At 47.6% G+C, this 60369-nt stretch overlaps 3 protein-coding genes across 16 annotated transcripts; 2 read left to right on the top strand and 1 right to left on the bottom strand.

Annotated features, from left to right (window-relative positions):
- Positions 1-1600: 1600 nt before the first annotated feature.
- On the top strand, positions 1601-19817 carry KEL (Kell metallo-endopeptidase (Kell blood group)). Of its 13 annotated transcripts, none has more exons than XM_053898392.1 (19): positions 1601-1721; positions 2053-2140; positions 2410-2572; positions 2850-3026; positions 4508-4632; positions 4977-5123; positions 6902-7054; positions 7141-7329; positions 7572-7720; positions 8820-8949; positions 14872-14982; positions 16153-16251; positions 16488-16565; positions 17006-17106; positions 17293-17403; positions 17546-17613; positions 17826-17995; positions 18336-18431; positions 19530-19817. In XM_053898392.1, the coding sequence occupies exons 2-19, from the start codon at positions 2099-2101 to the stop codon at positions 19689-19691; spliced, it is 2271 nt and encodes a 756-aa protein (XP_053754367.1). In that variant the 5' UTR covers positions 1601-1721; positions 2053-2098; the 3' UTR covers positions 19692-19817. The 13 variants fall into 13 exon arrangements, with proteins under 13 accessions (XP_053754367.1, XP_053754372.1, XP_053754364.1 ...); XM_053898389.1 differs by lacking the exon at positions 1601-1721 and adding an exon at positions 1793-1824; XM_053898393.1 differs by lacking the exon at positions 1601-1721 and having other exon boundaries at positions 4977-4998; positions 5075-5123; positions 6976-7054; positions 7249-7329.
- Positions 19818-19986: 169 nt separating this feature from the next.
- On the bottom strand, positions 19987-21486 carry LLCFC1 (LLLL and CFNLAS motif containing 1). Its single transcript, XM_019453041.2, has 3 exons — positions 21401-21486; positions 21166-21286; positions 19987-20581 (listed from the first exon to the last, which is right to left on the bottom strand). Exons 1-3 carry the CDS (start codon positions 21434-21436, stop codon positions 20403-20405), a joined length of 336 nt encoding a protein of 111 aa, XP_019308586.1. The 5' UTR covers positions 21437-21486; the 3' UTR covers positions 19987-20402.
- Positions 21487-22721: 1235 nt separating this feature from the next.
- TRPV5 (transient receptor potential cation channel subfamily V member 5) lies at positions 22722-57827 on the top strand. Of its 2 annotated transcripts, XM_053898400.1 has the most exons (16): positions 22722-25905; positions 26242-26451; positions 28675-28772; positions 28927-29049; positions 31575-31712; positions 32010-32108; positions 32211-32386; positions 32758-32904; positions 34749-34961; positions 45903-45989; positions 46088-46164; positions 46410-46575; positions 46735-46801; positions 48887-49155; positions 52843-52949; positions 53638-57827. In XM_053898400.1, exons 2-16 carry the CDS (start codon positions 26324-26326, stop codon positions 53942-53944), a joined length of 2202 nt encoding a protein of 733 aa, XP_053754375.1. In that variant the 5' UTR covers positions 22722-25905; positions 26242-26323; the 3' UTR covers positions 53945-57827. The 2 variants fall into 2 exon arrangements, with proteins under 2 accessions (XP_053754375.1, XP_053754374.1); XM_053898399.1 differs by having other exon boundaries at positions 22722-26451.
- The last annotated feature ends 2542 nt before the right edge of the window (positions 57828-60369 follow it).

The raw sequence follows: 60369 nt of genomic DNA, 5'->3' as shown, positions 1-60369 counted from the left end.
TTATCTAACCTGAATTGCCCCCATTACCATTTTCCTAGAGAAACATCATCCCAGAGGGCTCCACTGGTACAAAAGGAGTGGGGAGGGAGCTAGAAGTTCAAGGCTGAGTATCTGGGGGAAGGGGAGGTAACAGACAAGGCACAGTTGATTTGTATGCAAACAGACCGAAAACCTCTAAAATCCCGAATCATCATTTTGGTGTCAAGATGATTCCTACAGACACCCTTAACCAAGGTCCCACTTTCTGCCACCGCCATCACCATGCTCCTTGTCATCCAGAAATAAACTATGCAGCTCATCTGTGACTGTTAACTCGCTGTCTCCTCCCTGACTCTATCAGTTTCCATGACTTTATTTCCTCCCATAAGATTTTTCCTTCCAAGTATTTACATCCCTTCTGCCGTCACCCTGGACCAAGCCTTCCCTCATCACCCCTGCACCACCGAAGTACCACTGTGTCTCTTGTCTTTCATCTAAGCAATCCAGATCCAGTACCACACCAGCTTTTCACAGCTACTAGGTTCATCATGTGAAACTCCTCCTCAGAAGACTTCAGTTCCTCCTTTTGAAAAGCCCTGGCTTTTCTTCATGACTTTCATGATACCCCATAGTATGGCCTCCATAGGCATGTGACCTTTGTTCTTCTTCACCAACCATGGACCTGTCCTTGCCTCCATCCCGACAAAGCCACCATAGCACAGTGTCAGGAAACACTGCCGAGGGGTCTTGAGTGTGACTGTCCTATTTTACCTGGGACAGGAAGACAAGGGACAGACGTGAAATGCCTTCTCTCAGAAACGTGCTCACTGGGACCCCACGTGAGACCTCAGTGTGGTGTGGGAAGGAGAATTTCTGGCTTGGAACGCAAGTCATTCCTACAAATATTTATAAAGCATCTCAAGTGGACACGAAAGAAAAAGGGACACTGTCCCGGCCACTAAAGATTTGCCATCACTAGGGAGGTGAAGATGCCCGTGGAAGAGAGTGCTGAATGAAAGGCATGGTAATGCCTCCTTCTTTTGTAGAAGGTATCAGACCCCAGGGCAGGGGCAAGGCAAACATTAGACTCATTTTCTAGATGATGAAACTTTCTTACCTGCCTGAGAGTTTAAATGGCTTATGTATTATCACAGGGCTAATAATTAGCTCATCTGGGTCTCCTGGTTTGTTGGATTTTCTTTGCGCTGCTCTGCTCTGCCTGCAAACAGCAGGGTTATGACACCCTGAGAGCCATCGAGCATTCCCAGGAGCAGGGGGAATGGACTCCGAGCTGTGAGAGCTCCTGGGGGAAGGTGGCATTTACCTGAGAATCGAAGGATCCGGAAGATTTCAATCAGAGAAGAAAGAAGGGAAGAAAGAATATTCCAGAAATAAAGAAACTCCATGAGCAAAGGCACAAAGCAGGACAAGAAGAGCCACCCAAGGGCAAAATTACTTGAGAAGTGAAGACTCCCTCCCTTTGCCTCCCCTGAGAGTCTGAGATAAAGGAGGAGGAGAGGTCTGGGTGTCTCTGGACTGATAAACAGACTCCACCCAGAGGCCAATAGCATGGGTATATGGGGACAGGAGGGTCAAGTGACAGAAGTTCCCTTTCTCCAGTACAGAGGAACTGGGGGGGGGGGGCGGTAGGAGGGAGGCCATTTCCTCAACCCCACTTCTCAGATTCAGCACCTAGAGCAGAACCAGGAAGGATTCTGGGAGCCAGAGAGGACTGACAGACGGCAAGTCCCCTAGAGAAAACTGTTCCCTCTGGGGTCAGGTGACTAGGGTGGGGGTGGATGGCCACTGTGTGTGAGTGCCCTGCCCCATGGGAGAGGAGGAAATGTGAGGCTTGGAGAGCAGAAACAGGAAAGGAAAGGGAGGTGTCAGGAGGGGGAGAAAAGTCGGGGTGCATCCAGGGGAGGGGCCGTTCTGAAGCCGGTCTAGCAACACTGCCCTGGGATGATAGCGGGCGCGTGAAGGGAAGCGTCAAAACCACCTGATAGACCTGATATAACTCTCTTTAATGCACCCCCTTCCTGACCCAGCTTCTCTCCCTTCTCTCCTCCTCAGTTCAAGAGGGTGGAGACCAGAGTGGGGAAGAACCCGGCCGGGGGGAATGAGCCGGGCATGGGGAAGGGGGCCTTTCTTAAGGCAGGAGGTAAGTGCGGTCCCTGACCTTTGCGGGGCAGACGTGTGACCTCCCTTCCAGCTCTAACACCCCACAGACTCTCACCCCTCACAGTCTGCCTGGTCCTTAGCATGTTTGTGCATCTCCCAGGGGTCCGAAACAGGTTGGGTTTAGGGAGAATGAGGAGAATCATCTCTCTACGAGGGGGCCCTGGCACTAACTTTTTCTTTCCCCTCTCTCCCTCTCTCCCCCACCCCTCTCTGCCAACCCCCTCTCTCTTGTGGCTTTCCACTTCCTAGTTCCCTGCACAGCGATCTCCAGTATCTCAAGTAGAGTGGCCCCAGGAACGCCACATAACGGTGGGGTTCATGGTCCGGCGGGTGCTAGTGGCTGGCCTGCTTTTCAGTCTGCTCCTTGGTTCTTCTGTGCTTTTGGTCTACATCTTCAGGAGCTGTGGCCCTAGTGAGCACAATCCTGGAATCCCCCAACCGAGCCAGCCCTCCTCATCAGGGCCTCTGTGGCTTTGTGCCCACTGACTCGTTCACCTCCCCTCCTGCCTCACCCTCTCGCCCTCTCCCTCCCAATCTGGCCCCGCTGGGCTCGGTCAGGCCCTGTCCTTCTCCTGGGGGGCCCTTCCCTTTTCCCCACCAGGCTGTCCTTTGCCCAGCACCTCGGGGGACCCCTGGCCATTTCTTTCTCCCTCTCCCAGCTCTGAGCTCCCCCCCCCCCCACCTGGCAGGGCCCTGCAGGACGCCCGAGTGTCATGATCTTCAGGCTCATTACCTGGCCTCTGGGAACACCAGTGTGGCCCCCTGCACCGACTTCTTCAGCTTTGCCTGTGGAGACGCCAAAGGCACCAAGAGCTCTTTTCAGGCTCTTGCAGAGGAGAACAAGAGGAGACTTCGGAAAATACTGGGTGAGCCTCGCTGGGTGGAAGCGTCTCTGCAAGTGGGTGGCCCTGAGCCTATAACTATCTTGCTGTCCCAAACCTGTGTGGTTTGTGGCACAGCTGCTGGTTTGCTGCTCCGTCTCAGTAGCTACCACCTCAGTACCTCCTCCCTTCTCCTCTCTGTCCCTGTTTTCATCTTTCCTTTGCCACTTGCCCACGACTACTGTCCTCTCTTCAAGCCCCCCACATTTCACCGATCTGCCCCTTCTCTGTTGCTGCGCCTAAATCTTCCATTTCTCTCCCGCGCCTGGGACCTCCCATGCCAGTGGCCCTCAGCACCTGCTGCACTAAAGTCCAGGTGTGTCGGTTGCCCCCAGCCCCGCCTGTCTGCTATCTCTGGGGTCACTGTTAGCCTCTCCCTGCAGTCACTTCCCCACCCCCTCCCTCAGACGCTGGTGTGCAAGCTCTAGGGGAAGAAGTGGGGTGCTGGGGCTGGCTGGGAGGACGTGGCCACGCGGTGAGAAGGGGAGGCATCTGGCTGTGTGCCAGGGAATGGATCCAGCCACAGAGGGCTTGCCGGAAGAGGAGAGGACCAACCTAAAGCCCTGGGGGCGCAGAAGTCGCCTGTAGGCAGTGACTGTGCAGAAGACCGAAGAATTGAGTTCATCTCTGAGGGAGCAACCGAGGCCATCTGGGAGGTTGGAAGCGGGCCCCAGGAAGTTGGAGGATGGTGTGAGGGTGTGAGGAAAGGGAACAAGAACAGGTATGATAGGCACACATTTCCAGTGTAAGGGAGCCCAGGACGTGTGATGGGATTCACTGGAATTTGGGAGGAGTGAATGTATCCCTCTGCCCTCTTTTTGATGGACAAAAGAACTGCAGGCAGGTATTCTCTGGAGGGGCCATGCTTCCAGTTAAGGCCAAGATATGAAAAGAAAATGTACGTTTAGGATAAAAACTGTTGCTCACTACAGAGTGAAAGGCATGGTGACTGAGTGGGTGGGAGGTGCCACAGGGTAGGTGATTGCAATGCACAGGCATGCGGGTTACTGCTGTGTGTGTGTGTGTGTGTGTGTGTGTGTGTGTGTGTGTGTGTTTCCTGGGTCACCAGCCAGGGTCTGGACCTTGTTTCTTCTTGCTAAACCTGTCTGGATGAGTTTTCCTGTCTCTGGCCCCCCAAAGTTCTCTGGTTTGCCAAATGTTTCTAATTTCTTTACACATCTCCGTCCTGCCTTCCATTTGGACCCATAGGTGTTGGTAGGTGCTCCCATCTCTTCCTTTTCTCCCGTGTCTTTTCCTCCCCATTTCTCTTTCGTGTCTCCTTTGTTCCCCTCTGTCTTCCTCCCTGCCCTCACTCTCCCATCGAGCTGACCCAGCCCTCCCACCTTCTGACCTGTCCTCAACCCCGTATTTCCCCCCTTCTTTCCATTTCCCTGGGAGTCTTCCCCTTCTGTTCCACCTTCCCTGCTTGGCTTTTCTCCTCTAATTCTCCTATGCTTCCTTTCTAGAAGAGCCAGGTTCCCGGCACCTGGGCACTGGGGAGGACAAAGCTTTCCAGTTCTACAGCTCCTGTGTGGACACAGGTGCCATCGAAGCTGAAGGGGCTGCCCCCCTCAGACAAGTCATTGAGGAGGTGAGACCCAGGGCAGTAAGGTTTCTAGATACATAACACGTGGGACCCATGCATGCTCAGGGCTGCCTTTCCCCCTTTTTTTCTAGAAAGGGAGGGGGGTGTCTCTTTCCTAGGCATCTCCAAGTTCCAGGAGGGAGATGGAAATGGCAGTACCCTCTGGAAGCATGAGGACCCTGGGTGAGGGCAGAGAAAGAAGGATAGAGATGGAGCCAGCCCTGGAGGGCTCCGAGCACCCAGAGTAGCAGTCAGGAAGTAGCAGCTGGCTCAGGAAGGGGAGGGGTGGGGGGGGGGACAGGTCTCCCAGGCCACCCCCCACTGCTGAGCCCTGTCTCTCTGCTCCCCAGCTTGGAGGCTGGCGAATCTCCGGTAATTGGACTTCCTTAGACTTTAACCGAACCCTGAGCCTTCTGATGAGTCAGTATGGTTATTTCCCATTCTTCAGAGCCTACCTGCGACCTCATCCTACCCTTCCACACACGCCAGTCATTCAGGTGAGGGGCGCACCAGCACACAGCAGGACCGGGCCTGCCTCAACTTCTAGCCTAGCATCTCCTAGAGGAAGGTTGCGGACTGGACAGATAGGACAAATGGGCAACATAGATAAGATATTTATCTTGAGGGAAAATTATCAATGTGACAGTCAGGGATACTAGGTGAGATCAGAGAAGGGAGCAGGAGAGCCAGTCCTGTAAAGATTGAACTAGTTCCTATCTTCCTGACTGCTTATCTGGATCACCCCCCCCCCCCCCCAACAGCCTTTTAATTAGACCCCTCATCTCCAGTATTGTCCTCCTCTTATCACTCTTGAGTTTTGCTGGAGGGACCTTTCTAAACCAAGAGCTAATTATGCTATTGTCTCTGTCTAAATGCCTCCAGTGACCTCGCCAGGTCCAGGTCGTCAGGATCTAGTTCTTAACCCCCTAGTCTCCAGCTTTATCTCCTGCCACATCCCTTTCCCCCTTAAACCTCAAGCCATGCTCTGTCACTTCTAGCTTCAAGAATATTCCTCAGTGCTTTTCATCCACGTTTCTCTTTGCTTGCAACACTACTCCCCAACGCTATTCCCACACTCAGCCTGGAAAACTCTTACATGTTTTTCAAATTTGGGGTTTGATTATTATCTCTTCCAGGAATTCTTCACTGACACCCTAGCTATGTGTTAGGTAGACCCCTCTGTCCTCCCAGCTTCCCAAGCTCTCATCATTGAAGACCGTGTTAAAGACTGTGAGCCCCTTAAGAATAGGACCATACCTTACTCACCTCTGTTCCTCAGGACCTAGCACAGGGCCAGGCATCTAGAGGCCCATGGAAGATGTTTGTTGAGCAAGTAAATAAATATAAATGTTGAAGGCATCGGTATTGTTGTAGATAATGCAATGCCATCTATTTGGCCCCTGCCCTCAAAAATTCCACAAAATTATATGGGGATGAATATACAAGAAAAGCTGTTAATCAGTATGAGATGCTCTAAAGGGTATGTTCAGGAGCTTCGGATGTGGTCTTTAGGGAGTACCTAAGATCTGAAATAGTTAAGGAATGGCTCAGAGAGGGGAGAACGTGAGCTGAGCCTTGAAACATGGTTGAATCACACAGGTGAAGGTGAAGTTAAGGGCATGAAAAGGACTTCGGGAAAGTCCTGAGCTAAGGCTGGAATGGTATGACTCTTCTGTGGGGTCAATGAGAAGGCTGGTTTATTGAACAGAGGATTTGGGGTAGGGGTGAGGTGCAGTGGGAGATAAGAGAAGAGTAAGGCTGAAGACATGAAGTTGGGCCTCATTATTCCTAAAAATTTTACTAAAAAAATTACTAAAAAATTACTAAAATTTTATTGCAGACTTAAAAAAAATCTATAATTTTTCTTCAAAATGGATAAAAGATACAGTCTAGATTTTCAGAAAAAAAAAATCTGTGATGAACAAAGTTTTGCTATTTTAGTCAGCATGGATTTTAGCTTTGATTTTTATTTGAAAAATATCGGTTAAGACATTGATCTTCATTACTGTTTTCAGTACCTCTTAAATTTTGCACCTGAGATGGTTTCCCCCTCCCTTAACCCTGGACTTGGACCCAGCACAGGGGCTGGCCCCCTTCAGGACATGGATTAGTGGGCTTCTCCCTTGACAAACACCCCAAAACTGGTTGAAGCACCGCCCTGTCCTCACATTTTCCATGTCTGTATAATATAAAGAGTATCCTTTCCCCCCTTGCCCCCGACCCCAATCCCTCCCTCTCTTGCTGTCCTCTCTCACACCTTCTCTGTGTCCTGAGGCTGTCTCCTGTAGCACCTTCCCCATCCTCCCACACCTGTCCTCTCCTCCCTCCACGCTCCCTACTTCTCTCCAGTATCTCTTGTGTCCAGATAGACCAGCCAGAGTTTGATCTTCCCCTCAAGCAAGAGCAGGAACAGAAGATCTATGCTCAGGTAAGATGCCTCCATGGACAAAGGTCAGGCCCTGATCTCTGATGCTCAGCCTCTGGTGGCTGTGACTGATGTTGCCCCTCCCCCAGATTGTGCGGGAATACCTGGCTTATCTGAGTCGGCTGGGAGCCTTGCTAGGAGGAGACCCAGACAAGGTGCAACAACATGCCTTCCTGTCCATCTCCATTACCTCACAGCTGTTTCAGTTTCTGAGGCCCCTGGAGGAGCAGCAGGCACAGAAGAAGCTCTTCCAGCTGGTCACTATTGACCAACTGCAGGTGCCTTGAACCAGGGACTGGAGGAGGATGGGCAGGAGGGTTTCTCTCCTAAACTTTCTGGATCTCCTGAAATCCTTTCTCCTCATTCCTTAATTCCTTTCCATCCCTAACTTTCCCAGGCCCATCCCTTTCCCCAACCATCCCCTTCCCCACCCCCTCTCAAACCCTGAGGGAGAGGACCCCCCTCTCCTGCCTCCTCTCCTCCTTTTCTGTCCCCCTCAGCCTTGTGTCCCTCCTCTAAGGAAATGGCCCCTGCCATCGACTGGTTGTCCTGCTTGCAAGCGACATTCACGCCAATGTCCCTGAGACCCTCCCAGCTCCTCGTAGTCCATGACCTGGAGTATTTGAAAAACATGTCTCAGCTGGTGGAAGAGCAGCTGTTGAAATACAGGTTTGCTTCAGGTGGGACTGGGGGAGTATGAGGGCGATGAAGAGTCCGAGGACCTGGAGGCCTCAGGGACAAAGGAGATTGTGGAAACTGCATGCTGGTAAGGTCTTCCCAGGAAGATGGAAGGGATCCACGGATATGTGAGAGCAGAGAAGTGTTGGGGTGAATGGCCCAAGAGAAAATTGAGGCAACAGGAAGCATGAGAGGCTTGAGGGGCACAGGGAAGGGAAAACACACATGAAGTGAGGCATTCATGTGCCCAGCACCTGGGTTTGCTGGGAGTAGAACCCAGTCTTTGAAGAGCCTCTAAGCTATAGGAGATGCTGGAAGGCCAGTCACTAGGGACAGCTCAGGCATGCATGTCTTATCAGCAGCTAGGAGGTAGGGGTAGGAGGTGGAGGCCCATGGGGCCAGTGGATGGAGGTGGTGAAGGCTGGGGGTTCTCTTGGGGGAGGGCTGGGGGAGAGGCCATTTCTCAGCTGTGAGAGGATCCAGAGGCCCTTGCATGTGAGACTCTGTTGGGCTGTCTGCCATCCCCAGTAACTACATGGCCATTGCCTGAAGACAGGGGCTTCCTTCCAGGGACTTGGGCTCAGGGCCCTTCTTCATAGTACCTCAGTGGCAGCAACATCTAGAGATTCTTTTTAAGGAAGTGAAGGACCATTCTTGTGGGTGTGAGCAGGTTTATGTAAAGCTATAAATCAGACCTGGAGAGAGTTGACAGCAGGGCAGAGGAAGGTCTCAGGTCCCAGCTTTGCTGTGCTTAGAAGATACATCTTAAGGTGAGCTGAGATTTCTTGGTTGGGGAAGTAGATGAATCTGTTTTGTTACATTTTTTAAGTCTAGTCTTCATCTAGCCCAGACGCTTCACTCCCTGCAATTTGAGAAGTCACTTCTGCATCTAGTTCCTTCTATGACCATTTTCCAACTCACACCAAGAAAAGCTCTTCTTGACTTGTTCAAAGGTCAAGCCACTATTTTCTATAGATACAGAAGAGAAGGGGCTTCCTTCAGGAGTACCAGGTGACTACACAAGGGGAGGCTGTTCTTGAGGCACCTCGAGAGCCCTGAGTGTATGTGTGGGTCTCTTTTCCCTCCACAGAGACTTTCTGCAGAGCCACATGATCTTGGGGCTGGTGGGGACCCTCTCTCCAGCCCTGAACAGTAAGTTCCAGGAGGCACGCAGATCACTGATCCAGAAACTGCGGGAGCTGACCCAACGACCACCCATGGTGAGGAGAGAAGGGAGGAATTTTCCCAGATTGGGGGCTAATGGAGCATCTGTCATTTTGAGGGATTATTGTTGGTGTATCTCTCCCATGGAGACGGCATGGGGGCAGATGCCATTCAATGTCTGGATTTTCCATAGAAGCAGACAGGCTGTGCATACAGTGCTTATGTTGAGAACTGACATGCCAGGTACCAGAACTTTTGGCACACATCTGGCTACTTTTACAGCCTTTTGCTGAATATTAAAGTTTAAATATAAAACTTTAAAATTATCAGCAATTGCTTTTCCTTTCAATGACCTTTAAACTATTTGCCTAGTTAGTTATCCAGAACTCTGTGATTTAAGGACGTGGACTTAAAGCTTGGGATTCGTTGGGATGCAAGACATGACCAGCAAGTGGCCTCTCCTCTGTTTAGGTGCTTCCAGTGTTTGATGTTCAAGGGTGCTTCCCAAAGAGTTCATCTCTGACATCCAGTGGGATCTGTGGGGTCATAGCATGGGCTTCACAGTGCAGAGCCTGATATATCTGAGGTGGTAGTTCTGTGCCAAACACACTAACCAAAGTCTCCTGTGTTGCATAAGATGTGGAGACACTCCTTTACCAAGAACTTTGAAATCCTAGGTCGGACACATCCAGATGCAAGTGAAGGTATCCAGAACGTTAGATATGTTCCAACCTGAGTACAGGCCTCAGTGTAGTCTTGAAAAGCACGGGTTTTTTTTTCCTTCATAATTTGTGGACCATTTCTGTGTCTTGGAGAAACTCACTGCTTTGACAACTTGAAATACCCATGGAATTCAAAGAGGGTAAATGGGTGCACAGGGACTGGCATATAGTTATTGAGTATCAGGAGTGAGACATCTTTCTTTTTTTTAATAGGTTCCTTTTCAAATTAAATTAAATCAAATTTTTTAATGATTTAAAAAATTTATTTATTTATTTTGAGAGAAATAAAGAGAGAGCATGAGGAGGGGAGGGGCAGAGAGTGAGGGAGGGAGGAAGGGAGAGAGAAACCCAAGCAAGCTCTGCACTGCCAGCACAGAGCCTGACACAGGGCTTGAACTCATGAACCGTGAGATCATGACCTGAGCCAAAACCAAGAATGGGAAACTTAACCGACCCAGGCACCCCAAAGTTCTTTTTTTAATGTTTATTTATTTATTTGGGGGGGAGGGGCAAAGAGAGAGGGAGAGAGAGAATTCCAAGCAGGCTCCTTGCTGTCAGTGAAGAGCCTGACATGGGGCTTGAACTCACTGGGGCTCGAACTCACGACCCATGAGATCATGACCAGAGACAAAATCCAGAGTCAGATGCTTAACTGACTAAGCCATCCAGATGCTCCAGGAGTGAGACATTTTTCTAAACCCTTTAGATAGATATGAACTGAATTAATCCTCAGAAGAATCCCGTGAGGCAGGCACATCATTTTATTCCTGTTTTGTGACAGGGAAATTGAGGCACAAAAGCTAAGGAACTTGCTCAAGGTATTACACCTAGTAAGTTGGTAGATCTAGGATTTGAATTCTGGCAGTCTGGCTCCAGGGTCTGTGTGCTTAATCCTTTGGCTAAGAAACAAACAAACAAACAAACAAAACAACAGTAAAACACTCCTTTTTGGGACTTTTCTCAGGTTGGTAAGTGCCCAAGAAGCTTCTGCCCAGCCTTTCTCTTGACACGGATGAGGCTGACAGGGCTCCAGCTCCTCTTAGTTAACATTGCTACAAAATCCCTGTCAACCAATAGCTTCCTGTCAATCCCAGAACCATGGTCTGATGGCACTTCTTGAAGGACGTAAATGGGCTAATATTGAAATCACATTTAAAGGACAGGAAAGTCTTATAAATTGCTGAAGCTGCCATCTTTTGTATACTTCTATACATCTGTTATATCTATTATGTCCATCCTCATTATACCCATTAGGATTTATAGTTGTCCTTGGGCTTGAAAATTGAGTCAAGTTCTACCAACAAATAGAATAACAGTTGATATGAGGGTTACTGTGTATCAGGCACTGCATGGAACACTTTAACGTGGATGATTTTATTTAATTCTCCAGAAACACTCCGAGGTCCTCAGAAAGGGCAAGTGACTTTCCCCAGACCACACAGCTCATAAGTGAAGGAACAGGTTTCAAAACAGATCACTCCTGCTCATGAGGACATGTTGTTAATCACATACTATGCAGGATTGAGGAATGAGTGGGTAGGAAAACAGAAAATGAGTTTGAGAATTCTTTCTACAAAGGTCAAGATAGTAAATACTTTTGGTTTTGTGGCCCATTACAGTCTGTGTTGCAACCACCCAGCCCTGTCCTTGTAGCACAACAGCAGCTGCATGTGGAGTGAATGAATGGGTGTAGCTGCATTCCCCAAAGACTCTGGCTCACACAACAAATGCTCAGAGTTCCCAAGAGGGACACATGAGGGAGGGTTTGAATGGCAGTGGTGGATCTCCATGCAGGAGGTGGGACAGAGGCAGTTGCCTAGAGAGTTTAAAGGTTTTTCTGGTGGGGTGTCTGGGTGGCTCAGTCAGTTGAGTGTCTGACTTTGGCCCAGGTCTTGATCTTGTGGTCCGTGGGTTTGAGCCCTGAGTTGGGTTCTGAGCTATCAGCTCAGACCACCACATGAACAAAAGACAGAGGTCCCTGCCCTCAGACACTTATGCACTGATGAAGGAAGGAAGACAATAAACTAAGTAAATAAAATATATTAGGGCGTGATTAGTGTTATGGAGAAACACTCCAGAGACATGGCGTGCTAGGTGGGGAGGGTGTACGAGTGGGTCAGGCAAGCTCATGCAGACTTGGAGTCATTAATCACTAATGTTTCTTTATGGTTCAGCCAGTTATGAAGCCACACAAATTACACTATCTTCCAACACAGAGTTCTCCATCTAATTCACAAGGACTCAATTTGCGGTTTTACCAAAAGCCTCCATGAAACCAGTGCCAACACAGTGAGGGAGTACATTAAGATTTACAGAATGATTTTGATGTGTTGCTTCACCTGATCTCCTGAGCGGTGCTGCCAGGGAGGTAGAACAGGTAGTACTCTCATGGTGACAGTTCGAGTAGCTGAAGTGCAGGGGTGTAAGTTAATAACCCACATTTGGTAAATGCTGAATTCTCTGTTCAGAGGTAGTATTTGGTAGCTCCTTGAGGATGAATCTGGCCAATTCATGTGTTTTCTTGGCCTTAAAGCTTTTTACAAACTTTTAGTTAATCACCAGAAGTCAAAAATTAGGAGATGGTGTGTTAATAGTCACATTTCCAGCATTTGTCTGTGTGTGTGTGTGTGTGTGTGTGTGTGTGTGTGTGTGTGTGTGTGGTACATGGGAAGCTTGAGCAGCACCAGACTAGGCTTCTCCAGGGGTCACGAGTGACTGGGGCTGAGTGGTGCAGCTCTCTTCAGCCCGGCTGTGCTGTACCCATCGCCCTGGCCCCTCCATGCCCCATGGGCCTGATGCTGGCTGCTTCTCAGTTACATCACCACATGGCCCCTACCTGAGTTCATAACTCTGGCTCTCTTAGGTTATCCTGGTTTGATGAAGCTTTGAACCAGAAAAATTGTTATTATTTTGGCATTATTTGTCCTCAGTGATCCCCAGAAATCCCTTAGTAGTTACATACTATTTTCCAAGTATTCAAAAATGATCAGTCCAATGACTCATTCTAGAATTTCCTTTAGAAATTAGCATTAAGGATTCCTGGCTGGCCTGTAATCTCCAAAATCTCTTTCCCTCTATGGCAACTTAAGAAAATTTTTGTTTCCTCCAGACTCCTGGAATTTTTTCTGATTTCCGTTATTTCTTAAAGTGTTATTACTTATGGTTCTAAGCTTATATCTGCAACTTTTCTTTTGTTCCCTAAAATTAATCTACTGGATGTCAATATCTTGGATCTGAAGTATTTCTTTCATTTTTTTATATTATGGCAATGATTGTTCCCTATATTTCTCTTTGTCTCATATATTTTTAATACATATGGTATGCTGTGTCATTCCATGTCTTGAGAGACAGCGTGGATACTCATAACCCCCAGTAGATGAATATTTAACCTGTCAACCTCCATCCCTGAGACCGACATTTATTTAGAGATTCTGGAAGTCATTTTCCTGCTCATGGGAGATGTGACCCAGCACAACAGTGATGAAAAGAATCTCAGAGTTTCACAGGAGTTAGCAATGGGTAGTCTGAGGTGGCATCTGTGTTCTCCAGGAACCAGGTCAGAGTCTGCTGTGGCCCAAGCTATGGGCACAGGCATGGAAGAGGCAAAAGCTTTTGGAGAAATGGGTGGGCATTAGCAGAAGGGATCAGGAAACAGCTCAAGAACCAGGAGTTGTGAAAAGGGCAGGTAGATCACACTACCAAGCTGAAGGTTGATGCGTTTGCTGCTGCTCCAGCAGTAGAGCCTACCTCCCACACCAACAGCCTGATGAAAGGCAGTCTCCAATCCAAGCCCTTTGTCAGGAGGGCTGTGGGAGATGGACAGACACTGAAGGTGGCCCACAGATCCTGCCCTTGACCCAGTCATGGGTATCAGATCCATGTTTCCTTTCACTTCATCTTTGCTTTTCACAGTTGTGTTTTAGAGCTGCCACTAATACACTATAGAAAGCATCTGGCTCCTTATCCTCACAAGAGGAGAAGTCCTTAACAGACCTCACAGTAAGGGGACAAGAACAAAAAATGTGGGCAACCAGGTCTGGAGCAGCCTCCAAAATGGTAAATGTCCTAACAGGCAGAGGCCCAGGAGCTCCTTCTTCCGTGACAATACTGGTCTTCCGTTTCTGTTTCCTCTCTTGTGGGAAGCCCCACAAACTCTCTCTCTAATTTTGGCACCAGAAAGCATGGTAGCAGCCTAACCATCTTCCCTGTGAGGAGATCTGCGAAAAGTAAATAAGTTACAGGAATGGAGTCTTGTGACTTCATCCCACTTAACCCAAACTGGCATGTTAGCTGTGTTTTCAAAGTCCCAGCTCAGCTCTCCCCCAGGCTGGTGCTCTCACCCTAAGCCCCTTGGGCATGTTTCTCTGTTTGTCTTGTGTCATCTCTGGGTCCCCTTCATGGTCAGCTCCTCAAAGCCATCCAAGCCCACCACAAACATCCCCCCCGCCGCCCTCCACCGAGCATCTCTCTCTTATGTTGCTTATTTTTTCTGTCCCTGTGCTAAAAACACCCCAGTTGCCCAAGACTCTACTGAGTTTTTGTCTAACCATCTTTCTGCCTTTGAAGTTGATAATGTCCCTCATCTCATCCTATTTTCCCTGATTTGATCCAAAGTTTCTTAGGTCTCTGAATTCATGTTTAGTCTTTTCTTTTGCCCCCTTCTCCTACCAAACAGTATGGGGTCTAAAACCCATTTTCACTCTGACAGTTTTCTTCTTTATAAGACAAGGTCCTATCATATGATCCATGGTAACCATTTGGAGAGGCAGAGAGAGGGGCAGAAAAGAAGAGCAGAATTACCTTCTCCAGTTTCCATTTTAGATAAAGAAACATGGAAGGGTGGCTGCCTTGGCTGGGCTACCAGTGTGGTGCATGTGGCGGGTGGGGATGGAGTGGCCAACAGACCTTCTATGGTAAGAGGTTTGGTATGTAGTCCTCTCCTATCCAGGAGCCTTTCTGTTCTCCAGAAGAATACCTCAGAGAGGACTTGCTTTCAATTCAATAGTCAATAAATAAGGATGATTTGCCCAATCCAGGCTCACGAGACTAATCCTGGAGGACATAAACCCCTTTTTACCAAGCAGCAATAGCCCATGTGTATCACCAAAAGGGAAAATGAAGTAAAGTGGGACAAACCCAGAAAGACCAGGAAAGAGAGCATCCTCTGGGGGTCAAGATCTAGACAAGATTGACCTGGAGAGATGGATGAGAAAGAACCCTTGACAGGAGCCATTCATTCGAGCTTTGTCTCTGCAGCCCACCAGCCCTCGATGGATGAAGTGCGTAGAGGAGACAGGAGCCTTCTTCGAGCCTACCCTGGCAGCCTTGTTTATTCATGAGGCCTTCAGTCCGAAAACCCAAAGTGCTGTATGTGAGGGCTCTTCCCCAGCCCATGTCTCTCTACCCCTTCCCACCCAACCATTCTCTCCTAATTCTATTCACTGTGCCCTTCTTGATGGTCTGCATGGTTGGGGGTGGTGGGGGGTGGGGGTGTCAGCCAGTCACAGAGAGAAAGAGTGAACTATGTGAGGGATGCCAAAGGAGGCCAGGCCATGCTGTGTCCCTAGGGTTTGCCTAGTTTTGCTATGAGACACAAGTGTATACAACATGCACGAATTTGGATAAGTTTCCCAACTTCCCTGCTCTTATGCTTCTTCAACCATAAAATGAGAAAATTGAACTCCGTGGCCTCTATGGCTACTCCCTGTTTATCTATGATTTTTTAACAACACAGGAAATGGTATGAGAATGGAATGATATCATCTTAAGAAGTGCAAGTAAATGAGTACTGAGTAGTCTTTGCGTGCCTACTATGTGGCTAACACTCTTGTTAGCACTTGGCATGAACTACTTTAATTGCTAGTATTATCCTAATGTTAGAGAAGAGAGAACTGAAGCACAGAGAGGTTAGATAACTTGTCCAAGGTCACACAACGACCAAAAAGTAGAGTCAGGATTTGAATTCAGGCTTCAAATATTGTCATCCATTTTCCTCTATCAAGAAAGGATACAAACAAGATGGTAGACGGCTGGGAAAGCAGTAACTACACAATCAGTTGTGAAGCTGGGAAAACTTCAGCTTGTTGGAAAGCTGAAGAGCCCAGAAAGATGGAGAGAGGAAATGCATGCCTTAATAAAAAGAGTGTGAGGACAAGGGCTCTCAAGAACAGAGAAGGGAATGATGGTCCTCTTCCTTTGCTTTCTGAGTGGATTGTTGACCAAGGGTAAGGACAGCATCTCCCTCCCCTGGCAGGCTGAGATCTTCCCACAGAAAGGAACTATCTCCCCTATCGACCCTCAGGACTGACCAGCTCCCACCTTCCCTTTATGTTCTTGGTACCTCCTTTCTGTCTCCACAGATCTCTGTGCCCTGGGTTTCCAGTCACCTAGTAAATATTACTTTTTGCTTTCTCTTTGGAGTTCTTCCCCCTTCTCTGGTAGCTCCCTGGGGCCAAGGCCCTTCCTAGAGGCCCAGGGGGCAGGAACCCAGACCAAGGCTGACCCTGATCCTGTGTCTCTATCCGGGCCCCTACACAGGCCATGGAACTATTCACTGCAATCAAGGACACCCTCATCGCTCGCCTCAGGAGGGTTCCCTGGATGGATGAGAAGACCCGGAAAGAGGCCCAGGATAGGGTAAGTCCAGGAGTGAGAGACAGAAGTAAGGGTGGAATTGAGTTTTGGGCCCAGAGATCACAGTGACAGAAAGACAATGCAAAGGCACAAGAACACATGGCAATGTAAACACCAGTATGCCATACACACATCCTGGTGACAATATAAAAGGTGGGACCGGGGCAGTGAACACAAGAAATTCCCTCCGATAGACTTGGGGTAGCTAGGTTTCTTCTACCTTTTGTGTCTCTCCCCAGGTCACCCAACTGCAGGTGAAGATGGGGGGCCCAGAATGGGCCCTGAAGCCATCACTGGCCAGGGAGGAATACAACGATGTGGGTCCCTGCCCTTGCCAGCTCCTCATTAGTCCTCAGCTTCTCCTCACCTTCTGACTCGCCCAAATGGCAGAAAATCTGTTTGCCCTGGGCTATCCTAACTGACCCCTTCCTTGCCCTGGTGTTGGCTGGGTTTTATGGGTGAATATCCACACTGTGGGTCTTGCCAGCAGAAGAAAGGAACCTTTTCAGGTCACAATAAGTGTGTGTGCACACATGCATGCATACATTCTTGGGACTTGCCTGAGTGTGTTTATCTGTGCGCTGATTTGTGTGAAGCCTGTCTGCGTCGACGTGGTGTCATTGTGCTGCTTTCTACTGTACTGCGGATGTCTGTATGTCGGGGCTTACCGTCTGTGTTCAGATGTACCCATCGGCGTATATCAGTGTGCATCCGTATTTGTCTCTGTGTATCCGAGTCACCTCCTGCCTCCTCCCAGATACAGCTTGGACCCAGCTACCTGCAGTCCTTCCTGAGCTGTGTCCGATCTCTCCGAGCTAGAATTGTCCAGAACTTCTTGCAGTCTTTCCCCCAGCACAGGTATAGGAGCAAGGGAGACATAGACACTGCATCCCAGAAATGCCTATTCAAGATTAGCAGGAAAGAAAGCTGGGGGCCTGAGGGAACAGGAACAGTGACAGTAGTTGGGAGGGTGGGGCCTCCCATATGTCTGGTGGGCAGGGCCATACATGACGGAGCTGGTGTTAATACGTGCTCTTCCCATAGGTGGCAGGTGTCCACCTGGGGGGTCAGTGCTTACTATTCAATATCTGACCATGTGGTGGTCTTCCCAGCCGGACTCCTCCAACCTCCATTCTTCCACCCTGGCTACCCCAGGTAGGGGCCGTTCTATGAGGGTGGGCAGGGGATTTCCCAAGGGTGATGGACAGACATTATGATGTATAGGACTCATGGTTGGCGAACTGGGGTCAAAAACTTTGAAGGACTCTCGGAGTAAGATAAACCTTTGTCTTCCCAGAGCCGTGAACTTTGGCGCTGCTGGCAGCATTATGGCCCATGAGCTGCTGCACATCTTCTCCCAGCTGTGTGGGTAACAGTGGGCCATTGGGAGGTGGGACCATTGGGAATCCAGGTGAAGGCCCTAAACGAGGCCAAAGGAAGAGAAAGGGAGGGCTCCAGGTGGCACAGTTAAGAATCTTTAGCAATGCTTCGGGGGGCTAGCCCAGTCTGTGGTACCCCCTGGTCCTCATCCTTACTCCATATCTCACCATTTCTTTCCCTTGCCCCATTTTCAACAGTACTCCCTGGGGGCTGCCCAGCCTGTGACACCCATGCCCTACAGGGGGCGCTGCTGTGCCTGAAACGCCACTACCAATCCATTCCGTTACCCAGCGGACTCTCCTTCAATGGCTCTTGGACACTACTGGAGAATGCCGCCGACATCGGCGGGGTGGCCATTGCACTGCAGGTAACTCCAATCCCAAGGGCCAGGATCTATTGAGAGCCATTCTGTCTTCACAGGTTTTTCCTTCTACCATCCCTTGTGCAAACATAGTTGTAAAGCCTCCTGCCCTTCACACCCTTACTGAGCAGATGGCAGTTTGGGAATCCCCCTCTGACCCCACAGATCCCTCTTTTCTAGGTTATCTATAGATCTCACAAGTACATTTTTTTTCCTGGCTCAGACCAGTGTGTCTGTGGAAAAGGGCCGTGAACTGGTTTTCGGCATTGTGGGTGGGGCATCAGACTTCTAAGTGGCCATGGGTCTAGAGTCTAAGGGTTACTTGCCATCCCACCCCCATATCCAGGCGTACAGCAGGAGGCTGTTAAGGTACTACGGAGAGACTATCCTGCCCAACCTGGACCTCAGCCCTCTACAGCTCTTCTTCCGAAGCTATGCCCAGGTAGGCAGCGGCCACCTCCCTCCGCAGCTCGCTCCATGTCAGATAAGTACCTTATTGGCAATGCTTGAAGAGGGGTGCCTCCCTGAAACACCTTCCCCCAAACAGCCCCAACCCTCTGCCACAGATGTCCCCGCTGTCATCTTTTCATACATGATCCTTGGGACCATCTTTTCATATTTCTATAAATTCTTCTACCAAACTCATCACCCTCTTCAAAAACAGAAAAAAATTCTACTGCCAAATCCCTCTCTGAGATGAGCCCAACTTTTTCTTCTTTCATTTCTCCTAAAAAATGAACCTTCGACAGACTGTCTATAGACCATATTCCTTGTTGGAGACCTCACCACCCCCCCCAGGTCCCCACATGAGTACCACATGCTCCCTCAACAGACACTGTCCCCAGTTCCTCAGTATACTTAAAGACCCCTCAGGGTGCTTGGGTGGTTCAGTCAGTTGAGTGTCTGACTCTTGATTTCAGCTCTGGTCATGATCCCAGGGTCATGAGATTGAGACCCAGCGCAGAGCCTGCTTAAGATTCTCTCTCTCTCTCTCTCTCTCTCTCTCTCTCTCTCTCTCTCTCTCCCTCATCCTCTCTAAAAAATAAAAATAAAAAAGACTCCCTCACGGAGTTTTTACAATAAATCCCACCTCCCCACCTTTCCGTCACTTACGAATGATCTGATTACACAGCCCATGCCCTCCCTCACACACATCCTGCCAGATAAATGACCTACAGGGGCATCTGGGTGGCTCAGTTGGTTAAGCATCAGACTTCAGCTTAGGTCATGATCTTGCAGTTTGTGAGTTCGAGCCCCACATCGGGCTCTGCACTAGACAGTGTGGAGCCTGCTTGAGATTCTCTCTCTCCATCTCTCTCTTTGCCCCTGTCACGTTCTTTTTCTCTCTCTCTCAAAATAAATAAATAAACTTATAAAACAATAAATTACATACAAATGTGTGGCCCTATCTCTGCTCTCATCTCTGTCTGCTGTCCCTACTCACTACATTGGCACCAGGTCTGCCTCGTCCTCCTGACCCTGATGGACGCTACTATTCTGCTCTTCTCCTTACCCTGCGTGGACCTCTCTTTCTCCACAGGTGATGTGTAGGGAGCCCAGCACCTGGGAACCCCAGGATCCTCACAGCCCTCCCATGCTTCGAGTACATGGGCCCCTCAGCAACATGCAAGCCTTTGCCAGACACTTCCACTGTCCGCGTGGTGCCCTCATGAACCCCTCCAGCCGCTGCCAGCTCTGGTAACCTGGCTACCACAGAAACTCCAACTTAGATGTAACAACACCTCCCTGCCCCATCCATGGAATCAGACGCTATCTCCTTTCCCTTTCCCTTCCAAAAATAAAAGCTGGCACTTGGCTTCTTACTGTCCATTAATGACTCTTTCCTAATATGTTCTATGCCTAGAAGTCAGAGAAGATAAGAGGAGACAATGCCAAGAGAATTCTGTAGACACAAGAAAAGCGAAGAAACCAATGGGTCTAAAGGTCAGTGGGCCAAAGGTTGGGCAATTAAACAGACCAGTTAGAGACAAAAGGGCTTTGGTTAAGTCTCAGAAAGCTGTCCCCAAATGTTTTCAGGACTTTACTGCTATTACTTTTATTGTTGCTGCCTCTTTCCCCTAATGTGCTGTCCAGAGCAGAGCCGGGAGAGGTGTGGGAAAGAGAAGGCCGTGGGTCTGGTGTCTCCGGCCCTGGGAGAAGGTGGTCAGAGTGTGGCGAGGCAGTCAGGCTGGGGCAATGGACAGTTGAAAGGCCAGCACCAGGATCTCTCAGATGCTGCATCCTGAGGTGACGAGCCACTGACGAGAGGCAGGAAACTGTGTGTACACCTCCCCTTGGGAGTAGTGACCTGGAGCCCGGTAGGGAAGAGGGGGTCAGTAAGCTATCATGAAGCGGAAGTAGATAGCAAGGTCCTCATCCAGGAGCCAGGCTACCACCTCAGCCTCAATGTCCCTCATAAAAAAACCATGATGCTGGCCAGATTGAAGCAGAAGGCTAGGTTAAATAGGTGGTCACGAAGGGCTGCTGTGTCTGATGTCCCGTCATCCTCTTGTTGGGCCATGTCCACAACCTGCCACATCTCCCCCACGGAGGAGGCCACAAAGTGCTCTTCAAAGTTCTCTTGATCCTGGTCTGCAACCGTGGAGAGGGGGAGGCACTGAAAGGGCCGATCCTAACCTGCCCCCGCCCCGATCCTGGCCTATACCAGAAAGGTGATGAAGTTAGAGAGTCTGAGAAGTTAGGGCCTGGGGCTTTTGGCCCAATTGTGCATCCCCTTATCCTTGGCCAGGGAGGCGGTGCTCCATCTGGAGGTCTCCTCTGGTCTGTATTCAATCACAGCCCCAACTGAGGTGCGCACATACCCCATTTCTACCTCAAACGGCCTCCTCCAAAGCATTACAACACTTGGGGTTGGAGGGACCACCCCAGGGAAGGGATGGAAACTACAACCTCTTCCAAGATAAATGCACCCCTGCCCATACACACGAAAGCCACCTGTGTGGTGCTCTAGCCAGCCCGTGGTGTGTCTCTGAATACGTCCCCCGCTAAGAACCCTGCTCTAAACCCTTTACCTGACTCTCTCACGCTACAATAATAAGGGACTGGATTTCTCTCCCCACAACCCGACCTATCTCAGGTTTCACTCTAGCCTGATAGGAACTGGGGGGCTGACTCCAAAGAGGTCCGATCCCTAGCTCCAGACACTGTTGTCCTACCTGTGGAGGGTGTTTTCTCGTTCTGACTCCTCTCGTTGGGATCCAGGCTGCCTTTCTGAAGCTTCACTCCCTTGACCCGCAGCAGCAGCAAGATGGCGGCCAGGAATGCTGCCCTGCAGAGCTGGGAGCCCGGGGAAGTCATGGGCCTGCCCATCCACCACCTTTGGTCTTCCCTACTCCCCTATGCCCAGTCGGCTCCCCCCACCTCCCTCTCCTGTCCCTGTCCAGCCCTTACCACTTCCCTGCACCGTTTTCTTCCCTTCCCTTCCATAGGACCTCTGATTTCATGAGCTTTGTGACATCACAGCCATGGGCCTGTCCCTCATTCAGGTCACTAGAGAGTTCCCTTGCCAGGCAAGAGAGTGGTGAGTGGCCAGCAGAGGCTTCTAGGATGATCCTACTGCATCATCCTGTGGAGGGCAACAAAATGACTTCAGAGTTTGTGAAGTACTTTCACATCCATTACATCATGACATCGATATAGCAACTGGGACTCAAAGTAGTAGTGTCATCATACCCATCATATAGATGAGGAAACTGAGCTTCACAAAAGAAATGACTCTTCTGCTTAACATCACACAGACAATAAAGGGCAGAGCAGGACTCTCGACCACCTCTTTTTGTTTTAGTGTTTATTTATTTATTTTGAGAGAGAGGGAGGGAGAGAGAATCCCGAGTAGACTCCATGCTGTCAGTGCAGAGTGTAACACAGGGCTCAAACCTCAAGATCATAACCTGAGCCAAAATTAAGAGTCAGGCACTTAACCGACTGAACCACCCAGGTGCCCCTTGACCACCTCTTTTGATTTCAAACATCACAGCTTCCTCTCTTCCATGCAGCCATTCTCTAAGGTAAGTGGCTTGTATAGAATGTGGCCCAGAGCAGATGTGGAAATATCGGATCCTCAAGTCCTGGGCTGTACCTGAAACTCAGGTCCACCAAAACAGAAGAAGGTAGAGAGGCATAGGTGTTGGGGGAGAAAAGAGTACACGGTGTGTGTGCGTGTGCGTACACACACACACACACACACACACACACACACACACACACATGCATGTGTACATAGAGAGAGACAGAGAATGGGGTACCCTGTGCCCAAGCAGAAATCATTCCCTCATTCTTCACCCTCCCCTAGACTTTCCTCTCCCTAAGCCTTTGGCCTCTTGAACTGGTAGACAAACCCCTCTTCTCTCATTTTACAGCCCCTCATACTCTCAGACACAAAGAAAAAGTTGTTAGAGGCTCATTCTCCAAACTCCTTGCTTGATGGAAGCAGAGTCTTTTTTTTTTAAGTTTTATTTGTTTATTTTGAGAGAGAGAGAGAGCATGCATATGAGCAGGGGAGGGGCAGAGAGAGACACAGAAAGAGAATGGGCAGAGAGAGAGAGAGAGAGAGAGAATCCCAAGCAGGCTTTGTGCTGTCAGCACAGAGCCCAGTGCGGGCTCTTGAACTCACGAGCTGTGAGATCATGACCTGAATGGAATCAAGAGTTGGACACTCAACTGACTGAGCCACCTAGGTGCCCTGTAGTTAGAGTCTTTAAAGAAGCAGCAGCATGGCATCGAGGCCAGGATCCCAAATAACAGATTTCCAGAAACTTGCCTCAAAGCCCCAATGCCTGCCAGGCCCGTGAAGCTGGTGAGCACAGACCTGCTGGCAGTAATGGGCAGTGGCTAATTATCTGCTTCCCAGAGCAGAGATGGCTGGGGATGGGGCAGGTGGGATTGGGGAGATAGGACGGAGTCCTGCCCTGGTAAACCAGAAAGCAATGCAGGCCAGAAGCTACAGGGCAGGTGCTGGGGCAGGTGGGAGGAGATTGTGGGCACACTTGAGCTATCACAACCCTCTCACACCACTCGTGGAGCCCATGCATCCCACGCCTGAGTGAACCACCAAGTGCATGTGTAGGAACGTGTACCCTTTCTGGAAGACGGAATTGTAGGCGTGGAGTACAGCTGTACCTCTGCTAGCAGAGTGCTCACCAGGAGGCCCCCCTGGGACAGCTGCAACCTCTTGTATACTTCCCGCCCACCCAGGCCAGGTGACTGGGGAGTGGTACACGAGGTCACTGGACGGTGGAGGAAGAAAGATTCAAGTAAGCAGGTGACCCTGTTCACCCCTACCGTGCACTCGTTGACCTTCATGTCCAGGAAACAATGCTTGGGTGGAAAAAAGTCACTAATGTGGTTACTTTGGGGGAGGAGCTTCTTGGTTCCAGGCAAAAAGAGAAGCCAACCCAGGCTCAGTGCGTGTGGATGGGGAGGGCCGCTGGGGGTGGGACAGGCAGGCGTGAAAAAAACTGGGTTGTACTGACCACCGTTCCTTGCGTTTCCTCACCACCTGCTGCTGGTTCCCTGTGTTGGGAGAGAGAATTCGAGCAGGAATTTAATTTGTTTTAGTATAAAAGCAATTTAAGAAGTCTGGAAAACAAAAAGGGTCAGTGATTCCACTATTCAGTGCTAATCACTATTAATGTTTTAAAGTGTATTCAAATCCTTTCCTTACATGGCTGTGGGTATGTGGGGTGGGAGTGTATTTCCTAAAAAGATAAAATCCAGGCATGATGCATTTCCCTCTCCCTACATCACATCCAAATAAGAGTTGTGACTGCTTTGACACCAAGAGGCTCTGGGACCTGAAAGTGTAGTGAGGGGCTCCTGGTCCCCTAGGGGACATCAGGGACTCTCCTGAGACTGAGGGAAGCTGCTACCTGGGGGGAGAGGGGTCCTAGGTGTTCTTGTCCACAGAAGGCTGAGGGAGCATGAGAAGGGACGAGGGAGAAATAAGGTGGTGGAGGGGGGTATGACAAAGGAGAAGGAGTGAGGGGAGAAAGCCAGCGGAGAGCAGGCAACTCCTTAAAGATCAGGGGTACGGCTGACCCTGGAACAACACGAGGTTAGGGGCACTAACCCCCCAAGCAGTCAAAAGTCCAAGTATATACTTTTGACTCCCCCAAACCTAACTACTAATGGTCTACTGTTGACTACAAGCCTTACCGATAGCAAACTATCGACTGGCACATATTTTGTATGCTATATGTATTATATTATTGTATTTTTATAACAGAGTACGCTAGAGGAAATACATTGTTAAGAAAAATCATATGGAAGAGAAAATACGTTTACAGTATTGTACTGTATTTATCAAAAACTATCCTCATAGAGGTGCACTTGTGAATGGGGCACCTGGGTGGCTCAGTCGGTTGGGTGTCCAACTTCAGCTCAGGTCACTATCTCACGGTTCATGAGTTCGAGCATCGGGCTCTGTGCTGACGGCTTAGAGCCTAGAGGCTGCTTCAAATTCTGTTCTCTCTCTCTTCCCGCTCCTCCCCCGCTCATGCTCTGTCTCTCTCTCCTTCAAAGATAAATAAAGACATTAAAAAAAAAATTTAGAATTGGACCTGTGCAGCCAGCCTGGGCCAGTGAGAGGGTGAAGACCCAGAGCGGGGCACCTGTTCCCGAGCCCCCCTCTCTCCCCAACCCCAGCCCCAAGGACGGGGCCCTTGGTGGCGAGCCCCCCTGTACCTGCTCTGTGCGGCTCTGACTGGGCCGGCCCCTCCCCGCCCCCACCGCCTCCAGGATTAGCTTTATGGGTTGAGTATTTCTTAGGCGGGCCTCCTTCCTCTGCCAGTCCCTGCTTATCAGAGCATCTACAACCCCCACCTCAACCTTATCACTCAGTCCATCTCCTTAGACTGGAAGTCCCAAGGCTGCAGAGGCCATTACCATCCCACACAGCCCCAACCCCCAGCAAAGCAGAAAGTTGCCCTACAAGGTGACCCCCCTCCCCTTTCCCAGCTGGCATCTCCCTACCACCTGGGTGAGAGCATGGTTCCTCCTGGTCTCTGGCATCCCCTCTCCCTTTCCTTATTTGTTTTCCTTTCAATTCCCCTTCTATAAAGGTCACTTTGTCCATCCTTCAATCTTGTAGTAAAAGAAGAGGGGAGTCCCCTGCTCCTGAAGACCCCCCAAGGTCCTGTGTCCCCCCAAGTCTCTCATATCTGTACAGGCCGAAGATTCAGAAGAAAAAGCAAGTTATGGCGGATGATTTGGAGCTAAGTTTCCAACTTTAAAGCCAGTCTAGTTTTGTTACTACCCGTGGGCCATCACCCTCCCTCTCTGTGCTCTGCCCTTCTCTTTAGAAAATTAGGAGAGCCCTCAGTCTATTCCCAGGTACCGCATCTGTCTCCCGGGTGACTCGAATTCAGTAACAAGCATTTCCAATCAGAAGAGAAATAGAAACCACCCTATTAGAAAATAACACAAAAGGTGATGTGTCCTCAGTCCTGCCTCATCATTCCTGAAGAGAGTCCCCAGATTTCTCTGTCCACCACCTCGGCTCAGCTCCTGCTGTTCCAGCTCTGGGGTCTCCCCTGACTGGGGCTCCACAAAGCTGGGAAGGAAGAGAAGTTTCACTGAGGACGTGGCCTGGAAGCCTCCGGGAGGCTGGCTGCAAGGTTGAGAACAGAGACAACCACAAAGACCGCAATGCAGACAAGCAGCGCTCAGGGCTTGGAGCCCATCTGCGGAAGGAGAACCAATAGTCACTGAACTCTTACGCTCAGGCTTTACAGACACATGAGACAGAACAATTATTGGCCCCGTTCTACAGATTGGAAGACTGAGGCCTGGGAAGCTCACTTAAGTGATCTGTAAGGGGACAAGAGCCAGCGTTCAAGCCAGAACCTGCCTGATTGTCAAGCTGGAGGGCTTTCACTTTTCTGCTTTCCTGTATCCCAGTAAGTGCTCACCTTGCATGTGGGGCCCGCATTCTGGGCTTCATCCTTGCTCCCCCTCTACATCCCACAGTCTCCTAGCCTTCCCCTGTCTCCCCTGCAGCCCCAGCCCACTGCTGGGAAGGAAGTTCCCTCCTCCACCTCCCCTCCCAGCTCTAGAGCAGGTTCTGTGCCCGGGGGCTCTCTAGAGAGAGCTCCTCCCCTCCAGGTAAAGCCACATTCTCCTGGCAGGGCCCCCAGTCGCCTCACTGCATACACACACACTCCACCCACAAACTGCACGCTGTATACACAAGTCACACTGGAGATATACTCACTCTCAGTCCCAACCCCAAACAGACCCCGCCTCCTCCTCTGTGGACTCCTAGACCGGCTCCTTTTACCACATTCCCTAACCTGCCAGTGCCTGAAAGAAGACGATATGGGGGCTCCTCCACCTAAGGCAGAGGGGCCCAGGGTCCAACTCCAGAAACTTCTGGCCTCCTGGCTGCTCAGAGAGCAGGACTGGGATCAGCATCTGGACGAGGCCCACATGCTGCAACAGAAGAGGTAGGCTGCCCCAGTCGTGCCACGTCCCACCTCCCCCTGATCCCCCAACCCTCTGATCCACTCCGCTGCTGTATCTCTGCTTGCAGTGGCCCAGCATCCAGTGTCAGGTGGTTGGGTGCACCCAACCCACTCCTTCCAAACCCCAGCTGTCTCTGTCAGTGGGCAGGAGGAGACTCGGTGTAGATTCGAAGCCAGGGACAAAGTGACACTACAGCTCCAACCTGCCTGGCTGGTGGAGGAGGGGGCTGGGGGACAGAAAGGGACGGGAACAGAAGAAGGATAGAAGAAAGCAGATTGGGGGAGGGGGAGGACAGGCAGGTGAAGGCTGGTGGGAAGGCACGAGATCCTGCAGGTTTTGGAAGACTTGTTGCCTGGAGAAAGAGCGAAGCATTCCCATTAGCGTGAAGGAAAATTGCTTGTGTGAAAAAGAGGAGGAGAGCTGTGTTCTGTAGAACTTCTGGAGCTGACCAGCTGATGAGGGAAACTCAGCTTATCTACCTTTTATTGAGTGTCTACTTTGTGCAGCAGAATGCTGGGTCAGGAGGATCATCGGTAGATTGAATGAGGCCTGTGTCTGCCCGGGGGATGCCTGCAGGTCAGGTGGGGCTGATGTGTTTCACGGAAAAGCAGCGGCCAGGGCGGGGACCTATATCCTCCCAGAGGTGGGCCTCTGCCTCAGAGCATCTGGGGAACCTGTCACCTATCTGAGAGCTGCCTGGGGATGGGGTGAGCAGACAGTAGCAGGCCTGCGGTCCAGCCAGGGCTGGCCTCGTGGGCAGGTGGCCTCTACAGTGGCACAGGATCCCGTGTTGCAGAAAACCCCTGCACTTGGTTTAATGCGCTGCTGTGGTCAACTTGAAATTCTTAATTTTCGAACAGGGAGTCCTACATTTTTCTTTCGCGCTGGGCTTCACAAACGGTACAGCTGGCTGTGGCTGCAGTTGGAGCCCTCATTTGGGAAAGGCTCTCTGCTTGCTCACCAACCCCCACCCCAGGCCCTGTGAGGGAACCTTTGGCCTCCCCACCTCCCTCGAAACTTCAGGGTGAGGCCAGAGCAGTCTTGGAGAGAGAGCTGGGTTCTGGACCTGCCCTCCGCAGAGGGCGGTGCGCTAGAGGCCTGGTTGCTAAGGCTGTGTGCGGTGCGTCCAGCACAGGGGGTGAAACCAGGTTAGCCCTGGTTACCCTGAGCTGGGACTATTCACCCTGAGGGTCTAGGTGAGGTGGGGAGGGCGCTGGCCCTTACTCTGCTGGTCCCTCCTGAGAGTACTTTTCTAATGGGCAGACCTGAGCTCCACCTCAAGATAAAAAGCTTCTTCTTTAAATAAAAATGTTCTTCCCCCTGGCTCACAGGGCGATTGGAAGAGAGGATGGGGGACCTGGGGACAGCAGGGGAAGCACTGGTCGGTCTGTTTGCCTCTCATTTCTCCCCTCGTGACCCTCCCCTGCCTTGTATTCACCCTGGGATCTGATTTGTGCCTGCAGCTTTAGCTTTTGTTTGGTTCATCCAGGCAGGGAAGAAACAAAGATGAACTGACAAGAGGTGCCTTAGGACGGATACCACAGGGCTTCTGCTCCTAGCTGCTAGGTTCCCAGAGGAGCCCAAGGCTATGATCCTCCTCAGTTATGAATGGGGTAAAACACGGAAGGAATCCGTCCTCCGCACCCCCCCCCCCCCCCACACACACAGCGTGGATCTGACTCTGAGCAGCTCTGAGGGGTATTTGGAATTTTGGCAGCTTGTAAATCACCTAAGTTCCAACAGCTGGCCCCTCTCTGCCTCTCTGCCCCTCTGGTCTCTCTAACTCCCTTAGCCTAAGGAGAGCTAGCTCAGCAGGCCTGGGAGCAGGGGTGAAAACATTTACTCAGCTTAGGTGGATTCAGCTAGGCCCGATGGCCTCCTGTCAGGGTCATCAGGGCCACCAGCTCTGCAGCATGGGCCCCTTCTGCCCCCACAAGTCTTCTGCCCACCGGAGCCTTGAGGCCTCCCCCCCACCAACCACCCCCACCAGACTCGGGCAGAGCTGGCAATGACACAACCACGGGGGAAACTCTCACCCCAGTCTGACCCTCAGCTAGAGTCCAGTTAACGACTCTTTGCAATGTGTCACTGCACACTTTGTGTGACCCGTATCTGTTCCACGTAGAGAAGGTCTCTGATCCTCTCTCTGCCTTTGGCCTCTCAGTGATTCTGTCTCTACTGGACTCACGTTCATCTTCTCCCAGGATCCGAGAGTCTCCACTGCTTCAGGCAGCCAAGGAAAATGACCTGTGTGCCCTCAAGAAACTTCTGCTGGACCGAAGCTGTGATTTCCGACAGAGAGGTGGGTTGGGTGTGATGGAGCCAGGCCACCTGCCCTGCCTCGCCCCCGGACGCTGAGGATTTCTGCGAGGAAGCGGGGAGAGAGCCTTGAGCCAGAGCCCCTTCCTCAAGATGCTCTTGGAGGCGTTTGACACTCCTATCTTACTCCCCTCCAGGAGCCTTGGGGGAGACCGCGCTGCATATAGCGGCCCTCTATGACAATCTCGAGGCCGCCGTGGTGCTGATAGAGGCTGCCCCGGAGCTGGTCAAGGAGCCCACCTTGTGTGAGCCATTTGTAGGTGAGGAGCCCACACAGTAGTTCAAGGTGGAGACAGGTGTGGGAGAGTCTGATGTCACCTCTTAAAATGGGTCTCCGAAGGGTGGCCTGGGAAGAGGTGCTAGAGGGTTCAGGAAGGTTGCCCTTGAGTTGGAAGGCATGCAGACATCCCAGTCTTGGCCTTTAGCATCCGTGACTTTCTTTCTTTCTTTCTTTTTTTTTTTTTTTTTTTGAGATTCATCTCTTCATAGAGGGCTCCAAATGCAGCTGCCCTTTATTTATTTATTTATTTATTTATTTATAATTTAAATCCAAGTTAGTTAACATATAGTGTAATAATGACTTCAGGAATAGAATTTAGTGATTCATCACTTACACGTAACACGCAATGCTCATTCCGACAAATGCCCTCCTTCATGCCCATCACCCATTTAGCCCATCCCCCCACCCAACTCCCCACCAGCAACCCTCAGTGTGTTCTCTGTATTTAAGAGTCTCTTATGGTTTGTCTCCATCTCTGTTTTTATGTTATTTTTGCCTCCCATCCCTTATGTTTTGTATTTTAAATTCCGCATATGAGTGAAGTCACATATTTGTTTTTCTCTTATTTCTCTTAGCATAATACCCTCTAGTTCCAACCACATTGTTACAAATGGCAAGATTTCTTTCTTTTTGATCACTGAATAATATTCCATTGTATATATATATACCACATCTTCTTTTTTTTTTTAATTTTGTTTTAACGTTTATTTTATTTTTGAGACAGAGAGACAGAGCATGAACGGGGAAGGGTCAGAAAGAGGGAGACACAGAATCTGAAACAGGCTCCAGGCTCCGAGCTGTCAGCACAGAGCCCGACGCGGGGCTCGAACTCATGAACTGCAAGATCATGACCCGGGCCGAAGTCGGCCGCTTAACCGACTGAGCCACCCAGGTGCCCCGGTACCACATCTTCTTTATCCATTCATCAGTCGATGGACATTTGGGTCCTTTCCATACTTTGGTTATTGTTGATAGTGCTGCTATAAACGTTGGGGTACATGTGCCTCTTTGAATCAGTGCTCCTGCATCCTTTGGATAAATACCTAGTAGTGCAATTGCTGGGTCATAAGGTAGTTCTATTTTTAATTTTTTGAAGAACCTTCACACTGTTTTCCAGAGTGGCTGCACCAGTCTGCAATCCCACCAGCAGTGCAAAATGATTCCTATTTGGGGCACGTGGGTGGTTCAGTTGATTAAGTGTCCAACTTCAGCTCAGGTCATGATCTCGCGGCTGGTGAGTCCGAGTCCCACATCGGGGTCTCTGCTTACAGCTCAGAGCCAAGAACCTGCTTCAGATTCTGTGTCTCCCTCTGTCTCTGCCCCTCCACTTCTAGTGCTCTGTCTCTCAGAAATGAATAAACATTAAAAAAAAAGGTTTCTCTTTCTCCCCATCCTCGCCAACATCTGTTGTTGCCTGAGTTGTTAATGTTAGCCATTCTGACTGGTGTGAGGTGGTATCTCATTGTGGTTTTGATTTGTATTTCCCTGATGATGAGTGATGTTGAGTATTTTTTCATGTGTCTGTTAGCCATCTGGATGTCTTCTTTGAAAAAGTGTCTATTCATGTCTTTTGCCCCTTTCTTCACTGGATTATTTGTTTTTTGGGTGTTGAGTTTGAGAAGTTCTTTATAGATTTTGGATACTAACCCTTTATCTGAGATGTCATTTGCAAATATCTTCTCCCATTCTGTTGGTTACCTTTTAGTTTTGCTGATTGTTTCCTTCACTGTGCAGAAGGTTTTTATCTTGGTGAGGTCCCAATAGTTCATGTTTGCTTTTGTTTCCCAAGACATGTCGAGTAAGAAGTTGCTGCAGCTGAGGTCAAAGAGGTTGTCGCCTGTTTTCTCCACTAGGATTTTGATGGCTTCCTGTCTTATGTTTAGGTCTTTCATCTGTTTTGAGTTTATTTTTGTGTATGGTGTAAGAAAGTGGTCAAGGTTCATTCTTCTGCGTGTTGCTGTCCAGTTTTCCCAACACCATTTGCTGAAGACACTGTCTTTTTACCATTGGATATTCTTTCCTGCTTTGTCAAAGATTAGTTGGCCATACATTTGTGGGTTCATTTCCGGGTTCTCTATTCTGTTCCATTGATCTATGTGTCTGTTCGTGTACCAGGACCATACTGTCTTGATGATTATAACTTTGTAATACAGCTTGAAGTCTGGGATTGCAAGCATATGTGACTTTATTTAGCCATTCACTGTTTCCTTTCCTTTCAACTCCTCTCATGTTCCCTGTAGGACAAAACTCTGTTTCTTTCTCTTATAGCAACATTACAGTGATCCCATGTACACCCTACCCACAACAGTCAAGAGGTGGGGACAGTGAGGTGGACAGCCTGTGAGACAAATTGCCCTGAGTCTCAGGCCACTGTGCTAAGCCAAGGGCAGAAATCTATGCCAGGACCTGTCAGGGACCTCCTGCCTGCCAGTGAGATGTTGTGTCCTTGGAAGAATTGGGGACAGCCCCATCACTGAGACGTCTCTCTTTCTCTCTCTGGGCCAGGTCAGACCGCCCTGCACATAGCCATCGTGAACCAGAACGTGAACTTGGTGAGAGCCCTGCTTGCCCACGGGGCCAGCGTGTCTGCGAGAGCCACAGGCACGGCATTCCGCTGCAGCCCCCGCAACCTCATCTACTTTGGTGAGAGCGGGGCCAGGGCTGGGAGGAAGGGACATGGGGAGGTGGGCAAGAGCAAAGGAAGGGCGGGCCGAGGAGGGCTCCAGCCCCCGGAAAAGCCGGAAGTGGCCGGGCCTTCCAGGGTTTCAGGCCAGAGCCAAGCCTCCCCGCGCCGCGTGCTCCATCCCTGCCTCTGCTTCTGCTGACGAGCGTCCCCGAGCCCAGAGCTGCCACGCGAGGGCAAGGAGGCAGTCCCTCGGGGACGCTGCCCATCCCCCAGCCCATCGGGCCCTCACGGCAGCGAGCCTTCTGTGTCCACAGGGGAGCACCCCTTGTCCTTTGCTGCCTGCGTGGGCAGTGAGGAGATGGTGAGGCTGCTCATTGAGCATGGAGCTGACATCCGGGCCCAGGACTCCCTGGGTAAGAGCTGGGGGCCGGGAGGGCAGGGGCCACCCCAGGTCGGGCAGGGCATCAGCGGGGACTTCAGCGCAACGGCCACGTGACGCCCGCGTCCTCCCCCAGGAAACACCGTGTTGCACATCCTCGTCCTGCAGCCCAACAAGACCTTTGCCTGCCAGATGTACAACCTGCTGCTGTCCTATGATGGGCGCAGGGACCACCTGCAGTCCCTGGACCTCGTGCCCAATCACCAGGGTCTCACCCCCTTCAAGCTGGCCGGAGTGGAGGGCAACACCGTGGTGAGGGACACTCCCCTGGCCCCATGGCGGCCTTTCAAAGACCCTTGGTGCCCAACTGCCCGGAGGGTGGGGCCCCTTCCTCCATACTCCGTCGCTAAATGCTCAGCCTCAGGGACCCCTGGGCGGGAGGCTTTGAGAATGTCGCTTTAGGACATCTGCTCTGGGAGCCCGGCGTTCTGTTCCCTTTGCCCGTCCTCTTCTTTCAGATCCTTATAGGGTGTGTGGGAAAGAAAGACAACCAGAAAAAAGGAGGCTCACGCAACTAACTGTCCATCAGTCGCAAGGAGCGGGCCGTAGCCCTCGTCAGCGGTGGAGACCCCCCGGCCCAGCTTCTCACGCTGACCCTCCGACTCACCACCGTATCTTCTCAGATGTTCCAGCACCTGATGCAGAAGCGGAAGCACATCCAGTGGACCTACGGGCCGCTGACCTCCACTCTCTATGACCTCACCGAGATCGACTCCTGGGGGGAGGACGTGTCCTTTCTAGAGCTGGTGATTTCCTCCAAGAAGCGAGAGGTATGGGTGCCACAGATGACCAGGGGCTGTCAAGTGTCTGAGCAAAGCCTGTCCATTTGCTTACATCCTGGGCTCCAGACACTTCCCTGATTTATAATAAATGGAGATGAGAACCGAACCATGGAGCCTTTGGGAGAAAAGTCCAGTCTGACTGCGTTCTCCCTCTGCCCAGCTCCAGCCCTTTCTGCTTACCTTTCTCATACTAACCTTTTAGCTGAGGGACTCTCCAAATGGAAGCCACTTCGTAGCATTCATTCATTCATTCATTCAGCACACTGAGGACCTTCTGAGTCCCAGCTGCTGTATAAGGAACTGAGAGTACAGAAATCAATCAATCATAGTTCCTGTCTGCTTCCTCACACCCTACTCCCTGTCCTCAGTAAGTGCAATGGAGTACAATGTATGCCACCATAGGAGTCTGCACCATGCACAGTGGCAGCAACACTGAGGTCAAGTGACTTGTCCTGGATGGGCCAGGGAAGATGTCACAGAGGAAGGGCTTGAGCTGGGTCTTCTAGGGGAGCTGGAATTCACCAGGAAGAGGAGGGGAAAGAGCTCCCCAGAGAGCGGGAAACACGTGCGCCATTCTGATAGTACTGAATTGAGTGAACAGTAGGAAGGGAAAATTTGTCAAAGACTCTAGGAGCAAGGAACAAATGCTTCGGGTCCTCGGGAACTTCCAAAATAGTGGCAAGATAGAATTTCTGTTGTTTATCTGCAACCTGACAATTTCCTAAGAACCTTTCTAAGGCCATAAAATGCAGGCAATCGTTAGTAAGAGAGAACTTGAAAGGTCACTTAGTGTGATCTTATTCAGAGAATATTCCTGGAAGCAGATAAACTTCTATCAGGATTTCTTAGGAATTAGAACGCCAATCCCGCTGTGTGAATTGTGCCGACATAAATCCTTGATGTCTGGTTTCAGTGAGCTCTCAGTGTTCTCCTCCAGGTTTTATTCTTGTCTTAGTCAGCTACTTTTCCTTTCCTTCAAAATTCCTAGCCCCTTTTACATCTCTCATAGCCTTCCCCCCTTAGTTCCCTCGAAGCCCAGACTCCTACATTATGGCAAAAATTGAGGCTCTCTGCAAAAATCGGGCTCCTCCTACTTCCTGCCTTGAGCTGCCAAATATATCAGAAACTGTCCACCATCTCTCCTTCCCTCTGGGTTCAGCAGAAAAGGTATTCTGTTGGCTAATGGTTCATTCCTACAGCTATGGTTTGACTTTTGCCTTTTCTTACTTTCTCAGACGCCTCATCCCCTCCACCCCCCACTCTCATTTGTGCTTAACCCCCTGCTGTGTACTTCCGTCAGACTCCAGCCCGCAGCGGAGGCTTAGATGGTTGCCTCATCCAACTTTCCGTGCCTCTACTGCTCCCCTCCAGTGCCTAAGACTTGCAGAGAAAATAGGACCACTTCCTTGCTTGAACCCTCTGTGCTCCCTATTGCATTCGGAAAGATAATTCAAACTCCCCACTGTGCTCCCAATACCTGATGGTCTGCCTCTTATCTACGTCACCCCTTACAACTCCTGCCCGCCACTCCCCACGGGTCTTCTCATGTCCCCAGATGCACCTTGTTTGCAGATGACCACCTCTCTCACCTGGCTGCCTTGGCGACTGCTGCTGCTTGTGGACCGATCTCTAACTCCCCCTTCTTTCTACTAACTACTGCTCATCCCTCAAAGCCTCATTGGGGTTCTGGCGTCTCGTGCTTACTTCTTTAACAGAATGAATGGTGATGATGCTGTTGTTGCGCTGCCCTCTGGGACCTGGCAGGAAATCCAGCACTCCTCACGGTGCCAGTCACCCCCTGCCCCCCAACCTATGCACTGCTTCCGTGGTAGGCTCGCCAGATCCTGGACCAGACCCCAGTGAAAGAGCTGGTGAGCCTCAAGTGGAAGAGATACGGACGGCGGTACTTTCACATTCTGGGTGCCCTGTACATGCTCTATATGATCTGTTTCACCGCCTGCTGCATCTACCGCCCCCTCAAGTTCCGCTTGGGCAACCGCACAGATCCCCGGGACAACACAGTCCTCCAGCAGAAACTGCTGCAGGTGACTCTTCCTGGAAGGGGATGGAAGGGAGTGGGAGCGCGGGGTGCTGGTGCTGGATGCCTGAAGGATACCTACCCAGGAAAGGCACTACTCACTGGGCTCCAGCGGCTACAGGCTCCTGGTCACGCAGACAGAAATTCGGCATGAGATAGCCGACCAAAAAGGGAGCTTAATGAGTAAAAAACACACTTACCCAGGGACCTGTGGTTTTTCTCGCTAACCCTGAAAGAATACTTGCTGTTACGAACACCATACATTTGTGAACTTCCTTATAATTTGTAAGCCCTATTGTTCAAAAGGGAGGAAAATCATACTCCAAGTACGTTTCTGAGTCCATTTCTGGTCTGTTAGGGCAACACAGACGTCCCTTCTGGCCTGCCCTCTCTTCTGTGTGCTGTCAACATGAGGGCATTAGCAATCCTGTGTCAGCTGTCAGACCACCTGTCAGGTCCCCTGCACAAGGTCCCTGGATTAAGTAGCAGGTTGAAGTAAATAATTTCTGTGGCTCCTTTTATGCCTGTGGGCTTGCCATTCTGTAGTGTTGTTCAGAGACCCAGGGTGTTAAGGATGGCTGGGCAGAGGTGTAGAGTAGCTGTAAGAGTCTGCTGTTGATGGGAGCAAACTCTCCCTCTTGGGTGACAACATTAGTAGGCTCTAATGGGAGCCCCTGAGCATCTACAGTCAACGAGTGTGGCTACTTTGGGTTGGTTTACAGTTCGTGGCTAACCACACTTTTTGTCCCGGGGACCTGAAATAGCCAAAGGTGGGTGCAGGTATGTGGGCAGAAGGCAAAAGACAGGGGAAGAAGAATTTTGCCAGGCGAGTAAGAGCTAGGTGACTGGAGATTTATGTTCCATGGAGGATGGGCCAGCCACAAGTATGGCGCAGCCTCGGCTAGGAAGAGGGGTAGTTCGGGTCAGAAAGAGAACATAAGTTGCTTGCTTCGTCTAGGAACAAAAACCCCGAGTCAAGTTAGGCCAGAGAGAGTGGGATACACAGAGAAACAACAAGGCAGAGCCTCATTAAACCGCAGAGTTGGTCACAACACTCCACCTCGCTTGCTCCTGTAACTGCCTCTCAGTATATATTCAGCGTGCTCGTGTATCCAGAGCCTGTCTCTGACAAAGGAGGGTTTGCTGCCCAGAGAGGATGGTCCTGAGTGTGGAGTGGCTGTCCTGTTACGGCGGGCACCAGTGTGCTGGGGGGAGGTTTTATTCCATGCATCTCAAATTGGGCACAAAGGCTGGCCCTGGTGTGGAACCCACACAGGGGGAAGTAAGGACATTGAGAAGATGGCCAAGTGAGATGGGTGAGAAACTAGAAATGGGGAAAATGCACACCCATGAATGAGTTGAGGGTGACTGGGCTTTTCCAACATTCTAGGCCCTATTTCCCAGATGTGTTGTTCTCCCAGTCCCCCTTTGTCTCAAGCTTACCTAGGGATTTTCTGGATTTAGATTGTAGATAACGTTCTGGCCTGAGAATTGGGTGATAACTGAGCAATTGAGTACTCTAAGTCTCCTCCCTATGTGCCCCTTTCTCTTTAGGACAGGACTAACATGTTTTTTGACCCAGATAGTCTATATTTAGAAGATCCCCTCCCCTTGCCTCAGGACTAGGTGAAGCATAGTTTTAGCTAAGACAACCTCCCTATCCTTCTCTTTTCTTTCCTCTTTCCTTCCTTTCTTCCCTGGTACCACTTTTACCCTTTTGTCTTTCACTTAGATAATAGCTACTTTAACCCAAATAGGAGACTATTGACTTTCAAATATTCTTTTCTTGGTCAGGGGAGAGAGGCTAAGGGTTACAAATGGTCTTATAAGAGGATCGGGTAGCAAAGACCACCAATGGAAGGTCCCTGTTGTTTGGTGTTACCCCTTGAGCCTTGTCCTGAATTTATGGAATATCTGGGTCCTCTTATTCAGTAAATAAATCAACCTGGATAATATCAGGGGCTTCTCAGCTGATCACCATGATCTGAAAGATCCTGATTTCATGACGTACTGGGCTTATTAAATAATAGGAAATTCTCTTTTTTTCCTACTTTATATTACTTGAGAGTCTTAGAGCAATGAAAATGCACCAAGTGTGCCTTGGTTTGATTTTTTAAAGTTTATTTGTTTTGAGAGAGAAAGAGCATGGGAGCATGAGTGGGGAGGGGCAGGGAGAGAAAGGGAGAGAGAGAATCCCAGGCAGGATTTAAAAAAATGTTTATTTATTTATTTTGAGAGAGAGAGAGAGAGCGAGCATGTGAGCTGGGGGAGGGGCAGAGAGAGAGGAGACAGAAAATCCCAAGCAGGCTCCACACTGTCAGCGCAGAGCCTGATGTGGGGCTCAAACTCACAAACCATGAAATCATGACCTGAGCCAAGGTTGTACTTAACTGACTGAGCCACCCAGACACCCCTTAACTTGATTCATACAGTTGTTGACATGTTAGTTGGCCCATGGGGATTTATCTTAGACAAATGAATACTTTAATATCCAATTATACTAATAAATTGGACGCACAGGGCTCTCAGTCACAGAAGAATTTTCTCTGTGGATCTCATGGGATCCAGAGAAGTCACTGTGCTCCATGAGAGCCACCCAGCCTCACCTTCTCAGGACAGTTGAAATGAATGGAAAAACGAAAAACTCATCTATTTATATGCAACAAAACAAACTACACAAAAGCAGACATCCACGAGGATGGAGTTAGTGTGTCTCTATCCAGTTTTGGGGCTATCTTAAGGGGTTACTTCACTCTAAGATGCCTCATTGTTCAGCCATTAAAGTTGTGCTTTTCCAGAGTTTCCTAAGCACGCTATTAATTAACTGGATTGATCTCCTACCTCCATTCAGCGTCTAGTTGGTTTAGGCAGAATGACATGCATTGCAGTCCTAGTTCTCTTGGGTTTCCAGGGGAGCAGAAAGTTCAAAGTGTGGGAGTCAGGTGGCTTGGATTTTAGTCCTGACTTTGAAACCAAATAGTTATTTGACCCTGCACAGATCCTACCTCTTACTAGATCAGTGACTTTTCACCAAGAAGGGAAGCTGGTGAAAACACTGGTTCCTAAGCTACACCACACCTAATAAATCAGAATGTCCATTGATGGTATTTTTAAGAACTCTCTGAGTGATCGTAATATTCAGCCAAGGCTGAGAACTACTGGCTTCCATTTCGGGTATCTATTCGTCTCTAACTTTCCAGTCTTAAGTCAGTCACTCTGGTCCTTTAGATTCCTGATGTGCTGTTTAGCAAAAGGGCATTGCTCTCTCATCAAATTTCCTTTTTGTCTCCTGAAGATTTCCTCCATCTTTCCTCTGCCTACTGAACCTAGACATTGTTATAGGTGTTAGAAATTCAACATGGTCTGAGCAAAATACACACTATCTCTCTGCCCTTTTGCAGTCTACAGACTGGTGTACATTAATTAAAAGAATAGATATTTCATTACAATCCATCATTGTTACAATTCACAATATTTTTTCCTCTGGTAAGGAAAAGGACAGGATGCTAAGAGAGCTTACAGCAGGCGCCTGGGCATGCTGAAAAGCCAGAGAAGGTTTCCCTGAGGAAGACACCTAAGCTGAGAGAGCTGGATACCAGTTAGAGGTGAAAAGTTAGTCCTAGGCAGAAAGAATGGACACACAAAAGCCCTGAGGCAGGAAGAACTTTGACAACATCTGAGGACTGAAAGAAGAGCTAGAACACAGGAGCCGCGGTGAGGGCCTCCAGATGAGATTGTCCACGTGGATCCTTCTCAAATCGTGAAGTGCCTTGTAGGCCATATTGAAGATTTTTCTCTCTATCCCAAAGGTAATGGGAAGCTGAGAAGGATTTAAAAAATTTTTTTGGTGTTTATTTATTTTTGATAGAACACAAGGCAGGGGAAGGAGAAGAGAGAGGAAGACACAGAACCCGAAGCAGGCTCCAGGCTCTGAGCTGTCAGCACAGAGCCTGATGTAGGGCTCAAACTCACAAACTGTGAGATCATGACCAAGCTGCAGTCAGTCACCCAACCAACTGAGCCTCCTAGGTGCCCCTCAGAAGGACTTTAACTCGGGGAGGGACTTGACAGGACTTCTGGTTTAGAAAAATGTCTGTGTAGGATGGAGAATAGATTTGAAGGGGCCAGGTGGATGTGGGGAGACTAGTAAAGAGGCTGTTCTAGTTCAGCAAGTAAGAGATAATGGTGGGTTGGCCTGGAGATGTGCTGGGGGGTTGGCATCACTACTGTACAATGGATTTGGTGCAGGGAAGAAAGGAGAAGACTGTGGCAGGAATGACTCATAGGTTTCTGTTCATTTAAAAGCATGAAATCTTGCCATTTGCAATGACGTGGATGGAGCTTGAGAGTATCATGCCAAGAGAAATAAGCCAGTCAGAGAAAGACAAATACCTTGTGATGTCACTCAAAGGTGGAATTTAAGAAACAAAACAAAAGAAAAAAAGAGATAAACCAAAAAGAAAAGAAAAAAACCCACTCTTAACTACAGAAGACAAACAGATAGTTAGCAGATGGGATGGGTAAAATGGGGAAATAAGAGTTCATCTATCTTGATGAGCCCTGGGTGATGTATAGAATTGTCGAATCACCATATTGTACTCCTGCAACTGATTTAACACTATATATTAACTAAACTAGAATTAAAATGTTTTAAAAGACGAAGAATAGAAAGTAACCCTGCCATAAGAAAGAATAACTAAGAAGACAGCAAACGAATAATTCAGAAATAATTTATTAAATATTTGCTTTGTGCGAAAAAAAAAGAAATTGTCCTCTACCTGTCATGGTCAGTGGGATTGATCTTTTCACATCATTACTCCTCACAAGCTCTGAAAAACCCAAAGCACCACAGCTATTTGAAAAACCCAACTGACCTCCAGCTCTACACAACTTTGTTCAGCGTTCCTAACCAACTTACTGTGAGACAAGCACAGCAAATTAAAGAAGAAAAGAGGCGAGGAGAAGTAGGGAGCCTGGTAGGTGAAAATAGCATCTAACTGAGCATCAAACTTAGTGCTTGCTTTGTGCACTTTACATGCATTTATCAGTGCTTGGGGGAGCTGGTTAAAATGCAGATTCTAGGAGGTTCCTGGGCTGCTTAGTTGAGTGTCCAACTCTTGATTTGGCTCAGATCATTATTCCAGGGTTGTGGGATGGAGCCCCGTGTCGGGCTCCATGCTGAGCATGGAGCCTGCTTAAGATGCTCTCTCATGTCTCCCTCTGCCCCTCTCCCCTACTTGCACTCTCTCTCTCACCCTCTGCCCCTCTCTTCTGCTTGTGTGAGTGCTCCCATTCTCTCTAAAATAGAAAATAAAGGGGCACCTGGGTGGCTCTGTCAGTTGTGCACCTGACTCTTGATTTCACCTCATGTCGTGATCTCACAGATTGTGAGTTTGAGCTCTGTCTTGGGATCTGTGCTGACAGCATGGAGCCTGCTTGTGATTCTCTGTCTCCTCTCTCTTCCCCTCCCTGCTCGCTCTCTCTCTCTCTCTCTCTCTCTCTCTCAAAAATAAATAAATAAATATTAAAATAAGTAAAATAAAAAATAGATTTATTTTTTATAAATAAATTTTATTTCCGCAGATTCTGACAATAAAGCTCCAGTGAGACCTGAGATTCCTAACTAGCTTTGGGAGAATGCTGATGTTGTAATTCTATGAACCACATTTTGGATGACAAAGCATTAGATCATTTAATCCATATAGATATCCTAATAATTAAAGAAAATCATCACCACTTTAAAGACAGTGAATCTGAAGCCAGAGAGCTTAAGTACTTTGGCAAAGACACTTAGCTAGTAAGAGCATCACTGGAATTGGGATTTTGGTCAGCTTTATTTCAGAACTTCACCTTTAAATACCAACTGAGGTCATTTCTCTATCCAGAGTGATGTGCCGAACACCAGTGTTCTTTCTTAGTGGACCCACTGCGTGAGAAACTCGTGTCCCCAGGCTTTGAGGGCTACCCACACTCACCTGTGTCCAGCTACAATTGATCTGTCCCTGCAAGACAAGGGACATGGAGTGTGAGGGGCAGCCTGGTTAGAAAATCCCTGAAACTCCTCATTATTAGCCAGCAGGACTCTTTCTGGGCACTTCATTCCTTTGCAAGCTGGGGTCTTGGGGAGGTAGAGAAGGTCTAGGACTGGAATTTGACCACCGTTTCTGCTGTCTTCCCACCTCCTCTGGGTGGCCCATGCTCCCTGCCTGTCTCTGAGTGGTTCAGGTGACTTTGACTCTGCTATGCCCACCCGCTCTGGGCATTTCCTTCAAGGCAATGAGCTCAGTCAGCTGGTAAATGAGAGCAAGGCCATTAGGCTCACAATGAAGTATGAATGATCAGCCTCCTCAGGGGATTTGGCTGTTGACAACTCTGAAAATTCCAAGCCATATGATGATGTAAAGAATTCCAGTCATTATTGAAAGACATTTATTTTTAGAGTGGGGTGGAGTATTTTCTCAGTGCATTATTAGCCAGGCTTGCTTAGGTGACCTTGAGCTACGAATATGGAAATCCTGAAAAGGCCTAATTCATTGTGACCTTTTCCCCATATGCCTCCAGAGAGGTTTCCCAGTCCCACTTCCCGATTCTGTCTTTATCTCCCCTTTGCAACTTTCTGATCATGCTCAGCTTGCACCTGCCTTCTTATCCCCTCTTTTTCTTCCTTCTTTCTTTCAAATCAATGGAACATCCACTACATGGTGCATTGTGGGTAAAAAGGAGTAGTACGTCCCTGCTCTCGGGGGACTCTGAGATTACCGGCGAGGCATTTGTGGTCTTTATGAAAAGATTGCAGTGTGCTGGGTGAGGTATGTAAGCAGAGTGGTGCCATGTGCCAATGGGAGAACCCCTGAGCGGGGTGTGGAGGGGCAGGAAAGGAGGCCCAGGAGGAATGCTGTGACCTGAGTCTTAAGGCTTAAGTAGATGTGAGCCAGTAAACTTATGGAGGAAGACATCCTAAGAAAAGGGCACAGTCCATGCAAAGGCCTGACTTAACAACCGAGAACCCCAATAGTTCGATGTGCCCGGAGCATCACACAGAATATGGGGACACAGAGGAGAAGCCAGACCAGCAAGGCTTCTGTACATCACGTTTGCTAGTCTGGCTCTTATTGTTCTTTATTCTCATCTAATCAAAAGAATTAGAAGAACACATGCACATGACTTGAAAATCACATGACAGGTATAATGAAGAGCAGCAGTGTGGGGGCCTCTCCTGACCCAATGTCTTATTCCCTGGAGGTAACCCAGGTTTTACCTCTTCAAGTTTTCATTCCTGTTGCTGTCTCCACACTACTGAATAATATGCTTCCATCTTTATTCATTAATTAAATCTATACATTATTGGAATATAATGGGATTATTGTTAGAATATTTGGAATTTCTGCTATGGTAAAGATCTAGAGAGTGCCCTCCAATCTTATCTCCCCTTCATTTCTATTCTGAAGACTTCAGGGAACTAGGAATGGTAGTGAGCAGCTCAGCCATGTGATGCTACTTGCATTTTAGAAAGACCAGTCCAGAAGCATGGTGGATGGTGGGTTGAACGAGGGGAAATGGTTTCATGGTAAACCAGATGACAGATGCTGCAGGTTTGCATTAAGAGAGTAGTGCTGTGACTTGAGAATGGACGGGGGAAGCCTTTGAGAGAGAATTGAGAGACTGAATGTATAGGACCTTGAGAATGAGTGCCTCTTCTACTTTATTTTGTCGAACATGACCTTGATTCAAAATCCTTTCAGAAAGACCACACATCCCAAAAGCTGTGGATCAGCCTTTCAACAGAGACAGAAAATCTCGAATACAATCTCCAGAGAGTAAAATTCTCAAAATTTAAGGGAAAACTCATTTACCAGTTTAAGTTTAGGGTTCAATTCACAAAGGTAGTTAATTAAGAGGAAATTCTTATTATCAGTTCAATAGACACCAGTAAGTCATTTATAAAATTCAATGTTCCTGTCCGTTTTTTAAATGTTTATTTATTTATTTTGAGAGAGAGGGAGAGGCAGAGAGAGAGAGAGAGAGAGAGAGAGAGAGAGAAACCCAAGCAGGCTCTGCACTGTCAGCGCAGAGCCTGACCTCACAAACCGTGAGATCATGACCTGAGCTGAAATCAAGAGTTGGACGCTTAACCAACTGAGCCACCCAGGTGCCCCACTCCTGTCCATTTTTAAACCACTAAAATCTTTCTGAAAGATTTTACAAACAAAAGAGTATCTATTCCGAACCGAGAGCCTACGTTAAACACATGGTGTGAAACACTAGAATTCCTTTAAAATTAAAAGAAAAACAAAGTGTTTTAAAAGCCGAATAGTTCCTTTATTTTTTCATCTTTATTGATGTATAATTGACAAAGAAAATTGCAAGTTTCCTAAAGTATACATTGCGGTTATTTGGAATACGTACACACCATTAAAGGATCCCCACCATCTAGTTCATTAACACACTCATCACCTCACATATTTATCTTCGTTCTTTGCTTTTGATGAGAACAATTAAGTTCCATTCTCTTAGCAAATTTCAATTATATAATGCAGTGTAATTAACTACAGTCATGTTTTACATTAGATTCTTGGAGCCTATTCATGTTATAGCTGAGAGTTTGTGCCTTTTTACCAACTTCTCCCTATTTCTTTCACCCCACCGTCCCTTTTCTACACTCTGTTTCTGGAATTTTGACTTTTTTTCTTTCTTTCTTTCTTTTTTTTTTTTTTTTTTTTAAGATTCCACATATAAGTGGTACCGTGCAGTGTCTCTCTTCTCTGTTGGGCTTATTTTACTTAACATAATGCCCTCAAGGCCCATCCATGTTGTTGCAAATGGCAACATTTCCTTCTTTTTTGTGGTTGAATAATATATATATATATATATATCTATATATCTATATATATATATATATATCCCCCATATCTTCTTTATCCACTCATCTATTGATGGACAGTTCCTTTATATAGATGAGCCAAGGAAAAAAAGGTCGGTGGCAGTTCTTCAGACTACTAAACCAAGATACAAAGTTTTAAAAAGAATTCAAAGTTTTTGTACAAACACATATGCGGTTATTTTATTTCTACATTTAATATTATTTTGTTTCTGTATTTAATATACTTACCAGTTATTCCACTACTCACTACCTGATTCTCCAAAAGGAGTTGGAATGTTTTACAATTAAAGAGAGATGCTATAGGAACATTAAGATAAAGAAAAAGAAGGAGGCCCGTGAAGTGAATTTCAGGACAGAAGAGGGGGTATTCAGTTAGAGCTGAGGATTTAAACAAAACACAAAACAAAACAAAATAAAACCAACCTCTGAGCTTCCTTGGAAGCAAAGCAAAAGGGAAATTTCCCATTAGATGATAAAATAAAATTGACCAGTTTGTCAAGAGAACATCAATTCTCTAAACAACAATAACAGCAACAACAGCAGCAACATCAACAATAAAGTAACTGAAGTCTAGCCAAGTTTGTTAGATCACATTGCTCACCAACCACATAGACATCAGCTATTTTTTTGATCTCTCCTGGTCCCATATGATTTACCTGAAACATTTTCACCCTCTGTTGGTAAGTCTGGTTCTACTCTTCCATAAAGGTTATATCCTTGTCTTCTACTGAGCTGTCAGTTTCTGAATATCTGTGGGGCTCCTGGTGGGTACCTTCTTTATATCATAGATCACCTCCTACTACATAGCATCTCTTCCTATTTCAAAACTATGCCTCTCACTGGACCAGTGAATACACGCTCCAAGTAGCCTGCTGAGGGATGCTCAGAGGTTCCAGTTTATCAGCAGAGCAGAGATGATTAGCATTCCTTATGCCTAATGAGGGATCACATCCTTCCTAGTTTAGATCATCAACTTTCCCACTGGCCTCAGGGACTCTCAACTCCGTTCTTGGGTGCACTACTCAGAGAGGTGACCTTAGAGAAGAGATTTCCTAAAATTTTGAAGTGTACCTGAATGTGTTGAAATTATTTGTACATTTCATGTGGGGATGACATATATACGAACACAGTTTTCTGGTAAGAGGGTCCACAGTCTTAATGATATTCTCCATAACCCTCCAAAAGTTGAGGATCAGTATTGCAGCATTCTTTCACTACATGTGTGTAATGTTGTAAGCCTTTTACTGTGAAACAACATGCCCAGAAGAAGGATGGTCTTCTTTTATCTTGACCTTAGGGCTGTACCTTCTACACCTACTGCTCAGGATAAGATGGGGACCCTTCCTCAAAACTAAAATCCATTCAGTGTCTCTAACCCTCTTTTCTGACCTTTTCTATATTACCACATCATAATATAATCATAACTATATCTATAGTGATTTATGGCTTATAAAGTACATCCAGATAAATCCTCTAATTTAATATCTACAATAACACTAGGAATAAGCATTAGAGTCTCCATTTTTACAGATGAGAAACCTCAAACTCAGAGAGGTTTAGTGCCTTATTCAAGGTTCTGCTAAAACTGGTAGATTCTGGGCCTATTCTGGAATCTGAATTCTGTGAGGTGTTTATAGAGTAGTCTACCTTCCAAAGACCACATGAGATTGGAAAAGTTGGGCTTTCAACATAGCCAAAACCATCCCAAGCCAATAATGCCTCTTCCTGTTGGTTTAGTCTTCTTAACTTGATGCTGTGAAATGTGATTTCAGCCCCTTGGTACACACATCATAAATTACCACTCATAATATATATTATAGTGATTTGCTAGGGGGTGGCTCAAGTTATTTAGAATGTATATTAAGCCTTGAATACATAGGTTAATGGCCTGGTCATAGAATTAAGCACAATTGACAAATACAATGGCAGGGGAGGAGGGTAATGGTGGTGGTGAGGGGAAATTTGCTTCATCTGGGATGGACTTTAGTTGCTTTAGACCACCTGCCCCAAAAGACTTGATTCTCAATCCATCAAAAAATACTTCTTACTCCGAATTTACTCCCACAGGAGGCCTATGTGACTCAGCAGGATAAGATCCGTCTGGTGGGGGAACTGGTGACCATCACGGGGGCTGTGATCATCCTGCTCCTGGAGGTGAAGTACAACCAGGGTCCAAGCTGAGGCCATCCACCTGGGGCCCCAGACTGAACTGCAGTCCACATTGTCTTTTTGTTTTACTGGCCTTTTCCCAGATCCCGGACATCTTCAGGGTTGGTGCTTCTCGCTATTTTGGACAGACTATCCTTGGGGGACCGTTCCATGTCATCATGTGAGTGTCTCTTCCTTTCAGTCCCATGTCTTCCCTTGCCAGAATTGTTCCAGGTCTCTATTCACTCTTTGGGACCTAGACTTCAGCTGACTCTCACTTCTAGGGATTTTTTGCCCAGTGGGCTCATATGTGTGTTTTGGGCGTAAGGACTAAGCCTGAGTGGGTACCACCCAACTCATCACCATGCTAGAGGAGACCTGGAATATTTCCTCTCTCACTCCTTGTTCCCTGCCCCCTCCCCCAAGCATCACCTATGCCTGCATGGTGCTGGTGACCATGGTGATGCGGCTCTCCAACATGAACGGGGAGATGGTGCCCATGTCCATTGCCCTGGTGCTGGGTTGGTGCAGTGTTATGTACTTCGCTCGAGGATTCCAGATGCTTGGTCCCTTCACCATCATGATACAGAAGGTCAGTGCCTTCCCCAAAGATTCCTCTGGCTTCAGCAATAAGTCCTTTCCAGACAAAGGGAGGAGATGGAGCTAGGTGGCCTCCAGTTTAGCAGGATAGCTGCAGAGAAGCAGGTAGAGAAGGGTCATTCCAACCTCCCTCCCCTTCCCTTTCCTGTAGATGATTTTTGGAGACTTAATGCGCTTCTGCTGGCTGATGGCTGTGGTTATTCTGGGATTTGCCTCAGGTAAGAGCACTGTCCCCCCACACTACTAGGTCATGTGATCCAGTTCTCCAGAAAGTTCACTCACTCTTGCTCTCCGTTCTCATTTATACTCTCTTTCGCTTATTTCCCCCCGGTGGATATTGAGTCAAAAAGCACACTCATATCCATAGGATCAGGGTCAATTAAGATGACCTAGAAGGTAGATGATATGCTCTGAATTTATGGGCTAGTAACATTCATGTTGACTAACAGCCCAGGAAGATTTTTAAAGAAGAGATAGATAAAGGGCTTTGGAGAGACAGCGCCATTAAACAAGAAAGACTGGCCAGTTGTGGATCTCAGAAAACTATGTGGGCAAACAGAGTCAGTGCAATATTTAACTCTTCTGTCTCTACACTTCAAAAGAAGAAACACAGAGAATTCAATAACACATAGCATCCTTTTTTTTTTCTATGTGCATTTAAAATTGGGAGAAAAAGAAAGAAATCAAAAAGGAAGTACAGAAAATTATTTTGGAGAGTTTGAGGATGAGAAAGGAAAACAGAAGAAAAAGAGCTGTAAAGAGAGATTGGGGAAAGAGGGAGCAGGGACTTAATCGCAGCCCAAGGCACACGTGGAATGTCAGGGTAGAGAGAGGAACACAGTGAGAAAATAACAGCCAGGATAGAGGATGAAGGCAGTGAGAAAGTAGGAGAAAGTTCTTATGGAAAGGCACTAAGAGGAAGGAAGAACAGTGAGATATGGCAACTCAAATCTAGTCTTCTGTGTCTGCAACCAAACATCCGTAAGACAAGGGGATGCCCTAGGCGCTATTTGAAGACCTCTCAACTCTAAAAGACGATGGCCTTTTAGAACAAAAGGCACTATTCTTGTCCTAGGAATTCTCATTTAACAGGAATTCCCACCAAACAGACCAAAAAAAAAAAAAAAATACCCCAAGATCTGAGTTTATGAAAGGGTAAAACTGTGGTAGTCTTGCCTGTTTGGAGTATTCCTTACATATTCTTTCTCCCCACCCTCTACCCCATCTGCACACATCATGAATTACTGCTCACAACATGTGTGCATATAGTTACTCATTAAGCATATGTTATATATAGTATATGTATGTTATACAGTACATAGTATCATGACCTGCCAATTGAAGTCATAATGACAGAGTAGTTTTCTGTAGATGCCCTATACCCAGGATCTCCTAAATTGTCTCTTCTTGGTTGTTGTGCTTGCCTTGTCCATCAGTAAATAAAAAAGTGATGTTTTGTCATAGATACTATTTCCATTCTTGAGATCATTTAGTTTATATTTCAGTTCCCCACACAGAGAGAAATCTTTTAAAGGTTCTAATGCTGTGCTAATGTTCCAGGATGCCCAGTATCATCCAGTAGGCTACACACTGAGCAGACCTTTTCCATGATGATCCAAGCGCACCCAGGAACCTCAGAATGATGGATGGTCATCTAGGGGCCACTGAGATTTTTTTTTAAAGGTGCTTTTCTTTTGGCCATTTCATATGGTCAGTTCTTTAAAATTGTTGGAGATTCCATGCATTCTTGTAACAAATTACCTTTTATTTATTTTTTAATTAATTAATTAATTAATTAATTTTTAAATTTCCATCCAAGTTAGTTAGCATATAGTGCAACAATGATTTCAGGAGTAGATTCCTTAATGCCCATTACTCATTTAGCCTATCCCCCCTCCCACAACCCCTCCAGCAACCCTCTGTTTGTTCTCTATATTTGAGTCTCTTATGTACAAATTATCTTTTAAATATTCGATTTTCTAAGATGTGAAAAGCAGTTAGGTGACTTATTTTGTGTATATCTATCATATATATAATACACACACACACATTTTATGTACACATTTTGCTAAATGGCTGGGTGTTACCATTGTCCAGAGTAATGAACTTGGTCATAAGACATCTTAAGGCTAGCCGGGTCCACACATAAAGTGTGACTTACATGTACACAGTCATATATGTACATTTATGGGCGTGTATGTGTGTCTGCAAATGTGCAAATGTATGGAGATATAACCGGGCCCATGCTTATTGTGATAATTCCCTATTTCCCCATCTCCATGCCCACTTCCTGGGCGGAGCAGCGTTCTATGTCATTTTCCAGACAGAGGACCCATCCAACCTGGGGCAATTCTATGACTATCCCATGGCACTGTTCAGCACCTTTGAGCTTTTCCTCACCGTCATTGATGGGCCTGCCAACTACGAAGTGAACTTGCCCTTCATGTTTGGCATTGTCTACTTTGCCTTCACCATCATTGCCACGCTGCTCATGCTCAACCTGTTCATCGCCATGATGGGTGATACACACTGGCGGGTGGCCCATGAGCGGGATGAGCTCTGGAGGGCCCAGGTGAGTTTACTAGTGTTAGTCTTACTAAGGGGAAGAGAATGGAGAGAAAAATCAAAGTGGAAAATGTTATGCTACACGACTCTTAAGAGAGTCACAGAACAATCCAGTGTTGTCACCTCAACAAAGGTACATTTGGACAGAGGAGGAGATAAAAGGAGGGGTAGTTTAACACCCAAGAGCTGAGGTGTTGATCACAGGGGAAAAGTAGATACAACAGTCAACCTCGAGCCCAGTGAGAACTAGAGACTGTCTTATATATTCTAGTGGGTTTTTTTTATTTTTGTAATTTTACTTATTTTTTTTAAGATTTTTAATTTCAAGTAATCTCTATACCCAGTATGGGTGCTTAACTGACTAAGCAAGCCAGGCATCAGCTATATATTCTAGTTTTAAATTTTAATTTTTAATCTTATCTTCTATTTGCTTCTCCCTGTTTCTCTATGATTTTTTCTATATATCAGTGAAGATAATATAATTTTAGAGTTGGAAGTATCTTTAGTGGTCCTGTAGTTGAGTTCTTACTCAGTGATTAGTTATTCATTGGTCAAAAGGTCATTTAATATCTTCTTTAATGCTGACTAGGACCTTCTTATTATCATATGGATTTGGGTAGTGGTTGGGAAGAAGAGAGCTTTTTCATATTTCAAAACTTTTTGTTATTAGAAATGTCCATGTTGCATGGAGCTGAAATCTATCTTTCTACAATTCCATTCTTTGGCCCCAGTCTTTTCTTTTAATATACACAGAACACACTCTTCTGTATGAACACCATCCAAAAATTTGAATACAGCTATAATTTATCCACTCAGACTTTCCATTCACTTAACAATAATTATGTAGAGCCTGTTATGTGTTGGGAAATGTCTGGGAGCTGGGGACACCAGCATGAACGCAACAGATGCCATCTGCGTATCATGGAGCCCACAGTCTGGTTGGGAAGACTGCCATTAAATAAAGGACTTCATGGAAGTCTGTAAAACTACAGTAGTAAAACTATCACACAGAAGTAGAAGATGCTAAGAACAGGACACAACAGAGGAGTCTGATTGCAAAGTTAGGAAATGCTTTCCTGATGGAGTGACATTTAAGATGAACTCCTAAACATGGGTAAGAATTATCCAGTTAAGGAGAATGACAGAAAAGGATAGAGGTTAGGATTTATATCAGTCAGGACTCTTGGCTATAGGGACAGAGAACCAAATGCAAACATACTTAAAAAAAAAAAAAAGAGGGGCGCCTGGGTGGCGCAGTCGGTTAAGCGTCCGACTTCAGCCAGGTCACGATCTCGCGGTCCGTGAGTTCGAGCCCCGCGTCAGGCTCTGGGCTGATAGCCTGGAGCCTGTTTCCGATTCTGTGTCTCCCTCTCTCTCTGCCCCTCCTCCGTTCATGCTCTGTCTCTCTCTCTGTCCCAAAAATAAATAATAAAAAAAAAAAAGAAAGAAAGAAAGAAAGAAAAGAAAAAGAAAAAGAAAAAGAAAAAGAAATAAATGGCATTGGAAGCAAGATGTGTTGGTCCTCGTAACTGGAAAGTTTAAAGAACTAAACTATCTTTAAGCATATCTGGCCAAAGTGTGTATTTCCATTTCAGTAACTACATCAGTTTCTCTGTTCTGCTCTCCTATCCAGTCTGCTCTCCTAAGTCAGTCTCTCCCATCACGTTGGTGAAATGTCTTCTAGAAGCTCCAAATTCCCAAAGGAATGAACAGGTGTACTGTATTGCACAATTCCAAGGGCCCCATCTGTTGTATTCGCTGTGCCTTCTGATACTGTGCGAGGTGTAACCCCTCAAAGAGCATCTTCTCCCCCAAGAAGCCAGTCTAAGTTCCATCTCACTGCAACAGGTTTGAGCTATAGGTGCATCCTTGAATTTGAGGTTAAGGCCAAGGAGTGGTGATGGTGGTAGTGGAATTTAGGGGAGAATCAGCTAATCAGCTGGGGTGCAGTCCAGTCTACCCTAACTGATGGACAGAGTGGTGAAGTGACAATGGTCCAAGCAAAAGGGGTCTATTACCAGAACAAGGTGGGGGCCTACTGATGGCACAACAGGACACATAAATGTCCTTTTCAAGATAAAGGAGAGCTTCTATATAGGGAAAGGGAACACATGATTAAAAGTCCTGAGGTTAGGGGCACCTGGGTGGCTCAGTCGGTTAAGTGCTGGACTCTTGATTTCGGCTCAGGTCATAATCTCACAGTTTGTGGGTTCAAGCCCCGCATTGGGCTCTGCACTGACAGTGCAAAGCCTGCTTGGGATTCTCTCTCCTCTCTCTCTGTCCCTCCCCTGCTCATGTGCTCTCTTTCTCTCTCTCTCAAAAAAGATAAACTTTCAAAAAAAAAAAAAGTCCTGATGTTGGAGGGAACTTGGTCCAACTAAGAAATCAAGTAGAAAAATACAACATGGGGAATTGGGCTACTTTAAGAATTGCTAGTTTCTTCAACTAACCAAGCTTTCTGCACTTGTTCATGCCTAAGAGATCATGGTCCTTTCAAAAGTAGAGTGTTCCTGATAGGATTGGAGTAATACAATATAAAGAGGGGTCATGCCTTCCCTTGCTTTGGACACTGTAGTAGAAATAGCACCTCAAATTGAGCCAGGTCTTGGGGCACCTGGGTGGCTCAATCATATAAGTGTCCAACTCTTGACTTCAGCTCAGGTCATGATCTCATGGTTTGTGGGTTCAAGCCCCACATTGGGTTCTGCACTGAGAGTGAAGAACCTGTTTGGGATTCTCTCCACCCCCTCCCTGCCCCTCCCCCACTCTTGAAAGAAAGGAAGGAAGAAAGAAATAAAGAAAGAAAGAAAGAAAGAAAGAAAGAAAGAAAGAAAGAAACTAACTTAAAAAAAAATTGAGCCAGGTCTTTAAAGAAATATACATCTGGCCCTTATGAAGGTCATGATCTACTAGAACCCATGCATCTTTGTTATTCAACTTAATTAGTAAAGCCCCTTTACCACTTCCTGTACTTACCCAGATACTTTGTTCTTAAATATAAGTGTAGTACCTTACATTTGGTTCTCTTAAATTTCACATTATTGGTATTTGACTAGCATTCCAGTCCGGTGAGATCATTTTTATATGGCTTTTGTCACCTCACATTATTACATATCCCTCCCAGTTTTGTGTCACAGTCATATTTGATAAGCTTGTCTTCTATGTTTCATTTAAGTAATTAATGAGGGCTGGGCAAAGGACAGAACATGTGACATGCCACTAGAATTTTCCTTGCCAAGTTTGCAGTCATTAACCCACTCTTTTTCTTTGGAGGATATGGGTATTTAATTTGCTGCAAATTCCCTGAACACTAGCAGCGTCATTTCATCCCACAATCATAGAGATTCTATTTAATCATTTTATTTAAATCAAGATAACTAGTCTGGCTTTCCTATGAAAAAGCAAATGAGATTAGTTTGGACTGACTCATTTTCTATGAATGTGAATAGTAATGTAGGGGTCACAGTTTTATTCAAAACACTCATAAAATATTCTCTCTCCTTTTATGATGAGTGAGTAAAGCAGATAGCATGATGCCTGGCACAAGCTAGGGCATGGCTCAATGGCTGTCATCTCCCCAATTTCTGGTGTCCCCATCTGACAGATTCCTCTTTGTTCCCATGTTGGTGGCTTCTAGTGTTCCCTGAGACCTCATCACTCTTCCTGAGTTTCCTCTACCTCTCACTCCTCCCAGGTGGTGGCCACCACAGTGATGCTGGAGCGGAAGCTGCCTCGCTTCCTGTGGCCTCGCTCTGGGATCTGCGGGTACCAGTATGGGCTGGGGGACCGCTGGTTCCTGCGGTGAGTGACTGTGCATATGTATAAACTGCTAACAAGCATGAAGCCATGGGAGTAGGGTGCCCAGTTTCACATTTATCACACATATTTCCATTCCTGAGATCCCCAACTGGACCCAAAGGAGACATCATCACTCTATAAAGTGAGACTGCATTAGCCTGTTTAGGGGAGGGGGGTGGAGCCAACAGGGAGAGCGACAAGATGGCTGATAACTGATGCCAGGCTGTGAGTACATCAGGGTAGTAGTGTGTGTGAGGTTATATACGTGTCCATGCTCAGATGTGGGCATGGGCTACCCAACTTGTTCTAGTCTTGTTCCTCTCTGACCCCCATTTCTAGTAAATTCTTGCCTTGAACCTAACCTTCTCCATACTCTACCTTCAGCTCCTGACTTGGCTTTTCTTCTCTCTTGGTTTTCTCTTTCATATTCACAACCACACACACACACACACACACACACACACACACATACACACCACTACCCTCCAAATCCTGATTGCTTACCTCTTTGGTCTCTATCCCACTTTACCCTTCATTCCACTGCTCTTCCCTTCATTTCATCCTAGGACTCTGGTCCCTTCCTTGCCCTGTCCTCTTGGTCCTGTTTCCTACAAGTGCTCTTCCCCCCTTTCCTCCTCATGGCCCTTTTTCCTTCACCTCACCTGAGTTCCTTCCCCTTTGCCCTCCTCAGAGTTGAGAACCACCATGATCAAAATCCTTTGCGAGTGCTTCGCTACGTGGAAGCTTTCAAGGGCTCAGACAAGGAGGATGGACAAGAGCAGCTTTCTGAGAAACAGCCCTCTGTTTCTGTGATCGAAAGTGGGACCCCAGCCAGAGCCTCTCTGGCCCCTCCAACGCCTTCCCTATCCCGGACCACATCTCACAGCAGCAGCAGCCACCGGGGCTGGGAGATCCTGCGTCGCAACACATTAGGACACGTGAATCTTGGGCTGGACCTTGGCGAGGGAGATGGAGAGGAAAATATCTATCATTTGTGATGAGGACCCCTGTTACTATTGGCCTGACAAACAGGTGGGCCTAAATGGAGGGAAGTATCTGATTGTTTTCCCTGTTAATCATGAGAGGGGATAGGCAGAATAATTCTTCAAGGTCATGTCTCATCCTTCACATCAGCATTTCTGGAGATGGGCAATGGACATCTGTTGTCCCACATATCTTCTGGTTTCCTGAAAGTCCCACATCTTGAGAAAAGAAGGTGTCTCTTAGAGCAAAGTTGGATTTAGCCATCAAAGACATGAACTAGGGATGCTAGACTAACATCTGGATCATCTTTCTTTCTGCCTCATGCAGGCACTAGAAAGTAGTGAGCGGTGAAGCCTGCTTGGTTCCACAAGGCTTAATGTGGGAAGATCCAGGCATGGCACTGAGGTTATGGCCCTTCCCTTTTCCCCTGTAGGACTCTCTCTCACCCTGCAACCAACCCCCAACTAGAAAAGTGCAATAAGGAAGGTTCTTTATCCTTGCTTTATTTTTCAGAAATTTTATTGTGGGAAGATACACATCACATAAATTTACTATCTTAACCATATGTAGGTATACAATTCAGTGGCATTAGGTACATTTACACTGTTGCATAATGATAACTACTATTCATCCACAGGATGCTCTCATCATCTCAAACCAAAACTCTGGTACTCATTAAACATTAACTCCCCACTGTCCCCTCCACACAGTCCCTCATAACCAATATTCCACTCCACGTCTATGAATTTGACTACTCTAGGTACCTCATACAGGTGGAATCATTCAATATTAATCCTATTGTGTCTGGCTTATTTCACTTAGCATAATAGTTTCAAGATTCATCCTTGTTGTAGCAGGCATCAGAATTTTATTCCTTTTAAGGGTCAAATAATATTTCATTGTATGGATATATCACATTTTATTTATCCATTCATCCACTGATGGGTATTAGGGTTGTTTCCACCTTTTGGCTATTATGAGTAATACTGCTATGAACATTGGCATATAATTCTCTTCAAGTTCTTGCTTTCGATTTCTTTGGGTGTATCCTTAGCTGTGGAATGGCTTGGACTTATGGCAATTATTATTTAATTTTTTGAGGAACTGCCACACTTTGTTGTTTTTCTTTTCTTTTCTTTCTTTCTTTCTTTCTTTCTTTCTTTCTTTCTTTCTTTCTTTCTTTCTTGTTTTCTCCTTCTCCTTCTTTTTGATAATAGCCATCCTAATGGATATGAAGTGGTATCTCATTGTGGTTTTGATTTGTATTTCCCCAATGACTAATGACAATGAACAGCTTTTCATATGCTTATTGGCCATTTGTATTTGGAGAAATATCTATCAAATCCTTCATCTATATTTTGGATTCTGTTTGTTTTTTGTTGTTTTTGAATTGTCTTATCCTTGCTTTTTGAGACTCAGAGTCTAAAGGGTTTGTATCTCATTTGTGTCTACATGTATTTTAAATAAGTGGTAAATTATGCCTTTTGTGCTTGAACAGCTCAATCATTTCTTTATGGGACTCTTCCCGGTCTGTCCCTCAGGTGGCTCATTAGCAGCTAATCACCCTTGTGCCTGGGGGTAGCAGATTTCTGGCTGTGTCTCCTGCAGCAGCCATCTTTTGCCCCCACCTCCCTCTTCCCCTGTGCTGAGTTTTGGGATGGACAGCAACAAAGCAGGATGGGCCATCCCTCTCCAGGGAGGAAAGTGGGAGCTAGGTGTCCAGGGCACCCAGTACCAGGCTCTTGACAACCTCCCTCTTGTCTCCAGTCCTTTACGTCTCACCTCAACCCTAATATCACCCTCACCCAAAAGCCATAATAACTTTTAAGAGGACTGTGGTCTGGAATAGCAAAGAGGTAAGTCGGATTTGTGAAACCACAGGCAGGTTCATCCAGATACTCATACAAAGCATAGATGAGTGTGGAACGGGGAGGAATCACACGAAGGTACAGGCACAGGGTCCTACACACTTGACCACCAGTGGCATGATTTCTAAAAGTGCTTAGTCATCATGACTCCTCTTATTTTCCTTACAATGGAAGCACTTCCTCTCTTGTGTAAAGCTAAACTCTCATCTGAGTCCCAGATTCCGTTTCCTTTCTGTCTTTTCAGACAGCCATATCCATCGCTGTTCTCTCTATACTTCTCATTTGTATATCTCTTCTCCTCCCTCTCCACTAGTTCCGGGGATCAGCAAATAAGGATGCTCTATTCTTTCCCATCTCCAAAGAAATGGAAAACACCCTCCCTCAACCCTTCCTCCTTTCAGCTACTGCCCTATCTTTTCTAGTCCCTATTCAAGGCCAAACTTCTTAGAGAAGGCTTTATTGTCTATTGATCTCATGCTGAGTCCTCAACCCATTGTGATTTGACCTTGCCTCTCCAAGCTACTGACATCTATGAGGGAGGTTATCTACCTTTGGCTAAGCCCACTGAACAGTCTCAGTCTTGCTTGAACTGTCGGTAGCCTTCAGACTACTGTCGACCACTCGCTATCTCTCAGCATGTCAGTGCCATACACTCTTGTCACGCTGGCTGCTTCTCTTCTACAAATCTCTTAAACATTTTCGGTCCACAAGCCTCTCTGTTTTCCTCACCACCTGGGCAGTCTCACCTGCTTCTGTAGATTGTATTAACATGCACATGTTCATGACTCCCCATTCCCTATCTTCGGTTCACATCTGTCTCCTGAGCTCCAGGCATGAACAGCTTGGATGCCTATCTATCAGACAGCTGAACCTGGATATTTTACAGACACCTCAAACTCAACATGTCACAAACTGAAAACTGAACAGCTTTTTTTCCTCACCAAACCTGCTCCTCCGCCAGAGTTCCTGACCAAATAATAGGCAAAGTTGCCTAAGCCAGAACCTGGGCGTCGTCTTCAACATGTTTCTGTTGACTCTTAAATCCAGTAAATCTCAAATCTTGTGGATTCTGTTCCCTAAAACATCTGCTTCGCAAAGAATTAATTCTGGTTAGATAATGTAACACATAGCACAAAATTCAAAGAGCACGCAAGAAATACAGAGACAAAAAGCTTTCCTACTTCTGTGCTGGCCCCTTTGTTGTTCTTTCCAGGGACATTCACTAATAAAAGTGTATTTATCTTTCCAAGAATACTCTGTATATCCAAGCGTATGTATGTACATATTCCTCTTAAAAAGACATATAATGGCACAGTTTATTAGAAAAAAGTTTTTGCTTTTTTCACTTAATACAATTTGAAGATTATTCTATACCAATATAAAACCTTCCAGTTGTCCCTGCCTCTCGGGACCCTACTGTACAGAAGGAGGTTCCTAACTGCTCTGTTTGTATGTAGTCTCGGTCTTCTTCAATCCATCACCCACACTATGGCCAGAATGATCTTTGTAAGATGCAAGTCCTACCCCTAAGTATGGTCCTTCTGGAAGCCTTCCATAAGCCAACGCTGGGCAACCCTCCAGCCTCCTCACACCTCTCTTCTCTCAGGCTCTATTTCACCAAGCTGGATTTCTATCAGTTCCTGGATAAGGCTGAGTTCTTCTTCTTCTTGGCCTTCACAGTCTCTAGAGCTTTCTACCTCCTTGCACTCTCCCTTCCATCTTTGTAACTTCTATTCATTTGTTGGTCTCAGCCTAACGGTCATACATTGGTTGTATGTGTAATTGTGGGGATGCCGACCCGTGGGCAAGGTTAAAGTCCATCTACTGTATGTTTCCAGACTACCTATGTTTTCTTTTTAATTACACACCCTGCACATTATTGTACTTATTTGTTCAATGTCTGTCTTCTTTAGTAGACTGTAAGTGCCACAAAGACAAAGATGGTGTCTATTTTATTCATCATTGTGTTCCCAGTGTCTGGTGTAATTCCTAGTACAATGTAGTATGCAATAAATATTCATTAACTAGATATATGAATGATTGACCTGTTTTTATTCTAAGCTCTCTCACTGGCCACACTGGAGTCTTTTTTCACCTGTCAAAGGTGGCACAAAAATACTTGCCTTTCAGTGGGGTTGTAATAATTAAAGATAAGCACATAATATGGGTAGAAATGCTTTGGAAAGGAAAAAGAAGACAATGCAAATGTTAAGTGATCATTGGGAAATTTTTTCAGGTTAAATATACTTTGCATGTATGTGTGTGTGCGTGAGAGAGAGGGAGAGAGGGAGAGAGACAGCGTGAGAGACAGAGAAGAGAGAGGGAAGGAGGAGAAGGCTGGAGGAGGAGGAGGAGGAAGAAGAGATGCGGAATATCATAAGGAAGAGAGAAAGGAGGGAAGAACCCCAGCAGCAAAGCTCTGGAACAGATCTTCCTGAACCTCTCGTGTGTGGTACCCTGTAAAGGAGCATTCGAGGTAACAGACAAGATCCCACACCTGCCCTCCGGAGCCCAGATGAGAAAGGAAAAGAAACACACACAGACATCGTCATACCAGCAGATGCAGCACGAGAACTGTGTGCTGAAGGGTTAAAATAGTTGGTGGATGTTTTGTGCCGCCAGGCAGATGCCAGCTTTATTTACGGGGATCCAGAGACAGGGACGGGGAACGGGGCGAAAGGAACACTGATGTTCCTGCCTCAGGAGTTCTTTGGGTACCCCGGAACCGTGACCGTTCTCCTTCCCGTCTCCTCCCCGCTGGCTACTTTAAAAGACAGAAAGCAGAAAACTCTTGCTCCTGTGTGCGCCTCACAGACCAGAGGCAGGGAGGCACGGGAGGTTTTGTGCTCCCAGGGATCACTGGACTTCAAAACTATGTCCCCACCCAGCCGTTGGCAAAGTGTTTTTCTGACAAGTTTCTGGGTTCTGGTAAAGAATGGTGGTGTAGCCCCTGAGGGTTGGCCTGCCTGCAGCCTTGGGAAGGAAGGGCAGAGGTCGGTGTCCCTCCCTCGCGCTGCGCTGGGGAAATGCAAGATAAGGTCTGGGACAGAGACCCAGGAGAGGGGACAGCAGAACGGAGAGATGAGGGTAGTTAGCGCTGGCTCTGTAGGTGTCTGGGCAGAGACGCGCAGAGAGACGGAGCTGGACGAAGGGCACACTATGGGCCCTGGCACATCCGAGACCTCTCAGTGGACGGGGTGTCAACGGTCATTGTCAGAGGCTAATGAAGGAAAAATGAGAAATGTGCAAGGAAAGGAATACTTTGACCAGTACACTGAGTGCTGTCACACCGACAGGAGAGGCTGGGTAACGTGGCCCCTCTCTGCTGGGGGCAGGGGGGTGCAGCCAGACAGGAGCCACCTGGGGCAGGACTGGACACACCCGCCTTTGTCTGTGCCACCTCTTTGTTAACCCTGGCACTGGGGAGGCGGCAGTTATGGCCATGAGGCCCCAGGGAACGAGGCTTGTGCAAGGCCAGGCTGCAGCTGGAGGGAGTGACTGTGGGTCCCCGCTGGGGTCAGTGCCCTGCTGGGCTCCTTGGAGGGGGGATCCGTGCGTCTGTGGGCGTGCACATGCGCGGGGATGGCTCTCAAAGCACCACTCTCTACCAGGAGTTTTTCGTCCCTTCCAGCCCTTCTGTTGGACATGCTCCCCTAACTGCTTCACGACCAGGCTGTGGAGCCCTTTAGGGATGACATGGGCAGGTGAAACCTGATTTCAGTTCCCCCTCCCCGCCCCCCGCCCCGCTGCTGGAGTATTAGCTGATGACTTGTGCCATGTCCACCTGCCATGTCCCTGACAGTAATATCAGCACACATAGGAGAGCGCGTGGCTCACTAAGATCTTACTGCTGTCACGGGTTGTCACGGCAGTATCCCTGCCTTCCCCTAGTTCGCTTCTCCTAGGCTCTCGCTCCCTCTGCTGTTCCTCCACCCTAACTGAGCACCTCCTTCCGATTAAGAGATAACAAGGTCAGGGAAAGAGGCAGATAAACCAGTGACTGTGGCTCCATGAGGTGACCCGTGACCGGGTCCTTAGAGGTTCTCTCCACCCTGGGTCAGAGGGCATCACCCCCAGATGGGTGGCTGGGCCTCTCCTCCCAGGGACTCCCAGACTCCAACACCTGCTCTTTCCGCATCAACCAGGTGCAGAGAGGACAGTGGCAAATTGTTCTTCCTTTGCTGGCAGGACGAGGAAGTGTCTGCCTCCTCACCTTCTCTCTCCCTCCAAGCGTGAGCCTGGTGGGCAAGAAGACAGCCCCCCGGGGTCCCAGTGGCCTCTGTCCCAGCACCCTCTAGACCTTAGGTCAGGGGTCACCGGCTCCCCCTGAGTCCCAGGCCAGCTGGAAGGGGGCGCTCAGGGTCGGAGGGAAGGGCTTCCCAATACACACCACACCCTCCCCTTCACTCCAGCTGCTGACTCCCCACCTTTTGCAGGCTAATGAATCTTCCAAGGGCGGAAGTCATTTTCTCTTTGTGTGTATGTGGCGGGGCTGGGGTTTAACAAACACCCTCCCTCCTCCCGGGACACACACATACACACACAGGGTTCCCTGCCACATCTCCTTGTTC

This window comes from Panthera pardus, unplaced genomic scaffold (assembly GCF_024362965.1).
Source record: "Panthera pardus isolate Hobbes unplaced genomic scaffold, ASM2436296v1 HiC_scaffold_8, whole genome shotgun sequence".
In the NCBI taxonomy this organism is placed as follows: Eukaryota; Metazoa; Chordata; class Mammalia; order Carnivora; family Felidae; genus Panthera; species Panthera pardus.
Note: the sequence above shows the minus strand (reverse complement) of the source record. Positions and strands in the feature narration are given on the sequence as shown.

What these genes read in the sequence shown, in the direction of transcription:
- KEL (XM_053898388.1), top strand. Translation starts at nt 2,006, where the DNA reads ATGCACCCCCTTCCTGACCCAGCTTCTCTCCCTTCTCTCCTCCTCAGT. An exon ending in CACACACGCCAGTCATTCAG is followed by an intron (nt 5,124 to 6,901) that starts GTGAGGGGCGCA and finishes TGTGTCCTGAGG; the next exon opens with CTGTCTCCTGTAGCACCTTC. An exon ending in TCTTCCGAAGCTATGCCCAG is followed by an intron (nt 18,432 to 19,529) that starts GTAGGCAGCGGC and finishes CTTTCTCCACAG; the next exon opens with GTGATGTGTAGGGAGCCCAG.
- TRPV5 (XM_053898400.1), top strand. Translation starts at nt 26,324, where the DNA reads ATGGGGGCTCCTCCACCTAAGGCAGAGGGGCCCAGGGTCCAACTCCAG. An exon ending in TTTCCTCCAAGAAGCGAGAG is followed by an intron (nt 32,905 to 34,748) that starts GTATGGGTGCCA and finishes CTTCCGTGGTAG; the next exon opens with GCTCGCCAGATCCTGGACCA. An exon ending in TCACCATCATGATACAGAAG is followed by an intron (nt 46,576 to 46,734) that starts GTCAGTGCCTTC and finishes CCTTTCCTGTAG; the next exon opens with ATGATTTTTGGAGACTTAAT.
- LLCFC1 (XM_019453041.2), bottom strand. Translation starts at nt 21,436, where the DNA reads ATGGAAGGGAAGGGAAGAAAACGGTGCAGGGAAGTG. An exon ending in GAAAACGGTGCAGGGAAGTG is followed by an intron (nt 21,287 to 21,400) that starts GTAAGGGCTGGA and finishes CCGGGCTCCCAG; the next exon opens with CTCTGCAGGGCAGCATTCCT. An exon ending in CGAGAAAACACCCTCCACAG is followed by an intron (nt 20,582 to 21,165) that starts GTAGGACAACAG and finishes CCACGGTTGCAG; the next exon opens with ACCAGGATCAAGAGAACTTT.